Genomic DNA, 72,089 nt, shown 5'->3' with positions numbered 1-72,089 from the left:
AGTTCTTCTGCCACAACAAAATCAGGACTGATTCCTCTTGCTGAAAAAATTGAAGACAACAACTATAATACATGAAAACATCAAGTATGGCTCATGATTCGGACTCTTGAGATGGAACATCATTTGGATCCCATCAAAACACCAGCAAAATATGTGCAAACAACCCTTCTTGAAGCTTTTTCAAATCAAGATTCCTCTACCATATCAAACACCACTCCGAGTGCTACGCCTGCTACAACATCATCACCATCACCTGCTCCCACAACAGCCACAACACAGGTTCAAGAATCCACAGCATACAAAGAATGGCGTCAGAATGATCTTGCACTCACTACTTGACTTTTTTCTTCAGTATCTAACTCCTTCAAGAATAAAGTTCTATATTGTCACACCTTTGCTGAAGCATAGAACACCATTGCTAACTTCTTTTCTGTTACATCAAAGACAAGGATTCAAAGTCTCAAAGCACAACTAAAATGTGTCAAGAGAAAACGACTTCCGTTTTTGATTACCTTGGCCAGATTCACAAACTTGTTACATCTCTTCTTGCGATTGGGCATCAGATTAGTGATCATGATCATATTCAAGCCATCGTTGATGGGCTTTCAGAGGACTATAGTGGCTATATCATTTCTGTCATGTCTAGACTTGGTACATTCACAGTGGCTGAGGCAGAATCGTTTCTACAAGCATATGATGATATGCTTGATCGTTTCAAACACCGTAGTACTCACATTCTCATTGCGCATTTGTCACAATCCTTCTTTAGCTCCAATAACCGAGGCGGAGCACGGAGAGGTCGTGGTGGAAGATTCTAAAGAGGAGGAAGGAATCTATGGAATAATCCTCGCTCTTCTTGCCAAATTTGTGGACGCAATGATCACGTAGCCTGGAATTGCTACTATCATTTTGATCAAAGTTATCAACCAAATTCTACATCAAACACACCACAGATAACTTTTTCTAACATCGTTCCACTATCACCATCTCCATCAACCTCGAGCATATCTCACTCCACCCTCTTCAATTGGTGAATCAGCCTGGTACCCAGACTCAGGTGCGAGTCATCATGTTACCCCTGATGCAACCAACTTGTTAACATCTTCTCAAGGTCCTCCTGATCTAGATCAACTATTTGTAGGTAATGGTGCAGGTATCCCTATCTTAAATTATGGTTCTTCAATATTAATTGATAAATCTAATAACTTTGGCTATCGTTTACAAAATCTCTTGCATGTGCCTAATATTACTCAGAATTTCATTAGCGTTTCAAAGTTTGCAGAGGACAATAATGTTTTCTTTGAATTTTGGCCTAAAAAGTGCCTTGTTCGTGATTAGGTTTCTCGCAAACTTCTTCTTCAGGGCCACACTAGAGGGGAAATTTATATTTTTGATCCTAATTGTACCTAAGAATGTTTCTTATTTGAAGAATGGTGCTACATGTTTGTGTTTTTCTTTCAATACCTCATCATGTACTAAGAAATATGCTACTGATCATACTTTTAATTCATGCCTACAAGAAAATGATGTACCCATTAGAAAGATAGAATCTTGTAACAATTTACATTTTGATAATAAATCAAAAGATTTACATTCTGTTCCATTAAATTTTTTAAATATTGCACTTATTGTTACTACTACTCTTATAAATCCCTGCACAATGCCTCTTAATAGTATTTCTCTCACTGCTACAAAACTCAATACTATTAATTTATGGCATAAACGTTTAGGCCATACTAATGTTCCAAATGTGATACGCATTCTGAAAGATTGTGGCGTTACTATCCCTTAAAATTCAGAAGTGCATAATGTTTGTGAGTTTTGCTCTCTTGCCAAGATGCATGCATTGCCTTTTTCTAATTCAACATATTCTTATACTATGCCTCTTGAACTAGTATATGTGGATATTCGAGGGCCAGCTCCCATACTCTCTAGATTTGGTTTCAAATATTATATTACTTTTGTGGATGCCTTTAGTTGCTATACCAGTATTTTTTTATTGACTAATAAAGCTCAAGCCTTTGTAGCCTTCAAAACTTATAGAGCTTTAATGGAGAATCAAACAAATTGTACTCTAAAAGCTCTCCAATCTGATCATGAAATGGAGTTCTTATCAAATACTTTCACTGACTATTTGAAGCAGCATGGTATAAAGCACAGGCTGTCATGTCCCTACACACATCAACAACAAGGATGTGTTGAAAGGAGGCACAAGACCATAACTGAAGCGGGTTTGTCTTTGTTAGCTACTGCATCTCTCCCAATAAAATTTTGGGAGGATGCTTTTGGCACAGCTGTGTATTTACTTAATAGATTACCCACATCAACTCTTAATTTCATCTCTCTCTTTGAAACTCTTTTTAAAAGAAAACCTGATTATACTATGTTTAAAGTCTTTGGTTGCCTATGCTTTCCATACTTAAGACCATATCATAAGCATAAATTAGAATATAAAACTGAAAGATGCATTTTCTTAGGATATGACAATGCACATCATGGTTATAAGTGCATGACAAAATTTGGAAAATTATTTGTGTCTAGACATGTTATTTTTAATGAAGAAGTCTTTCCTTATCATGATTTATTTTCAACTGAATTACAATCATCTAATGCAAATAACTTGAACGTAATTTCTCATGAAACTATCATGACTTTGCCTGTGGTTACAGAACAACAAGATCCCCATTATCTAGAACAATTTCATACTACTACTAATATCATGTCTGACTTTGAGATGACAGCACCCTTAAATGCACAATAAGTCCAATGTAAAACTTCAACTCAGAATCACAAAGACTTACAACAACATCAAGTTACACCATCAATTTCAAACACTCGAACTGAAATTTTCTTGCCACCAACAAGTCTTACACCAATCAACATTCATCCCATGATAACAAGGTCAAAGGCCGGTATCCATAAGCCAAGAGCCTACACAACCTTAGCATTTTTGGACTTATATCAGAACACACCAAAAAGTGTGACTCAGGCTCTTAATACTCCTCATTGGAAGTCTGCTATGGATGTAGAATACCAGGCTCTAATAAATTTCCACACTTGGGACTTGGTGGATGCACCGCCTAATACTACCATAATTGGAAGCAAGTGGGTGTATGCTATAAAAGAAAATAGCAAAGGAGAAATTATGAGATATAAGGCAAGACTCGTTGACAAAGGTTATCATCAAAAGAAAGGTGTGGACTATGAACAGATTTTTAGTCTAGTGATTAGACCCTCAACCTTCGAATTGTGTTAATAATTGCTCTCGCCCAAGGTTAGGTGTTGAGACAATTTGATTTCAATAATGCTTTTCTTAATGGAAAGCTTGAAGAGCAAGTCTACATGTAACAACCTCAAGGGTATGAGAGTAAGAATTCAAACAAGGTTTGTAAGCTCAACAGAGCTTTATATGGGTTGAAATGGCCCGGTTTTTGACACTCAAATCTACTCTTTTAAAATTTGGGTTTATTAATACTAAATCGGATACTTCATTATTTGGAAAAAATACGAAAAATTCTATCACATATCTTCTTGTATATGTTGATGACATTGTTGTGACGGGAAGTAGCTTGAATGAAATTGAAGAACTCATTGCAAATTTAAACAAGATATTTCCTCTGAAAGATTTAGGGGAGCTAAATTTTTTTCTTGGTCTTGAAGTGAAATACTTAGATGATGGTTCCATTTTGTTATCTCAAGAAAAATATGTTGCAAAATTATTAGAGAAAGCTGGGATGTCTACCTCTAACGCCATGCCTACACCAATGATTTCATCAGTGAAGTTGCACAAGCATGACTCATAACCTTGTGAAAATCCTGGATTATACAGATCAATCATTGGGGGCCTACAATATCTTACAACTACTAGACCGGACTTGTCATATGCCGTAAATAAAGCTTCTCAATTCATGCATAATCCTACAGCTGAGCAATGGAAAGTTGTAAAGAGAATTTTGAGATACATCAAAGGTACAACGGAATAAGGTTTGATATTTTCAAAAAGTTCTGACTATAGGATTATTGCATTTGCATATGTGGATTGGGGAGCTGATCTTGATGATCGTAGGAGCGTTATGGGATATTGCATCTATCTTGGAGCAAACTTAATAGCATGAAAGTCACAGAAACAGAGCAAGGTTAGCAGAAGTAGTACCGCAGCTGAGTATAGAGCACTTGCGTCAGCCAGGCATAGGTAATGGCAGTGCAGCAGCTGCTCCAAGAGTTGAATGTTGCTAAAAAATTATCTCCAACTATCTATTATGACAACCAAAGTACTTGTCAACTTGCAGCTAATCCCATATTACACAGTAGATGCAAACACATGGAGTTGGATCCTTCATTTTGTGAGGGAATTTGTAAACCAGAAGAAGCTTTTTGTGGTACATATTCCTGCCCAAGATTAGGTGGTAGATGTGTTGACAAAACCAGTGTCAATAAGACTCTTTGATAAGTTTAGAAACAAACTTATAATGAGTGATTCACCTCACCTAAGTTTGAGGGGGATGTTAAGAGTACTAAGATTAAATAATTAGTTAGTGAAGTCAATATGGTTGTGATAGTTTCTGAGTTTGTTACTGCAGAGTAGTTTAGTTCCTAACTACCTCTTCTTGGCCTCTTCTTGATAGTCATGCATGACTATATATATATATGAATAGCTTCTGATGTAACTAAGGGACTAATAATACAATACACTTTACTCATAGTCTTTTACAATCTCTTTATGATTCACAACTGTGATTTCAATAAAGTCATTACTAATAGCATAGACATATTTGACTAAGTCATTACTAATAGCATAGTTAACAATAGTTATAGTTATGAAAGTCACAAAATACAAAGGCATGAGGTATTATTATTATAAGCCTTAATTAAGTCATAGATATGTTACCCGCAAAATATAAAGATACTAGTATCTTCTTCGATCCTAAAGTTATATTTATGCCAATCTCAAAATATTAGCCACATTACTAGGACTATTGTTCCTAGAGTGCACGAGCTTCTTTCATCAATTCATATAATGTGGCAAGATGTACGTCAACTGGAACACCAAAAAATTCTCTCTTAGCTCTATCTTCTCTGCATAAAAAGCGGTAACACTTCATACGCAATTCTGGCATCACGCCTAAAGTCTCTAACTCAGTTCACACATCATTTTCAGAGTAAATTCGAGGCCTACTTTGCTAAAAAATACAAGTTTCCTTTCAGCTATTCGCACTTGTTCTTCAGCTGTTAACACTTGTTTTTCAGCGATATTGATTGATCTCTCATAAAAACGATTCCCATCCTTCATCATCTCAGTCAATGCTTGAATGTCCTGACTCATTATTTCCATTTTTGATTCTAATTTATCACTCATAGTTGTTTTGCGTTTAGTACCTCTTGATGATGTTCCGTGAGAGCCAGTTGATTGGTTTGACAAACCAATTTCAGGACTATAATCCATTGTAAAACTAGTAGCATGAGGAGTAATTGGCTCATCATGCCACTCCTCTTCCATATTTAATAAACTATCATCATCATTCAAGTTAATTGTTTCTTTATTCTTCTCCTACCTTTTGACTTTTTCTTTAGCACTTTTAGCATGTTTTTCTATTGCTCTGTCAGTACCATATATCTCAAACAGTTTATCATAGTGTTTGATTGGAGTATGCATCCACTTTTTCATTTTTGGTTTTGCCTAAGTAAAATAGAATAATATTTACTATGAATGTGTCTATATGTAATATACATTATTGATATAATTCTTAAATATTTATTAGTTAAATTTCTAACCAAATAAGAGAATGAATGCATAAAATCTATCTTAATCAATTCTTTCCAAACTTCAGCTTCAGCCTCAAACATCTTTGTAATTGGAATCCAAGAAAATCCACTAAGACAATGAAAATGATCATAACAAACTCCAAAATGATCCTTTAAAGTCTTCAATCTATTCTTAAAATTTTCTTTGCAGAGGTAGTTACCATAGGTAGATCTCAAAAATGAAAGTATATTGTCATATGCCATTGTAGTAAATGTGTCATCCACTCTATTTTCTTTGCGACATTCTTCAATCAAAGCATCAATGAAGATTGTATCCATTTCGTCAGTCCATCTTAAGGTATCCTGACTAGTGACCTCACCTTGGCATGATGTTTTCTTTGCCATTAACACGTCTCAATTTACAAAACAAGTCGAGAGAAACAACATACCATAATCTTAAATCAAATTATTTGTTAACTGTCTTATTATTTATTGAACAGATAAAGATTCAATACACTCCATAAATACAACATGTCACAAGTTGATTCAACAATTGCATACTAAAAGTCATTAAATAGAATATAATAACACATTAAGAGGTAACATATGAATTCAAAAATAACACATCAAAGTTAAAATATCAATTCAACTCACACATAATAAAACTAATAAATTCATTTGTATTTTTTAAAAGGAGAGATTAGAGTCCTAGTTGACAGTCAGGCCACATTTAAGCAACTATTTCATCCCTTAACATAGCTCCCCACCTATAGTCTTCATCTTGTTCATGTTAAACTATTTCATCCTCTTCTGAATTATTATATTGTAGTTCTCGGTCAACTTGAGCTAAGAGATGTGGATCAAGATATACACCCATTAAAAAATTATGTAATATAAAACAAGTTAGAACAATTTCAGTCATAATTTCAAAGTCATAATGTAGTTCAGTGCCACTTGTGATTATTGCAAATCTTTTCTTCAAAACTCCAAATAACCTTTCGATTACATTTCTCATTGAAGTATGACGAAGATTAAATAATTTCTTTTCAATTTCTGGGCCACGTCTTGCATACTCTTTTAAGTGATATCTTTCACCTCGATATGGGGTAATTAATCCATGTTTCAACATGAATCCAACATCTCCAAAATAAAATTTTCTTACAAAATTCATTATTTAAAATGATTAATTTAATATAAAGACATAAACTACTAGTCTTTAACTACTTTTGATATAATGATGTTTTATGTATAGCTAACCTCGTGGAAGTTTAAGATTATCATCCCTTGAAAATGCATTCTTAAGAACTTTTGAGTCAGATGTTGTTCCTTCCCAACCGGTTAATGTGTTCCATAAGTGAACTTCATATCAAAATCACATGCAATTAATATATTTTGTGTCGGCCACTCTTTTCTCCCTCAGAATTTGGATTGATCTGCTATTGGCACTTTGACACGAAAATGTGATCCATCTATAGCTCTAATACAATCCTAAATAATAGTCCATTAATTAATAAAGTAACATGAAATTTGCTATATCAAACAAAATTATATATTCATATAATTATATATGTCCATACCTTAAAATAAGGATAAAATCTATGATTGTGAAGGATCACCAGAAAAGTAACAGTTGCAGATGGTTGTCGAAGAAATTCTTCTTCTAGTAAAATAATTGCCTGTAAAACAACATGTAAGTGACGGCTAATAATTTCTCCAGATCGGTGGTAGAAAAAAAATGGTTCTAATTTTCACATTATGAGCTATTATATGCAAGAACCTATCAACTTACTGCTCCTCTACTGTAACATGTTTTGTATCTCTTACTTGACATGTTGCTCTTAATTTCTCACACAATTGAAGAAATGCATCAGGGACCTATGCGTAGAATATCACGACACTTATTAGTTTCACTTAACTATTGCATTAAAGTAGCTCGAATTTGTTCTCGCCCAACCATTTTATGGGAGATGGATTTGTCAAATCGTGTAGGCATCAATCTCAATAAATATAACATGTGAACAACGTAACATATCAGTGTTATTCAGCATAATTTCTGTCGTCTTTTCCAATCATTCTTCAAAACTGTTAATATATATTGTTGATTTTCAAGGGTTAATATATTTTAGTGATTATCAACCCCAAACTTAAAGGAATGGTTTAGTGAAAAATCACAATTAAAGATGTCTTCCATATCGACGACAAAAAAACTTTCTTCATGATCATCCTTATCCATTTAACAAGCAATTTATAGGTTCAAATGTACATATCATAGATTTACAGCACCAAAAGAAAGAAAAAAAATATAGCATCATATGTTAAATATATGCAATGCAATTAAATAACTAGTATTGAGTATTCATACATAATATGAACTCCTATTCAAAGAATATATTTAATTATAAATGAGTCTCAACCAATTGAAAGATAGATAATTTTTATAACTTTCGAAAAAACTTTAATATAAACTACATATTAAAAAAACGCATAAAAAGAAAGTAACCAATCATGATAGAAATTGTGTGCCCATTGGCAATTGAAGTAAACAAAACCACACTTTCAAATAGCTAAAATCACAAATTTAATTATTTGTGGGCTTGCAAATGTAATTATGAAAAGTTCATTTTACAGTGTGTATAAACTATAATTTATGTCATTCTTATTACAGTGAAATTAAATTTAATTTATATATGTGTTAAAAACACAATACACTCTCATGTTTTTAAAGAACATAAGTAGAACTATTTATTTGTGTGTTATTTGGCAGCCATAATATATACTTTCTAAATAGATAATACGTGCATACATGAAGAAATTATATACCATTTAGCAAAAATGGTGTGTTTGATGAAATCAAAATTGTGCTTCCATAAAAAAATTGCATGCTTACATGAAATAAAATTGTGATCTTTTTTAAACATTTATTATATACAAAAAATAGTTGCATTACTCTAGAGTCTATACACATGTCGATTCTCCCAACTCTGATGAATTTACGAATCAGCATGTTTGCATGTTTTTATTAGAGCATTTTATCGAACAGTTTAAAGACATGAAAATAAACAAACTAATAAACTAAATAAAAATATAATCTCTATCCATACACTTCAAAATTGAATCACAAATACACATATTCATAGATATATGGAGTTAAATGTAAAATAAGAGCAATATAAAAACTTACCTAATTTCACTAGTAGATGCAAAACACTGTGACTAGACTAGTTACGCAGTAGTAGATGAATGGACAGTAGCTAACAGCTGCAGTGGTTGATAGTGCTGGCACTGGGTAGCATGAACGGCTGAATCGCAAGGGTGGAAGAAGAATCTTGGAAGAAAGGAGAAGGGTATGGTTTGGAATATCGAAGTGACATAGTTTTTTTCTTCTATTTTCTCACCTAAGTTAGAGAGAAAACTTTTTGTGGGTCCTTTTTACTTTTTGGCACTGTTGATTATTTTTCTTAGCGTTTTCTATCCAAACCAAACAGCTGAAATTTGACATTTCTCTCCTATTTCTTTCCTTCTGCGCTCATTCTCCTCTATTTTTCATCTAAACAAATAGAGTGTAAAGTTGGTGGTTAGAGACAGTTTTAAATCGCTGCTAAACAGTTCTGCAACGAATAACAAATCCTAATTAAATTGAGAGCTACTAAAGAATTTAGTTGCGATTTTAGTAATTACTAGAATAATTACTACGAAATAATAAAATTATTTGCAACAATTTACAATTGTCACTATTTTTGAAATTGGTTTTAAAAAATAAGGTTGCTGCAATTTTCTTAACCTAATTTTAAAAGATTGTGGCAGTTTGAGAGAAATACTCAAAATAAAAAGGAAGAAAACTAAGATAGAGGGAGAGATGGTTCCTGACAAAAACAAAATAAAAAGGAGAGTGGAGACCTATGAAGCACAGACACTTCGCTAGCTAAGTTGTCGTGTTCGCATATCGAACATATTTTGGACACAACATTCATTGATACTCGTCTGATACGCATGTCTGCTGTGTTCAACTGTGTCTTACTAAAAAATAATAAATTCTTTGTTAGACACACTTGGACACTTCTAGATACCATAATGTGTCAGTGTGTCCAGCCTTATTCTTTACATGTATTCTTAAAATAATTTTAGAAATAATATATATTATTATTTATTAAAACATAAAAATTATTTTAAATACTTTATATAATTAAAATAAGACATTAAAAATAATTAAGAAACTAATTTAAGTTTTAATATTAATAAAATATCAAAATATCATTATGATTTATCTAAAAATTAATTTATATTTAAAGGCCGATTGATCTCTGATAATATTTTAATTGCCCATGAATGTATGCATTACCTCAAGAACAAAAAACAGGGTCTGAGACATGGGATGACCCTCAAATTGGATATGAGTAAGAACTATGATAGAGTAGAGTGGAACTTTTTGTGGTTTATGTTGGAGAAAATAGGATTTGATCCCCTTTGGATTATTTGGATTCGTGAACTAGTGACGACTGTTTCTTTTTCTGTGATTGTGGAAGGACAACCCTATGATTTTTTCAAACCACAAAGAGGTTTTCTCCAAGGAGATCCTCTTTCTCCCTATCTTTTTTTATTTGTGCAAAAGGTCTCTCCTTCTTGCTACACAAAGCAGAATAAAACATACTCATTGAAGGCATTCAGATTAATAGGCGTTGTCCTAAGGTCAATCATTTTCTATTTGTAGACGACTCTATTCTTTTTTGTAAGGCTAATACAATTGTGAATTGTTTGTGGAAATATCCTTGATTTATTAACTACGTATGAGTGCTTCAGTGGTCAAAAAGTTAATCTTGGTAAGTCTGCAGTTTTTTTCAGTCATAATACTCCTCTTGACTCTCGCACTCGTCTAGCTGCCTCCTTAAACATTTCATACATATATAAGAGCTCAAGATAAATATCTTGGGCTGCCATATGTTGTTAATAGATCAAAGAGAGCCACTTTTAACATGGTTAAGGAGAAGGTACAGAAAAGAATCCAAGGTTGGAAGCGTAACCTATTGTCTGCTGGTGGAAGATTAGTTTTATTAAAGGCAATTGGGGAGGCCATCCCGATTTACACTCTCTCCTGCTTCAGATTACCAGACAGTCTAATCTTTGATATTCACTCCTTATTGACTCAGTTCTAGTGGGGTCAAAAAGGAAATGAAAGGCGACTAGCCTGGATCAGTTGGGACACTACGACCCACCCAAGAAAGGAAGGAGGCCTTAGTTTTAAAGACCTTAGGGCTCAAAACATTGCTCTATTAGGCAAACAATATTGGAGAGTAGTGACACACTCTACATCTCTATTGGCCAGAATTTACAGAGGTAAATATTTCAGAAACAAAAATATTATAAATGCAGAACCTGGAACACTCCCTTCTTAGGGATGGAGAAGTATTTTGCAAGGTAGAAATGTGGTGAAAATGGGCTTACCTGGAGAATAGGTAATGGTATAAACATTCGTACGTTTGATGACCCATGGCTGCCTCCCCCATATCCATTCACTATGCCAATAAATGTTCAACACTCGGCCATTGTTGCTCTCAGAGTAAAAGACCTGGTTACTGAAGAAAGAATTTGGAATCAACCGTTAATTACAGAGATCTTTTCAAGTGATATTTCAACTAAAATTTTATCTTTAAAAATTGAAGGTGGAGATGACACACTCCAATGGGCACTAAACAAACAAAAGAAGTATGATACAACATCTGGTTATAGAGTGGCATACCTATTCTTGCACCTTCCACTTGAACTCTGTCCAACCCATATGCAGCAAAAAGTCCCTTCGATCAGCATTTGGAAGATGAAGCTCCCTCACAAAATCAAACTGTTTATCTTGAAGTGCCTCCATGGTCGGCTCCCGATTCTAGCCCAAAGTCACTGAAGATTTTCTGCAATACCGGTGCTGTATTCCCGTTGCCAAGAAGAGGAAGAAACCATTCCTCACTGTCTTATGCAATGTCTAGCTATAAGAGATGCTTGGTCTAATAGTTCTTTGAGCTTCTGCCTTCCCACCCATCCAATTACTGAATTTTGGTCTTGGTGGAACACTATGTCGAAGCAGCTTTGTTCAATGGGTGACAATCGGAACCAATAACTGCTTGCTATTTTATGTTGAAATTGTTGGAAAGCTAGGAATCTCTTTATCTTTGAAGGAACAAACAATGCGCAACTTCTATTCTTGATGCTTCAAATTAGACTCCTTTGAGAGATTCAACGTCTCCATGTAGCTTCTCATTGAGTTGGTCTGCAGGCCCTATTCTATTGAAAGAAGTCTACTTTTCCTTCTTACAATTTTCTTTTCTATTTTTCACCGTTTGATTTCTTTCTAAGGAAAGTTTATTTGGGAAATTCTCATCATTTATTGTCTTTTGTCCTGACATGGACCCTGTATTTCATTTACCAATTTAATGAAATATATTTTTATCTTTGAAAAAAAATACTTTATATTTTATATATATGTGTCGTTGTATCTTATAAAATTTAAAATTTCGTGTGTCGGCATATCCCGTATCATATCGTATCCTGTGTCCGTGTCCATGCATCCTAGGTGGAGACGAACAACAACATTGTTGGTATCAGAGAGAATTAAAAAGCATGGCGTTTTTTGAGAAACCCTAGCGCAACTCCTCTCTCTCTCTCCCGTTGAGGTGAACCGCAAAGCTCTTTTGAGGGGTGCCGCTGCCGCCTCAGTCTAGACCGCGGTGGCCGTCCTATGCTTCTGTCTCCTTTAACTTTTAACTTTACCTCCCTTTTCGTCTCCTCTGTCTCCTCGTCTTTCTCCCCCTTTTCTCCTTTTCCTCTGTCTCCCGTTTTTTCCTCCGCCTCCGCCCACACCGCTCTGCCGCCACTTTATCTCTTTCTCTCTTATCTCCTTTCTCCTTTTTTTCTGTTTCTTGGTTTTTCTCTGCTTTTCTTTCATAGATTTAGATTTGTGATCCAGATCTAGATCTAAAATAACCTTTCTTCGGATTTGAGTTTAGCTCTGTGTTCTTTATCTTATAATTCATCTGTGATTTTCTCTCCCTTTTTTGTGGTGGTATTTTGGTTCCCTTTATAGTTGCTGGTGGTGTTCTAATGTTGCTGATCTTTTCAGATCTAAAAGAAAAGCTCTACAAAGAAATAGTTTTGGTTATAGGAAAACTTTCAGAATCAAAAAAATATTCATATCTATATAAAGAAGAAGAAGATGTATCTTATTACTTACAGCACATATGTGTAGATATGCAAACAAAAAAGATTTTGTTCGGTCTCTGTTTTTATTTTTTAAAATTTTCAGTAATCGAATATTAGTTTTACTATTAGACTATAGTTTAAAACATGGGATATTTATCCTTTTATTATTTATGGAGAATTGATATTTCTTTAATATTTGTAACTGCCGTCTGGCTTTTTTATAATTGAAAAAATATTTTTTTTTAAAAAAAAAAAAGATAGAATTAAAAAGCATTTTGCTACTAACTAATTAATCACATAAGATACCATAATTGTTTCTCTTTTTGACGTGTCGGGCCTAAATGAAATGAAACTATATCTATATCCCCCTTTTATGACAACTCTATGAATTGGTTGGGTTGGGCCTGGGAGTGACCTATGTTTTGTTTCTGAAATCATCCAAAATCATATCTTAATCTCTCTCCAATTATCCACCAGCCTCGGAGGCGAATCTCTCTGAGTTACTCAAGCTAGGCCACAAGGTCATCATAATCACCATTCTCTATATTTCAATCAATCATTTCCTGTTCGGATCATGGAAGCATTCACATGAACAAGCTCTTGCTGTTTTATCTTGGCTAATGTGAGTAGATATAAATAGAAAACTTGTTATTTTTTTCTTGCATGACATATAGTTTCTTGTAGAGGAGTGCTAGGGGTCAGCAACTTTTGTGACTTGTAGTTATCAAATAACCATCAATGATGATTTTAATAGTATGAGATTGGTGTGAAATTTCATCAAATGGTTCACTTTTCTTTGCTGGTTACATGATGGCTAGAATTTGATAAAGTTACTAGTCTCCTAGACTTTTCCTTTTCCTTGTATGTTCTGTTGCTCTGTATCTAAGTTATATTGCTTTTGAGAAAAAAAAAAAAGCATAATGCTGCTTTGCAAAGCTGTCGTGGAATGTTAAATATGTGAAATTCAAATACCTACTGAACCGGTACATTTCTGATGATTATTGGAACTGTGGCCTTTTTGAAGGAATAACTTTATATATCCTAAGCATGTGCCCTTGGAGCTTGGAGGAGATGAGAGAAAATTGAAATCTTGGGAGCTATGCCACATCTTCTCAAACAGGTTCAACTTCTTTATATTTTCCCCTTTTTAAGCTTTGCAGTGTTGATAATATAATTGTAACTGCCACTGATGCCACCATGTTGTCTAATTTTGGGATTCAAGCAATTTTCGAATCTTGAGTTATCTTCATTTTGAGAATGTTCAGATCATTTACAATCCATACCATTGTCAATCATTAATAACGTTTGCATCATTTTAGTTCCTTAACTGAAGCTTTATGTATAGCCATATTAGCGGCTGCTAGTTGAGGAAGGCGCAACAGATTTTCCTTTCCTTCTGTGTGAGAATAAATGTTCTTTAAATAGTTTAGTTTTTCTTACAAAAATATGTTTCTTTCCAATTCCACAATTTCGGTATGCTGTCTTATAGGGATTGATATGGATTCACTTCTTTGCTATATAGTTGTAACCAGATGACATGATCGTTTTGGCACAGAACCTGAACCTGATCCTGTTGAAAGGGAAATACCAATGCTGCCAAAAATTGATCCACAAGTCATACACAACTGGGTCATTGTTGTTTGAGGGATATATTTCCTTGTTCCATTGGTAAAACTAGTTTCATTTTATATGCTTGAGCATAAAATTATTCGATATGCTTGTAACATAATGATGTATCGTTAGGTTTTCATTCAATAGCTGTACTACTATGTTTATTCTTGCTATGATTATTATTTATGGATTTTCCTCTTTTATTCAAAGATTGATGCCAATTTAACATCAAATCATACTTAATGAATGAAGGAGCTAGTTGTAGTATAGAACTGATAGTCTGTGTTCTTTCAGATACCTTTGTTGTGGAGCATGGGCAGTTGAGCTTAATTTGGAACTATCACCATAGATATACTTGCCATTTTAAACTTACTTATTTTGTTAGCATTAAGTAGGTGACAGGTTTAACTCTTCCACATATCTCCAATGAAGAGATGTTGCAGGAAACCAAATGAAATGTGTATCGTGATACCGGAGCTTTTGTTGCTGTCTATTCTGCAATGGGAATATGAAGAGGATACTTCATCTTTCAGTTGGCTTCATTGCATATGCACCAGAAATCAGAGGCATTGTAGAGAGCCATGCAAGAAGCTTTGTTAGTGACTTAGTGTCAATGTGTTCAGCATTTACTTTGCTGGATTTAGTACTCAAACATGTTAATTGACATCACGGTTTATTTATTTATTTTCTGTGAGGTACTTAGAGTTTTGAGGTTCTCTCTTCCATGTAATGAAAAATTAAATTTGAGATAGCTCTATTGACTCATGAAACTGATATATAAGGTGCGTGATTTGCAACAGAAATAACAAAATGCAGAAGAAATCATTCTCGGCTTAGAAAATTACCCAGTTGGTAGAATTACATTACAGGTTGTTTTTAATTCTTGGTGTTGGTGCTTTCTTCAATAATGGACTGTGGCAGAGGCTGAGCCTTCCTCCTACATTTCAGGCACTTATGCATCTGAAGAGTATCAGAACATTCTAAACAATTATATTATATTATATTATTAATTTATTATTCAGTATTTGAAACTGTTATTCTCTCTCTGAAATAATTGCTGCTTATCACTACACTTGACCCTTATTATTTTAACAAGGGTACATTCAGGGATTAAAACAACCATCAATTAATGACTTTATTTCTAAGCAGAGTTGGTTAGAAAAAATTCAAAAGTTGATCAGGCAAACGACCGTATTAATTATAAGTTTAAAACTTTAAATAATATTTATGAAAACTGACATAAAAAAAAATGATATTTGTATTATTTTTTATAATTTTTTTATCGATTATTTTTAATAAAATTAAATAAATAAAGTATTATTTTCTCAAAATTTGGGATAAATATTGATATTGTTTTTGATGTTTTTTTTATGTTACTTATATCTCAAATATTTTAGGGGTGACTCAATGTTAAATTTCTATAATTTTCTTGAAACACAAATATGACAAAAAAAAAATAGGGACAATATTGACATTTAATTTACTCTTATCATTATTTAACCATAAATTAAAAAAGTGATGAAAATTAAACAAGTGTCTGAGAGTTAAATAATGATTCCTGTAGAAAGAAAAGGGGGAATCAGGATGGACTTATAAATAAGGACTCTAAAACACAAGTTAATCTGCATCCATCAGAACTTCTTTCAGAGAGACACAAGAGAGGAGAAAACAATGACTTCAATGAAGAATGAGAATGAGAGCAGTGTTCCATATTCTTCTTCTCCTTTGTCTGCCCAAAACCAAAGACCCATGGAAATTGCACCCATGACAGCAGCCAACAACAACGCAATCAGCACTGCCATGTCCAGCAGACGCAGAAAGGACCGCCACATCAAGGTGGAAGGCCGAGACCGCCGTGTCCGCATGTCCATCGCATGCGCCGCCTTTGTCTTCCAACTCACTCGCGAGCTCAACAACAAGAGCGACGGCGAGACTATTGAGTGGCTCCTCCGCCAAGCAGAGCCCTCCATTATCGCCGCCACCGGCCACGGTGTTCCACCCATCATCGGTAACCCCCCAGCCCCAGCGGCACCAGGAGATAACCCCATTCCCGCTTCTCATTCAGTTCCGGTATCTGCTTCTGCTTCTACTGCAGTTGCACCACCACCACCACCAGCACCACCAAGCGAGGAAAACGAGTTTGTCGACGAGGGTGCAATAGATGAGCCATGTTTTTCAACCTTGGATGATTTTGATTTGCTTGGCAACCCTATCGACTGGGATTTCAATTTGATGTAATAATGTGGGCGTAGTTGTATGAATCAATCTAAGTCAGTATATAGTAATGTTAGTGGCTGGTGACTGGATCTTGTTTTCGTTTTCTTTTAGTTTCAAAAAAGTTAACGTAAGGTTTAACATGTGTAGCAGAAAATAAGCAAAATATGCAAGAAACTGAAGAAAGTATTAATGAATTTAATTATTTTTTCTCTCATTTGTGTGCATGCATGTTCAGACCAGAGTCAACCACAGTGCTTGACATGATTATTAAAACAAGAAGAGTGTTAAGAAGTGAGTAAATTTTGTGATTTTTAACTATTAATTAGTTATTATTGGTGTTTTTAATGGTGTGAGATTTCATCTAATAATATAAGATTACTCATTTTTTTTATTGGTTAAATGTTAGTCAAATTTAAAAGAAGCGATGACTCTAAGACTTTACAATACCTATAACCATCAAGAATTTAATTAACAATCCGTCAATAAATATTTTTAAACTATATTTTATATTAATTAATGAATATTTAAATTTTATTTTTTAAAAAATATAAAATTATTAATTATTAATTATAATTATTTAAAATTAGCTAATTAGAAATTGTTTATCTATATTTTTTATTAAAATTTATTCTAGAGAAATTAATTAAATTGTTGAGTGTGGTATTTATTGTGAGAAATACGATAGTTATTAAAATTTATTATTTTTTGTTATTACTTAATTATTAATTTAATTTTTAAATTTATTTATTTTAGTCTAATAATTTAATAATATATTTTATCTCATATTTTTAAATATTGATAATTAACTGATAATTAAAAATAATAAATTTTAATTGTCTTCTAATATTTTTTATTTATTATTATATTTTTATATAAATTTTATTGATAGTAATACCAATTTAATAATGTTTTTTTTTTTATTTCTGCTTAAGTTCAGGGGAATAATGGTTATATACATATTGACTTTGACTGTACTAATAAGGAGAAAAAACCTTTTACACTCATGGTTAATTATTATCTACTTATAACATTTGTATGTAATAAATGAAATCATTTAGTAACAAAAATTTTCAACTAATATTCAAGTAATTTTGTCATTTTTTTCAATATTTTTACTAACGAAAAAAATAGTATTATTTTTTTATTAAAAAATATTAATCTCCTAGTTAGATCCCTAATTTAAACGGGCTATAAATAATATATAATTTTTTAATTTATTTATAATGAGACAAATTTTAAACAGTTCCATTATTAGGGCTGGAAATGAGCCGAACTAAGCCGAGTTAGACCAAGCTCAAGCTCGGCTCACAAAAATTGAACTCGACTCACAACTTGACTCATTAACAATTGAGCCTATTTTTTAAGCTCCAATTCGGCTCACCGAAAGTTCACGAGCTGGCTCGAACTTACGAGTTGGCTCAAATAATAGGAACATAATCTATAATTCTATATCTATAAATTATAGTTTATATATTTTAAAAAATATTTAAAAAAATCAATTCTATAAATTATTTATCTATCAATAAATTATATATAAAAAATAAATACAAAATTTTAAATAATTAAAATCATTAATATATATAATTATATATTATTATTTCATAGGTATATATATAATATTAAAAGTATAAATTAAATGCATATAGGAATATATATATATATATAACCCATCGCTGTCTCGGCTGTGCTACCGGAGGCTCTGGGGAAGTCGGAATAGGAGAGCACTCATCTTGGGGTGGGCTTACTACTTAGATGCTTTCAGCAGTTATTCGCTCCGCACTTGGCTACCCAGCGTTTACCGTGGGCACGATAACTGGCACACCAGAGGTGCGTCCTTCCCGGTCCTCTCGTACTAGAGAAAGGTCCTCTCAATGCTCTAACGCCCACACCGGATATGGACCGAACTGTCTCACGACGTTCTGAACCCAGCTCACGTACCACTTTAATGGGCGAACAGCCCAACCCTTGGAACATACTACAGCCCCAGGTGGCGAAGAGCCGACATCGAGGTGCCAAACCTTCCCGTTGATGTGAGCTCTTGGGGAAGATCAGCCTGTTATCCCTAGAGTAACTTTTATCCGTTGAGCGACGGCCCTTCCACTCGGCACCGTCAGATCACTAAGGCCGACTTTCGTCCCTGCTCGACGGGTGATATATATATATATATATATATATATATATATATATATATATATATATATATATATATATAAAATAATCGAGTCAACTCATCACGAGCTAATAAGCTGAGCTTATCCAAGTTCAAGCTCGACTCATTTAATTTATGAGTTCAATTCCAGGCTCAAGCTTGGCTCATTAGCTCACGAGTTTAGTTTATCGAGCTATTAACGAGTCGAGTTCGAGCTGGCTCATGAGCTGACTTGACTCACTTCCAGCCCTACCCGTTATACATACAAGCATTTTTAACATACAAGTTTATACAAGTTAACCCTAACCCAATAGAACCCACTTACATAAGGCGCGCATGAAATCATGTCGTTCCTCCTCTAACGTTTGTATCCCACATTCCTCCTCCTCCTCTTCCTTCTTCTTCTCCTTCTTTTTTGCGCTTCTTCTCCTTTTTTTCCGCGTGTTTCATCCTCATTGTCGTTCTTTTTATTATTCTTGTTGTTGCTGCATTTTTTTCTCCTCCTCTTTCTATTGATTTTACAACATTATGTATTTTTTCTTCTTTGTTTGATTTTTCCTCCCAATAAGAATTATAAGAATATCAAAATAAGAAGACGAAGACGAAGCAACTGCAGAAGATGAGGAGGAGGAAAAGGATGAGTTTTGACTTACGCATAACTTATCAGAATAAAAATACACCGAAATATTTTTAAAATACACCGCATGAGTATTCTAAAATACACCAAAATGAGAATGGAACAAATTCATCACAATAATAATTCAGATTCAGAAACTCCTACATGAAAATTTTGCTACAAATGCACAAAGATATTTTCTTTAATGCATCTTTTCTTCTTTTTTTTTTCTTTCTTTATTTATTTCTTTCTTTTAGTTGAATGAATGTGGGCTCGTCCTCTTCCAAGTAATTTTATAGCATTATGTGTTTTTTCTTCTTCTTTGTTTGATTTTTTTGTTTTTATTCTTGTTAAGAGAGTAAAATAAGAAGAAATTTGAGAAGGTAAAATAAGAAAAAAAAAAGATGAATAAGAAAATAGAAGAAGATGATGAAATCAAGCTTTGAAATTAGTTTTGAACGATTATCTCATTGTTGAAGATAATGAATGATTCAAGTTTAGATTGTCAATTGAACCAGAGCGAAGTGGATTATTGTTTTGAATCCAATCAAGTGGTTGATGTGTAGTTCGATTCTAATTAATGTTTTCGTTAGTAGTTTATGATTGTGTAGGTGAATAATGTTGTTTTTGCTTGTGAAAATTTTTGTTCATCGTTGATGGTTTGAATTGAATGTAATGTAGGAGTTTTGCATTAAAGAAAATATTTTTGTGTATTTGCAGCAAATTTCGATGTAAAACTAAGCTATTTATTTTATTATTTAAGAATTTTCGATGTATGTGTACTGATAAGTTCTGCATAATTCAAAACTCTTCTTCTCCCTCTTCCTCATATATCTGTTGCTTCTTCTTCTTCTTTTTCATCATCATCATATTTTTTTCTCTTATTCATCTTTTTCTTCTTATTTTACCTTCTAAAATTTCTTCTTGTTTTACTCTCTTAACAAGAATAAAAACAAAAAAATCAAATAAAGAAAAAAAAGAAACACATAATGCTGTAAAATTATTTGGATGATGATGAACTTATATTCATTCAACTAAAAGAAAGAAAGAAATAAAGAAAAAAAAAAGAAAAAAATGCAGCATTAAAAGAAATATTTTTATGTATTTGCAGCAAATTTCGGTGTAAAGTTAAGATATTTATGTGTATTGTTTAAGAATTTTCAGTATTTTTGTACTGATAAGTTTTGCATAATTCAAAACTCTTCCTCTTCCTCCTCCTCATCTTCTGCTGTTTCTTCTTCTTTAATGTATTTTTTTTCTTCTTTTCTTATTTTTTTTTCTTTTAATTGAATGAATGTAGGTTCATCCTCTTCCAAGTAATTTTGCAGCATTATATATTTTTTCTTCTTCTTTGTTTGATTTTTTTTGTTTTTATTCTTGTTAAGAGAGTAAAACAAGAAGAAACTTGAGAAGGTAAAACAAAAAAAATGAATAAAAAAAGATGACGATGATAATGAAGAAGAAGAAGCAGCAATAGAAGATGGAAAGAAAGAAGAGAATGAGTTTTGAATTATGCAGAACTTATTAGAATAAAAATATACTAAAATATTTTCAAAATACATCGCAATATTTTCAAAATCGGTTTTGCTATGTACACAATGACTTTTGTGAATAATGTGAACAATGGGCTCTACAATTGACTCAATAAAGTAAAAAAATACTCCACCTCAAAATTATCTCATAAACCTTAACATTAGGATAACCATCCGCATATCTAGTGATGAATTGAATATCCAGTCATTGTTAACTGTGCATGAGTAAACCGAATCAAAAGGAATAACCACCATCCAACTAAGAATCAACATAATCATCTGCATACTTATTAAATTGAATATCCGATATATCTATTGTTCACATTGTTTAGTATTCTCATTGTCTCCCTATGCTTTTTCCAAAATACACCACAAATTTTTTAAAAAACATCGAAACAAGAATGGAAGAGATTCACCACAATAACAATTAAGATTCAGAACTTCTACATTGAAATTTTACTACAAATGCACAAAAATATTTTCTTTAATTTTAAATCAGGCAACATCATCAATATGGCAAAAATTCTACGTTAACAATAACGACGATACGTATAAAAAAAGAAGACGACGACGATGACTATAACGATGATGATCATGATGATGAAGATGACGGAGAAGAAGGAGAAAAAGGAAGAAGGAGAATAAATTCCAATGAAAAAAAAAGAGATAGAAGAGGAGGAGGTGTTGGTGATGACGATAACGAAAGAGAAAAATAACAAAAAAGAAGAACGTACAGCAGTAGCATGAAAAAAATGTGTGTACGTAAATATAAATAATCTATATAGACTTATATAAAAAAATGATTTGTATGTGAAGAATAATTAAATTTTAAATGGGAATAAATTAAAGATTTAAAGTCTAACATTCTAATGCGCCATAAAAAATTAAAAAAGTTGTGGATAAATAAATTGTTTTAAATAGGCTTTTTTTTCATATATAAATTAAAAGAGAATTAATATTATATTATTCTCCTAAGCAAAAATTAAATATACGAAGATCCTCTTTCAATATTTATATGAATTGTTATAGGATATTCAGCTTTAGTTTAGTAAATAAATAATCTTATATAAAGATTATTTATGAGTTAAAATTCTAACAGAAAATAAAAATAAATGGTCCTAAATCAATGTGCTATGATACACGGACATTGTCATGGATATAGGACATGATACAATATGGGACACATCGACACGCGAATTTTAAAATTTTACATAACACGGAAACACACATATATATAAAATATAAAATATTTTTTAGATAAATCATAATAATATTTTGATATTTTATTGATATTAAAATATAAATTAAATTTTTTATTATTTTTAATGTCTTATTTTAATTATATCAAGAATTTAAATCTTTTTTATTTTAATAAATAATAATATATACTATATCTAAATTTATTTTAAAAATATATGTTAAGAATAAGACTAGACATACACACACTGACACGTAATGGTATTTTGGTATATCCAGGTATGTCCGGCAAAGAATTTTTTATTTTTTATTAAGACACGATTGAACACAACAAACACGTATATCGGACGAGTATCGTATTCAAAATGTGTCCGATACGTAAACACAACAACTCAGCAAAGTGTCTGTACTTTATAGCCAACATAAACACATAAATCATCTAAGGTTGTGATGTTTTATATTCAAAAGCTAAATTATAGTAGTTTATAACGAATAATGAGTAAAATTTGAGACATTTTTACCGATAAATATAGTGGGTTGGAATCATTTATGAAAATAATAAGATGAGACAATTTACCAAGTACGGAACAATTACAATCCATTATAAAATTCTAATTTAAAACATCTAATATTTTTTCTTTTCTAAGAATAACAATAACATCCTTACAAAATTGCTAAACACCTAACAAAATTATTTTTAGAATAATTTACATAGATAAATCAAATGAAAAATATATATATAGATATCTTAAATTAAATTTAGTTACCTGTATATTTTATTTAATTTTTTATGTAAATTGAATCAACATAAATTTGATTCAATTTACAACTAATAATACACAACATATATATAAAAATCAAATCATCTTGATTCAATTTATTACTGTATAACATATATATAGCTAATTATTTATTTATTTTTTATTAATTTTAAAATATAAATATTAATAAAAAAATACTTCTATTTATATTCAAATAAAATATCAAAAAACTCAAAACGTATAAGAATAAAAATCTAACTTTTCTATTTTAGTTCAAATTTTAAAAAATCTATATTTTTACAAACTTATGAATTTAAAAAATAGAATAATAAATAATTTCTTAAAAATTATTAAAAATCATCATTTATCTCATTAGCACATAGTGAATCGTTACTGAAATTTTTAACGTTAAAAAAATATTATAAAGTATAGTCTTCTAAGGTGGCATAGGAGTTAAAATTTGAATTTTTTTCATAATATAACACATAATTATACAATATAAAAAAAGTAACTATATTTATACAATATGTAATTAGTTAAAATAATTAAAATATTGTATAAATATTTATAAAATAATGATTTAATTAGTATAATATTTTAATTATTTCACAAATTTTTTTCTAAAGTTAGGAGTGAGGTTCAAACCCGCAACCTCTAGGTGAGTATAAGAAGACTATGTTATTTGAGTTATAACTCATTAGCAATTATTTCGCAAATTACATATTATATAAATATAGTTGATCATTTTATATTGTATAACTATCTGTTACGTTTGATTCTAAAAAAAATTAAGCTTTAACTCATATATCATTTTGGAGGACTATATTTTATAATAACATTTTTAACAACAAAAGTTCTGGTAATAATTTTTTATATGTTAATGAGTTAAAGAATGATTTTTTAATGAATTTTTAAAAAATCATTTATTGTTCTGTTTTAAATTTATAAGTTTGTAAAATAATATATTTTATAAAATTTGAACTAAAACATAAAATTTGAATTTCTATTCTTATTTGTTTTTATTTTTTAATATTTTATTTGAATTCAAATAAGAGTATTTTTTTATTGACTATATATATATTATACAGTAGTAATAAATCGAATCAATTTAATTTAATTCACATATTACATGCTTCTTCAACCGTCCAATCGAATCAATTTGATTCCATTTACTACTCAGCATGCTAAATTGAATTAAATTTACATAAAAGTATTTAAGACATGCATTTAATAAAATTTGGTTTAAAACATCTGCATAATTTTAAATTTCAAACTATTTATGCATGTGAATTATGTAAATTTTATAAAATTAATAAATAATTAGTCAATAAATTAATTATTATTTAAAGAAATTTAAAAAATTATTTTTTATAATTTAGAGAAGTAGAAATATTAAAAATACGAATTTTTGACACTAATTTTAAATTTTGGCCTAAAATCAAACCAATAGGCTGAACCAATTGGACTGAACCCAAACTGGACCTAAAGCCCAACCTATAAAACACCCAAAATGAACATTCTCTTTTTTTCATTCCTGCTGGTACAAGAAGAAGGGAGAGTTAAGTTAAAACGTAAACCTAACGTCTCCGAAAATTCAATCATCCGTAACTTTTAATTCGGAATTTTGATTGACGAGCCGTCAGCGATCACGTGTTCGTCTTGAAATTCTCTTCAATTCTATTTGAAAAAAGTGGTAAGAAATTAGTATTTCTGTTCTAATTCTCCCTCTCTTCAATTTCGCGATTTTATGGTTTGAGTATTGTTGGGTTTTGTCCAATTGATTCATGGATTAGATAAGAAACTGTTGAACCCTTGTCAAATATTGAATTAGTGAATCCTATGATGATTATAGTGATATTGTGCAAAATAGATTGTGTTCTGGTTGATTTGGAATTCAATTGGGTGGTTTAGAACGAAATCCGAGTAATTAGGCTTGAGGAATTGATGTTTGGAAGCTTGGAGCTTGTGAAAGGAGAGGTTTTTGAGGTGTTCTGAGCTTAGGGAAGAATCGGCCAAGGTATGGTTTTGGTTTCTCAATGTTAATGTTTAATGTCACGTGAGAACTTAGGTTAGAAGACCTTAAGATAGGAATGAACTGAATGAATTATTGATGGATTATGTATATGGTATAAGATGTGTGGTTTAGTTGTTGTTAATGATTTGCTATTGGAGTTCGTTGGTTTTGGAAAAAGATTTAATATTGGTATTTGTTTGATTTTGAAATAATTTGATACTGAAAATGATTTGAATGACCGAGAGGTGTTTGGTTTGGTAGTTGGGAACCTTGAAGGGTGGCAGAAATTCGAGTTTTAGAGGAGATACTATCGAAATTTCTATAAGAATTTGAGTTTTGGTTTTAAGTGTTATTTTAAAAAGAAAAAGATTATTATGTGACTTGTGTATTTGAGACTATTTGTTGACTCTCTGTCGCAAGATGTGACCGGGCACTTTAACTCCCCATGAGCATATATATATATATATATATATATATGGATTTTGAATATTATATTATTGAGGTTGGAGTTTGACTCCATAGAATATTATTGAGCTTGGAGTTTGACTTCATGGAATATTATATTTGAGTTTGGAGTTTGACTCCATGAAATATTATATTATTAAACTTGGAGTTTGACTCCATGGATATTATTTTGAGTCTGGGATGCGCGCACAGAGGGACTGTCCAATGGTTAACTACCAGGACATGTCGGGTTGGCTATGTAACAGACAGATGAGACTCATCAGACATAGGACAGACATACATCATGTGTATTTGTATGTTTTGCTTGGGTGTGCATTATTTTGGTTTGCTTAATTACTTAAATCTGCTTATCTGCTACTTGTTCTATTTGCTGTAATTGCATCTCTGTCTATATTTTCCTTACTTGAATTGTATGTGTATGTTTTCTGAGAAACCCTCTTGGAGGATGTGCGAGAGGGGGGTTGTTCCACCGCTGATTCGGAGGGTTGAAAAGTGAAGTGTTAATTTAAAGTTGGATTTAGATCTTGAATACCTTAGGTAACGTACCTAATTTCTTGTTTAGTTGGGTCTTTAAGTTGAAATCTGAGTGTCGAAATTCTATGAATTTCTCTGGCTTTATCGGGACTTTTTATATTAATTATGTGGGCACCTTTACCATATTGAAAACTCTCGGTTCTCATTTCATATATATTCTATTATTTTTCAGATGCAGATCGAGAAACATCTCACTGAGTGTCTGGAGTTTCCTGTGCAAGCAAAGTTTGGTTATTTTGGAATGCTGTATTTTGTATTTATACTATATATATATATAGATTCTCCTCTATATATATTTTATGTTTGTCCCGCCTAAAGGTTGACTTGAAAAAACAGGTATTTATTATGTAGTTTGAGTTTTATTTTGGGTTTTATATATATATATATATATATATATATATATATATATATAAGAAGTTACTATTTAGAATTTTAAATTGATTTTTAATTTAAACCATATCACATCTAAATTTTACTGTATAAAAAAGTTTGTAATTTAACAAAATTAAATTATTTCTATAAATTTTAAATTTAGATAAAATATAAACCGATCTAATTCAATCTAAATCGTAATAAATTATGTCAATTTTATATTTTTAAACTGATCCAAATACTCAAAAAATATCCTAGATTTTATTCATAAATCGTAATAAAGTTTCTTTGAGTTTGTTACAGATACCGACCAACTTAAGTTGATTCAATTCGTACGGTTTTAATCTAATAAAGCTAAACATTATAGGATAATTTATTTAAATATTAAAAGAGAACTAGTGTGTATTTAATTTAGGGTTGGAAGACTAATATAATATTGATTTATTTTAATTTATATATATATAAAAGTCCGCTCAAACTATCTGTGAATTTTTTGAAGATTAATTTCTCTCGTGCTGGTTCTTTATTATTATTTTCTTTTTGGGCATCTTGCCCATTGATCATAATATCAATTAATTTGTTATTATAAAATTAATTTTTTAACTTTTACTTTTCAAAGAATTTATCATTTATAATTTAAAAAAAATAGATTTTTTTTTTACATTATCTTCTAACTCCGTAAATTAAAGAATAAAGATTAATCTGATGGTAGTTCTAATACTTACTTATGCATACTAACAATTAGACTAATCTAAGTTAGTTAAAAAAATTAGATATCTAATTAAACTCTTTTTAACCATTTGATCGTCTCATCTGCCGTGTGACTTCATTTCAGTCGTTGATTTTTTCTTCCTGTTCTTGGGGTTAACTCCTTTTTCTTTTTGTCATACATCACACGCACGTACACACATCTTTTTATTTTTGACATGGCCTTCTATTTTCTGGCTTGGCTCAAGATTACATGCATTTTTTTAGAGGTCTATAACACATTTTTGGCCTTTCATTGTCGCATTTTCTTTTGTACAAAACTCTCAGGCACTTGCATCGCCACGCCAGGCCAGGCCCGCACAAGTAGTGAAGCGTGTGAGTTGTGTATTATATTTCACATCACATATAAAACCGCATGTTCATCCGCACCAATATATGATCACTGCAGCAAAATTGTTGGAAAGTGAGCAATGAGTATGTCGGCATTCAACAGTGGTTTGCTAATAACTTTTCCATTACAGATAAAAGTCAAACAAGGAAAGGCCAAAAATTTGCAGCATTAGCGTCACATGTTCCTATTTGTCAATTGGCACTTTAGCATTATAGATTTATAGCATAGCATCGCCAGTTAAAATCATATCATCATACCAATTATAACAACCCGTGTATGAACCAACCTTATTTGGATGATAGATGATAGACCCCGTTGAATATATCAAGTTGGGCAAGCATTATTGATTCGATATCGACTGCACTGATCAACTACCTAAACCTTTTTCAGATTTTGTTCACAATTTTAAAGTTGAATTACGTTTAGAAAGAGACCAATTCATTAGGATATTAAAAAAAAAAAAGTCAATTCATAGACTTTCAAATCGATGCCACCTCATTGTTCAGCTAATTACTCATGCAGTTCATACTTGCTTTTATATAAATTATAAACTAAATGAGCATGTGATCATGGAGTTCAAATCTTAAAGTAAGATTAAACATTGTCGGAAGAAAAGGAAATAATGTTTTGTTTTATAACATTCTCTATCAAATTATGACGTATCTTAATATTAATACTATACTAGTATACTGGTAGCCAATCCTATAAACTCCAAATAAAATATTATGTATCCTCTCTGTGAATTTACATATTCCCCCAACTCTTGTCACAATCAAATCGAATTAAAAACTCAATAATCCACAAAGACAAAGCATCATCCACAGAAGAAGTCATCTAAGACCTCAAGAATGATTGTTAATCTATTTCTACTTAATCTACGGTCGAAATTCTCCTAATCTTATGAAAGGGTTAAGAATTAATAATAAAACAAAAAAAGGGGCCGCCACGAAAGGAAGATCTCATCGAGGAGCCAAAGAAACAGAAATTTCAGTGGGCATTCTAACATTTTCAGACCAAATCTTTGATTCCAAATACAGCTTTGATATCTTGTCAGCTACGCGACCCATCTTGGGCCTCTTATCTGGATCCACGTGTACGCAATCCAACGCCACACGTGTCACCTTCTCGGCAACCTCAACCGGGAACGAGTCTTTCAGCCTCTTATCCACCCACCTCCTCAGCGCCCCCTCACCACCGTCCACGGCCGCCCTCGCAGCGTCGATCACAGATGTCCTCACGAACTCTCCACTCTTCTTGTCGTACCTGAACCTCAGCGGCTCCTCCCCGGAGAGAAGCTCCAGCATAACTACTCCGAACGCGTACACGTCGGACTTCTGCGTCGCCACGCCGGTGGCCTGAAATTCCGGCGACATGTATCCCCTCACCCCCTCGAATTGCATGGCAGAACCACCCGATCGTTTCAATTTTTCGGACCTCGCCGGGGAAGGAGATGCCAAGGGTTCCTCCTCGATTTCTCCCAATTTCGCGGCAGCGACATCGCTTTCCTCTTCCTGGATCTCACCGCAGAGCTGCGCGGCACCGAAATGGCAAACCCTAGCATTGAAATTAGGCTCGGTGATGACTATAGCGCTGCTCTTGATGTGGTTGTGGACGAAAGTGATGCTCAATCCTGTCTTGTTGTGAACGTAATCGAGGCCGTGAGCGACATCGGTGGCCACCTGCATTCTCGAGAGCCAAGTCGACAGCACCGTGAAGTGAGTGTTGATCTTGTTCCGAAGGCAATCGGAGAGGTTGGCGCCGTTGACGAACTCGTAGACGAGGTAGATGTGGTCGCCGGAGATGGACGCGCCGAGGAGCTTGATGATGCTGACGATATGGCTCCGGCAGATCAGGGAGAGCCGCTCCCGGAGCTGCGAGGTCTCGAGCTTCCGGCGGAACTTGCGCTGGAAGACGATGACGTCAGCACCGCGTAGAGTGCAGCGCCAGGAAGGAGTGGAAGATGAGGAGGAGTAGCGCTTGGCGAGGAAGTTGTTGGTGGCGACGCAGATTTCGGAGAAGTCATAGATGTTTGGGTTTTCGGGGAGAGTGTCGCGAAGGTGGGTGAGGGAGGTGCGGCTGGAGATGGAGTTATCGGAGGAGAGGCGGTAGCCGGTAGTGGAGAAGCTGCCGTAGGAAGATGATGTTGTTGGGTCCGAGTAGGAGGTGGTGGTTGCGGTTGCGGTTGGGGCAAAGCGGGATGGGGCGGTGGGCTTTGGTGTCGATGTCCTTGGCGTTTGGGCTTGAGTACTGGGCTGGGAGTTGGAGCGGGAGGCCGGATTTCGAGAGGGTCGTGGGCTTGAGGTAGGGTTGGCGGCGTTGGTGGCCATTTTGGTCTTACACATGTAGGATGTTAATTGATATAAGAGAGGAAAATGGAGAGAGGTTTTATATTAGAGTTGCTTTTGATTTTGAATTTGGGGGTACGGAGGATGGAGCGTTGATGAAGCAATACCTGAGAGGATGGTGGGTCAAACGGAATGGAGGGGGTTGATGATTGGGGATGGTTGAATTTGAAGACCTAATCCTAAAAGTGCCGAGTAGTCCAGCTAGCAAGTTGATGCAGTTTCAGCCTTCATGGCTTTATTTTGCACACAATTGGGGAATAGCGAATTAGTAATTCATTGTGGGCGCGAGTTCAATCGTCAATACAACTTGTAACGTTTTTCTTTTTCTTGAGGTTAATAATAATAATAATGCACATGTTACTAAATAGAGTTAGATAGGTCTATAGATGTAGACTACACGATCCATTGAATTTTTAAACTGGAAGTTGGCTCCTCCGGCACGTGAACACGAAATTAAAAAATTGACAGAGTTCTCTACTACTCTCTCTGGGTGCTATTTTCCTCATTCTAATTCCTTAGTTTTAGTTTCGAATGCCATACGGATGTAGCAAAGCCGTACATACTATAGTTGTCTACGAGTTCATCATATCCTTCAATTTCAATAATTAAATTTGATTTCAGATATTCCGTAGGGACAACTCAGCATCTTAATTCTTGAGTACAAAGGAAATATCCATTGATGATATATTTATGATGAAACTCAAGTACAGTAAATTTTATGTGATGTATGTGATGTTAAAAATTGAGAATGATTAGATAATTTGACTTATTTAACTAAATTTTTATCTAACGGTTCTCAATTATCAACTTCACGTAAAGTTGACTAGACCTGAATTTTCCCCTATATTTATTTGTGTCGCCTTTCAAACAATTATATATATACATTGCAGAAAGATTTCACCATTTCTCCTTCTCCTGCAAGGTTGCAAACAATTTGCAAATGATATGTTTTTTTTTTTTTTCAAGTGGATTGGACAATCCCAATCTTAAGTATCACAGCACACTCATACTACATACTCACCCATACAACATTAAAAGTTTTTTTTTAAGCAGCGTATTTAGAGGTACATGAATTACCATCTGAGTGAAGTCTCAGCTGCGCAAATGATATGCCTTTAGGTTCGTTTTTATTATTTTTGAGTGGTTTAATTACTTTGCAGGTTCCTATAGTTTCACCGAATTTTCAATTAAGTCCCTATACTTTTTTTCTTTTCAACTGACTCCTTATACGTTAATTTTTTTTTCAATTAAGTCCCTACCGTGAAAATATCGTTTAAGATAACAGAATATTCTGTTTAAAAAACGAATATTCTCCTGTTTGGATTAGATATACTAATTGGATATGTCTCTATTTTTTCAAAATACCCAAAACACCCTTGACATTTTGTCCCAAAAGGAAAAAAAAAAAACCTTAGCCAGCTTCTAATTTGCTCTCTGAGAATTGTGTGTAGTGCATTTCTCCTCCGTCGGTCCTGTCCGCCACTCGGCGTGCCTCACCTCACTTCACCGTCGAAGCCCTGTCCGCCACTCGGCGTGCGCTTCTTCTTCTCTTGTGTTAAAATTTGAAAAAAGAAAAAAAAAATGGTGATTGGAGATTATGGGTTCAGGTACCAATTTGGTTACCACGGTCATTGGGTTTGGGATGAGTGCCACTTTCATTGTGTTTATGTGCACAAGAATCAATTGTGGGAGGATAAGAGAGAGTGTTGAATCTCGCGTGATGTATGAGATTGAATCTAGGATTGACATAGAAAAGGTAAAAATTTCACCTCTTCAAACCCCCTCCTTTTTCTGAGCTAATTTATTAAGCTTTTTTCTGGGTTGTAATTTGTGAATATAAGTTTGAGTTTTTGATATTTTGCTCAACTTTTGTGAAAATTAGTTCTATACTATATATTATTTGGTAATGGTTTCTAGATTGTTGTTCTGATCCAATTCTCCTTGAGGCATATAAGGAATGAGGACAGCTATAATTTTGATTCTTTTGCAAGCTTCTATATGAAATGATGCAAATGCTACATCTTTTTCCTAGAATAAATATGTGATTTGGCTATAAATTTTAATAAGATGTAGAATTGGTATATAGGTATTGAACAATGTATATATTGCCCTTTCATTTGATTCTTTTGTAAGATGAGTATGTAGTTGAGACTTTTTCATAGGTCAGTATTCTATATATCATATACTTCGGGTTCATGAATCTGCATATATCATATAATTCAAGTTGATGATATTATTTTTTGCCTAATTAGTAGTTTAGTTTATATCTAAGTTGTGGTTTTGTTTATTTTACTTGTTTATCTGTTGGTAATTTAGATTTTAATTTTTCATTGTTTTTGATAGCCAAAACATCATGCTAATGACCTTGAATCCAAGCCTGTTATGCTTGATGCAATCCCCATTTTGAAGTTCAACCAAGAGACCTTCAGTGCTATAGAAGATACACAGTTAAGTTTGGTCTCTCAGTTTCAGCTCATGTACAACTTGTACCTCATACGTTCCTTAATCTCGTATTGTAACTTCTAGTGTTTTCTAGATACTGTGATTATCTTAACATCGTTTTTTAAGAAAAGCACTTCATGGATTCGAAATAAGCTCAACCAAGGAGTCAATGAATGGATAACTAATTTGCATTACTTCTACAGGTGTGTCATATGTTTGGCAGATTACAAAGAAAGAGAAATGTTACGCATCATGCCGAAATGCGATCACACATTTCATCTTTCTTGCATTGACATATGGCTGAGGAAACAATCCACTTGCCTGGTATGCCGTCTGCCGTTAAAAAACTCATCCGAGGCGAAACATGTTAGAACTGTTGCATTTACCATGAGCCAGCCTCTTGATGAGTCGCACAAGAATCGGCCGTTATCAATGTTATTGTTGATTTATAGGAATATCTTTAATGTCTTAGAATTATTGAATAGGATTATAGGAATATCTTTCATTGAACATTTATAATTTTATCGAATTTTCAATTAGGTTCCTATATTTTTTTTCTTTTCAATTGGATCCCTAAAGGTTTACAAGTAATTTCACAATTCACAAATATTTTTTTGACGTTTAACGTTAGCGGGGACTAAATTGAAAAAAAAATAATGTATAGAGACTCAATTGAAAAAAAAAGTATAGAGACTTAATTAAAAATTCGATGAAATTATAGGACCGCCGAATAATTAAACCTTTTTGAGTGGTATGTTATTTTCTACGTTTGTTTTTTTCATTTTGGAGTTTGGACATAATTTTTTACGCGCTTTTTTGTTTTTTGTTTTTTTGGGTCTTTTACACAACACACACGACACACCACTATTACTATGTGTTCTATAGTTTCCTGAGCTTACTCAGTGTTCAAAGTTCAAACCCTTATACAGCTCCTTGTGAAGTGTGGGTCACGCAACATGATATGAATCTTGGAAGCATTAGTGGGTCCACCATTCATGAGCCCAGGGCGAAATAGCCCATTATCCATCTGCAATGGTTAGGTATATTGTTAAAGGGCCTCCAAAGTGTAGGCACAACTTATAACTAAATACACCATTGAGATACATTACCAAACAATAATACACCATTGAGATAAGAAACCCAATAACAACTGGTCAGCATTTTTAAACATGACGTGCGCAGCCATACCAAAAAAAAAAAAAAAAAAGACGTGTTGCTTCAAGTGGTTCCTCTTTTTTACCAAGAGGTTTTAGGTTCAAATCTCATGTAGTGTAAATTTGATAAAAAAAAAAAAAAAAAATTTCATGTGTGTGTGGGTGTGAGGTAGGCGTTAGTATAGCAAAAGAGAGTATAGCGAATCCTCAGCATTCTATTCCATGTAAGATTTGATAAGCGAAATTCCGCAGGATGCTTGACTTATGAAGACGGCGCCATTAATGTCATTGTACCTCGGGGTGAATGCTAATGGCCAAGTCTACTTGTTTCACTTCAAATGACCTCCATATATTTTTTTTGTATCTTCTTTTTTGGTTTTTATTTTCTGAGTAATGATGATCATCGGTGGTTGCTGAGTTTATTTATGCCTAGCTTCCCTCGCTCTCACAATAATTGTTAATTCCTTTTTTGGCTTTTACAAGTTAATGTATCTTAATATCATATATTAATTTATAAATATATCAAATTAGCTGAATTATGATCAAATGACAGAAATAATTCCTAGCTACTGCGGTACTACCTTTCTAGACCAGCATATATCGTTGAATTTAGTAATATAACCTCGCTCATGTATATGGGAAGTACTAAAATGGGAAAATTGTCTTTATTTGTACAGCATTTTTTTTATCCACCATGTAGACATTGTATTCTAGAACAAGGTCTTACACATGCATGAGTTCGGTATTTTTCTTTTTTTTTTTTTAATTGTTTCTCTTCTTCTTCTTCACATTTTCTGACGTAATATTCTATTTTAAAATATATGTTCATTATTTTCTTTGAGCCATATGTAGGGGTGAAAATAGGTCAGGACTTTGTTCTTAACAGATCTGGCCTGTCATGTAGTTAATTGGCCTGAGCCTGGCCTGCAGCCTGTTATAGGCTTTTTTCAAAGTACTAAGCCTAATATGTTATTTAGTCTAACCTAGCCTGAAATCTGTTAAAAGGCCTGCTAATTTTTTTTTTTACAAAAATAAAAATATTATTTAAAAAATATTTTTTAATAAACATATTTATATATAAATTGTCATATTTAATATTTATAAGAATTTTTAAACTTTAAAGTATTTAAAATATATAAAATTATTTATAATTAAATATAGTAAATTTAAAATATCTCATTATTGTGTTAACAATAAAAAAATTATTTATATATATATAACTATATATTAAAAGGTCCAAACAGGCCTGACAGGCCAGGCCAGACTAATTAGTGAGCCTGGGCCTGGCCTATTAACATAATAAGGCTTTTATAACAGCCTGAGCTTGTGCCTATTTTATAACAGGCCAGGCCAGGCCAAACACAGGCCAGGCCGCCTGACCTTTTTCCACCCCTAGCCATATGTACTAACAATAATGTTAGGGAATCAAAATGATTCCAACAAAAAACTAGCCAAATGCTTTTGGGTGAATTTAAAATCTCTATGTGGATGGTGTTTATGCTAAGTATTAGAATATTTCTTTTCTTTGTAAATTGGATAGTTCTAAATGTTTTCTTTCTGATTTATTATGTTTTAGACATTTGGAGAGGGAAGGAGAGTGAAAAGACGGAAACTAATTGAATCAATTTTCATTATTCACGTTGCAATGATACTGAACGTATCTCCTCATAATTTAAATGTGGTAAAATATTTAATAACTAATATTTTAAATCATAAATAAATAAAACTAATTATTATATTTATAATTAATTAAGTTGTTTCATTGTTGACTGATTTAGGGTTTAGTTCCATATATTTTTTTATGTACTAATTTATTCAAAATATATTTGTCATGGACTAATGTAATAGATATTAGATGATTTTAGTTTTTTTGACGTGATAATGTCCGGCTTTACAAGTAATTCTTCAATAACAAATTTTAAAATGGTTCATAAATAAATCATATATTAAAAAAGGAAAAAATGTTTTTTTTTTTAATTCAAAATTTATATGTACAATGCCCTAGTCCTTATACATATGGAAAAGTGTTAAACAGTGTTAAACATATGGAAAAGTATAAGGAATATAGGAATCAAGAGGTTATCAGCCAAAAACTAAACAAAATCACATTAATTTATATTAATAATTAATTTTATTTTTTAAATTTTGAATTTAAAAAATTTAAAATTAATTAAGTAAACCTAATTAAAATTTATAAAAGCCTTCCTCTTTTCTCTGACATTAACCTATCCACCTCCAACAATCACACACACAGACCACTCTCTCTCACCAATGCTGCTGGAAGCGCCGACGACTTTTATTCTCTCCGCGACGTTCTCAACAAGCGCATTCAAGACAACTGCTTCAACACGAAGTCCACCTTCGATTTCGTCACCGTACTCCATGTCATCGAATATATGACACGTACCGACGTCGGAGGCTGTCGCCCCAGTGTGACCACCTTCTACCCCATCCTAAACATCCTAATGCGCCAGAAAGCCATAGACCACGCGCGGCGCGTGGTGGATTTCATGTCCACGCTTAGCGTTAATGGCCTCGAGAAGATCGTTCTCGGAGAAGTTCGTGGCTTCTCCGCGGAGGTCATCATTCATTCTCGTCAATCCAATCCATTCTCACATGTATTGTGTGTGTTTTTTTTAATATAATACAATATGAATCTTGATGATGATGCAGGTATATTTGTACGGAAATTATATCTTGGAAGAATGAACTTAGGGAAGAATTGTTATTTGTCAGTATTATTTATAAAAAAACATTCATTTAATATAAAAAAAATCCTAATACTTAACAAAAGAAACATTTAATTATATTTTAGCAAAAATAATTAAATATCTATAAAATTTAAAAAATATATATATAAAAAATTTTTTAAAAAATAGAGACATTCACATTTGCAATACAAAAAAATTCAAAAAATATATAAAAGAACATCCATTTAGTATGAAGAAGAAACATTCTGATACTTAACAAAAGAAACATCCATATATATTAACTCGTAGAGATTTTAAAGTCACTCAAAAATATTTAGCTAATACCCTTTTGATTTCCTAGCATTCCTCTATACATATAAGAGAAGGAATGAACTGCTAAAACATGCACATTCTGATACTTAACAAAAGAAACATCCATATATATTAACTTGTAGAAATTTTAAAGTCACCTAAAAATATTTAGCTAATATCCTTTTGATTTTCTAGTATTCCTCTATACGTATAAGAGAAGGAATGAACTGCTAAAACATGCACATGGAATTGAGGAATTCAATCAATAGCCTCCAACTTTGACAATTTCACGCCTGTATCCGGTATCTATCCCATTACAAAATTTAAAAAATTTTGAAGAGGGGTAGTCTGCGGCAGCATAAATTTAGTTATCATATATATCATTAGAGAATGTCAAATAATATTATTCTTTCTGCGATTATTTTTAAGGACAGGATATTGAGATACAAATACAGAAATATAAAATTTTATTTGACAAATGAGACGTGAACAGAAATATTATGTTCAAGAATATTAAATTAGTATATTTTATGTTCATCTTAACAAAAAAAATACAGAAATACTAACAAGAAACACAATTTATTTTTTATTTTTTTATTATTTGTGTTAATTTTTTATAATTATATTTTTTTATTATTATATATTTTTTTAATTTTTTAAATGTAAAAAAAGAGAATAAATTAAATTTTCATAATTTATTTTAATTTATTGCCAAATAAAATATAAAAACATAAAATTTTGTGTCTATCATTTTGTATCTTGTTTTCAGTATTTTTTTTTACCCTCTTCTAATACAAACGCAGCCGTCTCACTAGATGTCTTTTCTTTTATTCTTCTACCATGGCACCCATTCCCCGTCTCTAGCCCTCATTTAACTAATTAATTTGACATATAGAATAATTTTAATTTACTCATAAAACACGGTCTTTTCCTCTATATACAAAGTAGTTTTAATTTGTTACAAGAAAAATATTATATAAGTAATACTTTTTTCTTGTTTTACCTTAATGTTGAACTAAAATTGATAATTAATGAGAAAATTTTAAAAAATTAACATTTCATAACAAATATTGTAGTCAACATTTAATATTTAAGAAAAAAACATTCAAAATTTATTAAAATAAAATATGCAAAAATCAATTATAAACTTAGCTTGTTGACCATCTATTATAATGTTAGTTTGATAATGTTACTCAATTAATAAATATATGGAACGACACAAGGAAAAGGGTGTTTGATACAACTTAACTTATGATCTAATTAAGTTCTAAATATTGGTGAACAATTTTTCTGTTCTCTTTGTGGTTTATAATTATGATCATCTACATTACACCCCTTCTTACACGGCAACTGAATCCACGGGGTTTTCGTACTAGCTACATGAGTAGCATAAGCAGTAAGCACACATTTTTTTTCTTCAAATTGTAATTAATTATAACTTATAAATATCAAAGGTATTTACTATGATTGTCCTCTATTTAAGCATCACATCTAATGCTCATCAGAAAGCACAAAACTAAACCACCAATTAGTGATTATAATCTAATACCCAATAATGGCTCACAAAGCAACCTCCTTCATTATGGTTCTATCTTGTTCATTTTGCCTATTCACTCTCATAAACGGAATTTCCTACTGCTATGGCCCATGCAACGACTTCAACGACTGCGACGGCCAGCTCATCTGCACCAACGGCAAGTGCAACGACGACCCTGACCTCGGCACTCACATCTGCCGCTCCCCACCCCCACCACGTAACCACGGATCCCCTCCCCCACCAAGTGGTGGCAGCGGAACGACCTGCCGCTCCTCCGGCACCCTTCAATGCGGCACAAACTCCTACCCTCAATACACGTACGATGCTCACGCTTCCATGCATGTATATTAGTATATATATATATTAGGGCTTTAAGGTTATCTAAAAAACTAAATATTTGGTTTAGGTTAATTAATCAAACTAATTTTATACATGTTCTGGCAAGGATATTGCGCGTGATCTATACGTCGGTCTTGTGTCACCGTAAGGGTCCTTGAGCCGATGTTAATTATGAGCCGACGTCACCCTTGCGAACTCGAACCCGAGCGTGGTACCTGCAAAAAGGACTCCGACGCCCGAGTCAGCAATAAAATAAAGTTTTTCTAAAACTATAGGTGTAACTTGAAGATAACTGATGTAGGATGAAGTCAAGTAATTCTGGTAGGCGGTGAGTAATGTGTCGCCCTTTGTTTCCTGTTTTATAGGCTTAGTGTGGAGCATTTTCGGTCGGCCTTTTTCCGAGATTTCCGTGAGTGGATTGATCCGGATATGCTGGTAAAAGACGTTGGCCCCGTGATTCGAGTATATGGGCGGTTTTTTATATCTTACCGTTGCGTCGAGGTATATCTCGGATATGACCGAGATTGTTGGGTGCAGTACACAGCCCCCAAGCTTGACTTGGTGTATACGACAAGTTGAGCTTTCCTGAAGATATACCTCGGCGTAGAGGGGCTGAATAGCCAAGCCCCCAAGCTCGACGGTCGTACAAGCTTGGGCCTAAAATTTAAAAATTTCACCCGCTTTTTTTTTTTCGAAATTGTATTCTGAAATGCTTGCTTATCTATTTTGTTGGAACAAGTGATTGTTTGTCACTTGGTTAACTGGGCCGTGATTAATGCGCACGTTCACCAATGTGCAAGCTTATCTGTTTCCTTCTCATAACTGAATAACTTGATATGTTCCCACTAAAGTAGTGGGTTGTAATTGATTGTTTGTCGAACACGAGTCTTCAGGTGTTTTGCAAAAAAGGGGTTTTTGGTGAATTAGGGATTATGTCTTCAAGAGGTTAGTCTCCTTGTCTTCTTGTTGCATTTTGTTTCTTTCAACTTTCTTTTCTGAAAAGATGGTTAGGGAAAAAGAGAAATTGAAGGTTGTCGAGGAGGATAAGGAGAATCCTTATCACTGGGTTAATGACGACGTAAAGACTCAGGCATCCTCCTACTGTAGCCAAGAGTCGGTTCAGGGTTTGGTTCCTGCTAAATTTGTAAGACCTGGGTCTGATGTTGGTTTTGAATTCCTTCCGTGTTCTGGTCAGGATAGGGTTTGTGAGAGGAGGGGGGACTGGGGTTACTTTTACATGTATGTTCCGTGTTTGTCTGAGCTTCATGTGAAGTTTCCGTTTTCAAATTTTGAGTGTAGAGTTTTGATTCAGCTTAACTGTGCTCCTTCGCAGTTACACCCGAACTCGTGGGCCTTTCTGCGTGCGTTTGAAGTTGTTATGAATTTCTTGGATGTTGTCCCTTCACTGAACGTTTTCTTTTCTCTTTTCCAATCCAAGGGGGTGCGAAAGGGTCTTTGGGTTTTTCTGAGCAGTTTTCCTGGTCGCTCCCTGTTTTTACTTTATAAATCCTCTTTTAAAAATTTCAAATCTATGTTTGTAAAAATTCGTGCTCTGGAGACTGTATATCTGTTTTTCCTTGATGACGAGATGATAGAAAAGTTCCTTCTCTATTGGTGTTCGGAGCCTTTGCAAATTCTTGAGGCTGATGATATGAGCGTTGAAGAGGACTGTCTGTTGGAGTTTTTAATTGAGAATTTTGCTGCTGGGGGATGTTTGCCTATTCCTGATTTATTGAAATTCGATGTGGAAAATGATTTTGAAGGGCTGAAATTATATATAGGTACCGTTAGTTGTGTGAAATTTTCCGCTGTCTTGTGATATGTCTGCTAACTTTCATTTTATTTCAGGTAGTAAGATGCCTAATCTGAATCCCGCCAAGTTCCAAGCTTTTCTGAAGAAAAAGGTTGATAAGAGTGGCAATGTTTCTGGGGCTGTGAAAGATGCTGTTGAAGATGATGCATTTTCCTCTGCGCAGGTCCCTCCCTCGCCAAAGAGGAGGAAGACTGTGTCGAAGAATTCATTGGAAGTGATTTCTGAGGGTGATCAAAACGTTGCTGTCAAATCTGTTTTTGATCGTCAGCGTCGGCTGCATGGCTTCCTTCCTGGTGCGAATCCTCATTCGCTTTGGAGCGACCAATTTCCTTTGTCTGAGCTTGCTGATCGCGTTTCCCAGTTTCCTGGGGATATGGCACTCACTCGTCGTGTGGGTTTAGAGGGGATGGGCAAGTTCATACAAGTATGTAATTTTGTTTTCTTTGTCTGTTTTATTCTGGTTAGTTGGCTGAAATCACTCTTCTGTTTTCTAGGTTGTTGCTTCTCGGCTTCTTTGTGTTGGTCGTACTACGGAGTTGTTAAGTTCTGAGCAGCAGGTCCTGGTGGATAAAGCTGCCTCTTCCGAGCTTTTGTTAAGAGAGAAAGAAAAAACTGTAAGTGATGTCACTGCTAAGGTGAAAGAGATGGAAAATGAAGTAGGGGATCTGAAGGAACAGATCAAGTTATTGAAGAAAGAGAGGGAAGATGAAGTGGGACGTCTTCATGAACAAATCAGGGTGCTCCAGGCTGATTTTAAGGAGAATGACAAAGTTAAGGGTGAGATGACTGCTCGTCTTAATGAACTTGAAGAGGAGAAGATGGACATGTTTTTGGTTGGGTTTGACCGTGCTGTCAGCCAAGTCTTACTGTTTGCCCCCGAGTTTGACGTCGGGCGCTTGAATGTCACAAAGATTGTAGTTAATGGCCGTTTTGCCGATGATGAGGGCGTCGAAGATCAGGATGAGAGTGTTCCTCCCCCTTGAGAGGAACTCTTAAGTCTTATTTAGTGTAGTTTTGTGTTGGGATATTTTGGACTTTGTTTCCAACCTTGTTTGTCGGCTTTTGTATGTTTTTTGGAATGCATGTTTAGGGCCCATGTTGATTTTCATGTACATTGAATATTTCCTGAATTTGTCTGGCCTTATAAGGTCGGTTTTGCTAATTTGAAGTAGCAGAACTTTATATTTATTGTAAAATTGAATTGTCTATTATGTGAGATGGTCGGCCTCGTTAAAACCTGTCCGAGTAAACCCTCCTTAGGAAAAAACCTCGTGATCAGGAAAAAGAGTACCTGGCCAAATCACCGTTACAAATCGGCCTTAGCTGTAGTACATTTTCAGAGATGAAATGTTCCATGTGTTGGGGAGGGGTGTTCCTTCTATTGTTTCCAGGCAGTATGCTCCCTTTCCAATGGCTTTGGAAATTCGGAAGGGGCCCTCCCAATTTGCGGCTAATTTTCCGTGACCTGGCGGCTTTCGTACGGCTTCCATCCGTCGCATGACTAAGTCTCCTTCTTGTAGTGTTCTTGGTCTTACTCTTTTGTTGTATTGTTTCTTTATTATTGTTTGCATGGCCTGCTGTTGTAGTTTAGCCAGGTTGCGTTCTTCGTCTATCAGGTCGATCTCGGTTGCTCTTTCAGTTGAGTTATCTTCTTCATTGAAGTATTCGGTTCTGCTAGACCCTTGGCTGATCTCGACTGGTATCATGCACTCTGCTCCATATACTAGTCGGAACGGGCTTGTATTCGTCGTTGTATGCGGCGTTATGTTATAGCTCCATATTACTTCTGGTATGAGCTCAGCCCACCGACCTTTAACATCTATTAGTTTCTTTTTTAATGCCTGCAAAACAACTTTGTTAGCAGCTTCTGCGAGCCCGTTGGTTTGAGGGTGCTCGACAGAGAAAAAATTATGTTTAATGCGCAAATCTGTAAGGTATGATGCAATTTTTTTATCAGTGAATTGCCTGCCATTGTCTGATATGATTTCCCTAGGTAAACCGAACCTGCATATTATCGTTTTCCAAATGAAATTTTGTACCTTTTCGGCTGTGATCTTTGCTAGGGGCTGTGCTTCAATCCATTTTGTAAAATAGTCGATGGCCACGAGTAAAAATTTTACCTGTCCTGTAGATATAGGGAACGGGCCGAGTATATCCATTCCCCATTTGTGGAACGGCCAGCTGATATTTGATGCGTGTAGTAGTTCGGCTGGGTTGTGGATGAGTGGTCCACACCGTTGGCATGCATTGCAGCGTTGTACTTTGTTGTTACAATCCTTTCTCATTGTCGGCCAGTAATAGCCGGCTCGTAATGTTCTTGAGACTAGGCTTCTACTTCCAGTGTGATTTCCGCAAATTCCGTCGTGTAGTTCGTTTAATACGGTTTCTGCTTCTGCCGGTCCAAGACATTTTAAAAGTGGCCTAGAAATTCCTCGTTTGTATAACTCGGTTCCCATCAGAGTATATTGAGCCGCTTTGTGTCTAAATGACCTCGGCTCCTCTCCTTCTGGTATGTCTCCGCTTCTTATGTAGTTGACGAATACATTTCTCCAGTCTTCTTCCTGTGATATGCTAAAGACAGATTTTGTATCTAGACTAGTTTCCGTTAACGTAATATGATGAAGTTTTTCTGTTTGTTCCGTTAACCTATGCGTGGCTAGTTTTGACAGAATATCAGCTCTGCAATTTTCTTCTCGAGGTATGTGAAGTATTTCAAACTTTTTGAAAGACTGTACTAGGGTTTTTACCAAGCTTAGATATTTTTCTAAGATCTGTCTCGTACCTGGAATTGGTGGCTTACCTGTTGTACTACTAGTAGTGAATCACAGTGCACAGTCAGGGACGAGATTCTGACTTCCTTGGCCAGTCGTAATCCAGCCAGCAAAGCTTCATATTCGGCTTGATTGTTTGTTGTTTGGAAGAGGAACTTGATCGACTGTTCGGCCTGTACTCCTTCATCGTCTTTCAGAAGGATTCCTGCTCCGCATCCGTTTTCATTTGACGCGCCATCTACATATAGCTCCCAATTTTTGGTCTGTTCACTCTTGCATGTGAATTCGGCTACAAAATCAACTAGTCCCTAGGCCTTAGGTGAGCCTCTTGACTGATATGATATGTCAAATTCCGAGAGCTCAATCGCCCATTTCGTCATCCGTCCTGCCAGATCTGGTTTTGAGAGTATTTGTCGTAAAGGGTGCCCCGTGCATACTATGATCGGGTGCGTCTGAAAGTAATGTCTTAGGCGACGAGCTGTCATTATCAAACTAAGTGCTAGTTTCTCTATCGTTGGGTATCTGAGCTCGGCGCCCTGTAGGACTTTGCTCACGAAGTATACCGGGTGCTGCTCATTCCCTGTATCTGTTACGAGGACAAAGCTGAAGGTGTTAGCTGTAATTAAAAGGAAAAGTAGAAGAGGTTTACCTTGCTCGGGTTTCTGTAATATAGGTGGTGATGCGAGTATTTGTTTGAACTCGAAAAATGCTCTTTCGCAATCAGTTGTCCATGTGAACTTCTCCGACTTCTTTATTGTTTTGAAGAAATGGTAAGATCTTGTTGCTGCAGCTGGCAGGAATCTTGATAACGCGGCCAAGCGCCCCGTTAGTCGCTGGACCTCCTTAATTGTTGTTGGTGATTGCATGTTTAATATGGCTCGACATTTTTTCTGGGTTGGCTTCTATACCTCGGTTTGTTAACAGAAAACCGAGGAACTTTCCTTGTTTTACTCCAAACGCGCATTTGTCGGGATTTAGCCTCATGTTATGTGTTCGTAGTTGTTGAAAAACTTCTTTTAAGTCGGCTTCGTGCTATTCTTCCAAGCTGGATTTGACAACCATGTCATCGACATAGATTTCAATACTTCTTCCGATTTGGTCTTTGAATACCTTGTCCATTAGTCTCTGATAAGTGGCACCTGCATTTTTTAGTCCAAAAGGCATTACCTTATAGCAGAAATTACCTTGGTCGGTTATGAATGTTGTTTTATCTTCGTCGTCTGGGTGCATTTGGATCTGATTATATCCTGAGTAGGCATCCATAAAGCGTAGCACTTTGTATCCTGAGGTATCATCTACGAGTCTGTCAATGTTTGGCAGAGGATATGATTCATTTGGGCAAGCTTTGTTCAGGTCTGTAAAATCTACACACATTCGCCAGCTTCCAGTATTCTTTTTTACCATGACCACGTTGGCTAGCCATGAAGAGAATCGGACTTCTCTGATAAAACCTGCGTCCAGAAGCTTTTGGGTTTCTATTGCTGCTGCAGTCCTTCTTTCTGTTCCCAAGTTTCGTTTTTTCTGCCGTATAGGTCGGACGTTTGGATTAATTGCCAGCTTGTGGCAAATGAAGTTTGGATCGATCCCCGGCATGTCGGCAGGTGTCCAAGCAAATAGGTCAGCGTTGTCTTTCAGAATGTCCTTCAAAAGTTGCTTTCTTCCTGCAGAAAAAGCTGATCCAATGTTAGTATATTGATTATCTGTATGTAGTTCTACCTTTTCCAGGTCGTCCGTTGGGGAAGGCCGGTCGTAGTCATCTCTCGGATCCATGTCTGTCAGTCGCGGGGTATTCTCTGAATTGTACACCGAGTTTATTCTCGGGATTGTGTCTTTTGCACGGCCCAGCAAACTCGCATTGTAGCATTGCCTGGCTTCTTTATGATCGGCATGAACCGTGGATATTGTGTTGTCCTGCAAAGAAAATTTGACGCACAAGTGAACAGTGGAGACGATGGCTCCGAAGGAGTTCAAAGAGGGGCGTCCCAAAATGATGTTGTAGGGGCTGGCGCAGTCGACTACTAGGAATTGAATGTCTAGGGTCTTGGAGTTTGGTGGCTTGCCTAGTGTTGTTCTTATCCAGACATAGCCTGATATCGGGACTCTTTCGCCCGAAAAACCTGCCAGCTCTCCTCCTGATGGTTGTAGTGAGTTGTCGCTCAATTGCATCTTCTTGAATGTGGAATAGAACAGGACATTTGCACTGCTTCCTGGGTCGAGTAACACCTTCTTCACAGTTAACGGTCCCATGCTAACCGAGATTACGACTGGGTCATCTAAGTTAGGCGCTCTTGATTTGAAGTCACTGGCGCCGAAGTTAATATCGGCTGAGGGTGTTGGCTTTTGGGAGTTCTGTCGGGTATCCTTCATCGTTAACATGGCCCTGTAACTTCGTTTCCTGGCTGTGTTCGTCATTCCTCCCCCTGCGAACCCTCCTGAAATGTAGTTTATGACTCCTTTGGCGGTTGGGGTTTCGATTGGGTCTCGCCATGATCCCTTGTCCCTGCGGTCCGAGTTATGCTTCGGTTTACTGATATCTACTTCCTTCTGATTTCTTGAGCTGATGTATTTGTCTAATAGCCCCTGTCGTGCCAGTCTTTCCAGCAAATCTTTAGCAGCTACACACTCGTCTGTAGTGTGACCGAACTTCTGGTGGAAAGCACAATGTTTTCCTTTGTCCACATACCTCTGGTCCTGGTACGTTCCGGCCTTGACTGGCAGTTTGATCAATCTGTTGTGGAGTATGTCTTTTATGATGTCCTCCCTCCTCGTATTAAACCTGGTATATGAATCAAACTTTGGGGTCAGTTTAAAGGATTTTCTATGTTCATTGATGTTAGGCCTGTTCGGTTTGTCCTCATCCTTTCGCGAGGTCGGTCGTTCGTTCCTTCGCGTTTCACGAAGTTCTTCTATTTCAATTTGTCCCGTAGCTTTGTCTCAGAATTCCTCTAGCGTTTTTGGTTTTGCCACGGCTATGGCTTCTTGGAATTTCCCTGGTCAGAGCCCGCTTTTAATGGCGTGTAGTTGTACTTCTGGGTTTAGGTCGGGGATCTCCATGGCCGCCGTGGTGAAGCGCGTCATGTACTCCTTGAGGCTTTCGTGTGGTCCCTACTTGATGGTACTTAGATAGTCCGAATCTCTGACATATATTTTTGATGCTGCGAAATGATTGATAAACATTTTGGCAAACTCGTCGAAGCTAGTTATGGATCCTGCAGGCAGATTAGAGAACCACAATAGGGCGGCTTCGTCCAGAAAAGTGGGAAAAGAGCGGCACAGGATGGGGTCGCAATCACTGTTGAGGAACATCATGGACTCGAACTTGGTGACGTGGACCTTCGGGTCCCCGATGCCTTTGTATGGCGTCAGGGTCATTGGAAGTGTAAAGTTCAGGGGCATTTTGTAGTTCATTATCTCTTCAGAGAATGGATTGGCTCGTCTCCTCTCGTTCTTGGGGAGAGTTTCCGCTGTTTTGGCGTTGGATTCTGACTGATGTTCTTCGTTCTGCTCTAGATTCGTCTTTTTGCTATGCTCCTTCCGGTCTCCGTTGTTTTGTAGGGCTGCTAATAGTTCGGCCATTCGTTGGTTTTCCGCTGATAGAGCGGCGTTTGCGGCAAGGAGATCAGCATTCACCTGGGGAGAGTGATGAGTTTTGGAATGATCTGTCATCGTCTTGTTCCTGCAAAAAAGGAAGGAAAAGAAAAGTGCGCAGATATGGGTGAGAAGTTGTAAACGGGTATATTCTCGGCGGGGAGAAGTTTAACGTCGGCCCCACGGTGGGCGCCAAATGTTCTGGCAAGGATATTGCGCGTGATCTATACGTCGGTCTTGTGTCACCGTAAGGGTCCCTGAGCCGATGTTAATTGTGAGCCGACGTCACCCTTGCGAACTCGAACCCGAGCGTGGTACCTGCAAAAAGGACTCCGACGCCCAAGTCAGCAATAAAATAGAGTTTTTCTAAAACTATAGGTGTAACTTGAAGATAACTGATGTAGGATGAAGTCAAGTAATTCTGGTAGGCGGTGAGTAATGTGTCGCCCTTTGTTTCCTGTTTTATAGGCTTAGTGTGGAGCATTTTCGGTCGGTCTTTTTCCGAGATCTCCATGAGTGGATTGATCCGGATATGCTGGTAAAAGACGTTGGCCCCGTGATTCGAGTATATGGGCAGTTTTTGATATCTTACCGTTGCGTCGAGGTATATCTCGGATATGACCGAGATTGTTGGGTGCAGTACAATACATAAAATTGGTTATTAACCGATTAAAAAATTAAAAAATTATATATATCTCAGGAATATTATAAGTGTAATATTATTCATATTTTAAATAAGAGATAAAGGTCGATTTACATAAAGTTAGATAGTTAAAAATAGATGAACGATAATTTAATTAAAAATTTAGTTATCTTGTATGGTAAAGATATATGTTAAAATTATAAATTAAAAAAAAATATTTATTAACAATTTTTTATATAAAGATAATTTAATGACATTAAACTAAAAAATTTCTTTTTAATAATATATATAATTTTGCGAATGCAGGTGCTCCCCTCCGGTGTCGTCCTCCACAAAGGCAATACTCACCCTGAACGACTTCAGTGAAGGAGGCGACGGTGGTGCTCCATCTGAGTGTGACGACCAGTACCACCAAAACTCGGAGCCAGTGGTGGCGCTGTCCACTGGGTGGTTCAACAAAGGGGCGTTGTGCTTGAGATATTTAACGATCACCTCAACAAGAACCGGGAGGAGCGTGAGGGCGAAGGTGGTGGACGAGTGCGACTCCGTTCACGGCTGCGACGAGGAGCATGCAGGGCAGCCACCATGCCGGAACAACATCGTGGATGGATCGCAGGCGGTGTGGGATGCTCTAGGGCTGCACTCGAATGTTGGGGAAGAAAACGTTACTTGGGCAACGGCCTGAAAATAATAATGTTACGTGGATTAATTAATAATAATTAAATAAGGGCAAGCATATATTTAGCTTCTTGTTATGTTTTATTTTCGGGAATTTCATAGCCAAAAGAAAATATGTAATGTAATGTAATGAATCGGAGTTAAAACAGAGTTCCAGACTCAAATAATATTGGAAGAGTTTTAAGTATATCGGAAACACTAATGTTCCAGTTATTTTAACCGTTGATATAAATTATAAAAAATATATATAATATATATTAATTAAAATCAACAGTTAAAATAATTGGAATACTGATATTTTTCGATACACTTAAAATTTCAATAATATTATACATCCATATATAGCTATAGTTCAACTATATATATTATACTTTAATTTGTGTTAAAATCTTGAAGATGAGCTTAGTCTACTTTTGTAATTAAGTGCGAGTTTAACTTGCCAATCTACTCATAGCGATTGATGTATATCGTATTTTTTTTAGAGTACTCAAATAAAGACGTTTTAAAATATTTATTTTTAAAAATATTTTTTAGTAATTAAAATTTAATATATATAATTAATTAAATTATGTTATTTTATTAAAATTAGATCAGATAAATTAATTTTAATCAAAAAATAATAAATCAAATTTTAAATTTGTTTAAATTAATATTATTTTTTATAAAAAATAATTAGAATATTTTTATTATAAAAAATGATTAAAATATTCCTATTAAATTCTAACAATTTACTTTTCTGTTGTTATAAAGTTAGGATTTAGAATTTTCAAAATATATATATATATATATATATATATATATATATATATAATAGTTGTTTTCTACAAGAAGGGCATTGTAATTATTTTCTATAAAAAATAATATTAATTTAGACCGATTTAAGATTTGATTCATTATTTTTTAGTCAAATTAATTTGTCTGATCTAATTTTGACAAAAATAATACAATTTAATTAATTATATGTATTAAATTTTAATTATTAAAAAATATCTTTAAAAAAAATATTTTAGACATCTTTATTTGAGTAACTCTGTTTATCATATTGCTAATTGCAAAGCCTAAATGAGTGTGATATACCAACTGAACCTTTATTTACACTATCATGCATGTGCATTTTCCCACAATTTTTTTTAGAAAATAATTAATTAGGTAGTAAAAGGCCCAAGTTGTATATTAGTCAAAGTCAACTTTATGTTGTTACCATCACAATGAATACTGTATTATATTTCTTACGTCTCGAAAAAAAACGAGTTTTGGATAAAATAAAATTTAAATTAAATTAAATTAAATTAATTATTGTAACTCACTTTTTTTCTGAAATTTTTGATTTTAGTCGTCCATGACCAGCAAACCTCCTTTTTTCTCAAGAATCTTGGCCCTAGTCATTTACGATTAACGGGCCAACAAATAGTTCAAACAAAAAAGCCTATAAATCAACTAGAATCAACAATAGGCCACACAACATAATAAAACACAAGATAACTTCATCATCAATCTTATACTCGTTCTTGTTAAGAGATCATTTACTGACTAGAGCATCGGAATCTTTTTTTCAGGTACCACGCTCGGGTTTGAGTTCGTAAGAGTGCTCCCCTTCCAAGTTGAGACGTCGAGTTCTCCAGAAATTTCACCAACCAAATACCTCGGAGAAGAGTATCCTTGTTAGAACATTTGACACCCACCGTGGGGCCCAGCCTCACTTTTAGCTTTGATATAACACTACTACAATCGATTTGTGCTTTCTTTTCTTTTATGCAAGAGCCAAAACATGACGGATCATTCAGTGACTCCTCAGACCAATCCAACCAACGCCGAACTCTTGGCCGCTAACGCCGCCCTACAGGCGGAAAACCAACGAATAGCCAAACTGTTAGCAACCATACAGAACAACGGCGAAGAAAAGAACGAGAACAAGAAGGCCAATGTCGACCTCCATGAGAAACGTCAGTCGGAGTCAAACGCAAAGACAGGAAAAACACCTCTCAAAACAGAAAGACGATGGACTGGCCCTTTCTCAGAAGAAATAATGAATTTTAAAATGTCTAAAAATTTTACACTCCCAATGACTTTAATGACGTACAAGGGATTGGAGATCCTAAAATTCATGTCAAAAAATTCGAATCCATAATGTTTCTCAATAGTGACTCCGATCCCATCTTGTGCTTATCTTTTCTAGATGGAGCTGCTTTATTGTGGTTTTCTAACTTACCTGCAGGTTCAATATCAAGCTTCAACGAATTTGCCAGACTATTCGTAACCACTTCACGGCGTCCAAAATTTATGTGCGAGATTCAGACTATCTCAGTACAATCAAGCAAGGACAACATGAGAGTTTGAAGGACTACATGACGCGCTTCCGAACAGCGGCTATGGAAATTCCAGACCTCAATCCGAAAGTGCAACTACACGTGATAAAAAGTGGCCTCCGACCTGAAAAATTCCAGGAAGCAATAGCAGTCGCAAAACCGAAGACATTGGAAGAGTTTAGAGAGAAGGCAACCGGACAAATTGAAATCAAAGAATTACGTGAAGCTCGGAGAAACGAAAGGACGTTATCTCGAAAGGAAGAAGAAAAACCCCCAGGCCTCAGAATAAATATCCCAAAAAGCCTTTCAAATTAACACTAAAATTCAATTCGTACACCAAGTTCAATACCAAAAGGGAAGACATCATAAATAAAATACTGCACAACAAGTTGATCAAACCGCCGAGCAAAGCAGGGATGTACCAAGATAAAAAAAAAAAGTAGGTAGGCAGAAGTAAACATTGCACATTTTATCAGAAGTACGGCCATACCACTGACGAATGCATAGTAGCTGAAGACTTATTGAAAAGATTAGCAAGACAAGGCCTACTGGACAAATATGTCACTTCCAGAAGCCAGAAGGAATCAAGGGATACTGACAAACCGAGCTATCGCTCTGACCACAAAGAAAAAGGAACCTGGCATGGACCGATCGAAACTCCTACATCTAAAGGGGTAATAAACTACATCTCAGGTGGTTTTGCAGGGGGAGGAACAACCAATACAGCTAGGAAAAAAAGTTACAGAGCCATGATGACAATGGAAGGATCTCGGCAAAGGATCCAAACGTCGGCTCCAACGGCCCAAACCACCTTCAGTCCATCCGACGTTAAGTCATAATACCCAAACTTGGATGATCCAATGGTAATCTCAATACGTATGGGAGAACTAACAATAAAAAAGGTTCTACTCAACCCAAGGAGTAGCGCCGACGTCTTATTCTACTCCACCTTCAAGAAGATGCAACTTAGCGACAAAGTACTTCAACCGTCACCCGGGGAATTGGTAGGGTTCTCCGGGAAAAGAGTCCCTATATCAGGTTACGTATGGCTGAGAATAACGCTAGGGGAGTCTCCGGACTCAAAAACCCTAGATATTCAATTTTTAGTAGTCGATTGTGCAAGTCCCTATAATGTTATTTTGGGACGCCCGTCCCTTAACTCCTTCGGAGCTATAATCTCCATAGTTCACCTCTGTGTTAAGTTTTCTGTGTAGGATAACACAATAACAACAATCTATGCGGACCACAAGGAGGCCAGATAATGCTACAATGCAGACTTGAAAGTCACCCCAAAGGAGATGATCACAAGGGTCCACTCTGTTTACAACTCGAAAAGCATTCCAACCTTGGCCAAGCTGGATCCAAGGAACAGCAACAGTCGTTCTGCCCCAACGGGTGACTTAGAACAGGTACAACTTGGAAAAGCAGAACAGTTTACTAACATCGGCGCTGTTTTCTCTGTAGAAACAAAACAGAACCTAATTGACACATTAAAATCGAACCCCGACCTATTCGCATGGACACCCGCCGACATGTCACGAATCGATCCGAACTTTGTATGCCACAGGCTAGCAGTCAACCCCAACGCCCAACCTATAAGACAAAAGAAACGAAACTTAAGCACAGAAAGAAGGAATACATCAAATGCAGAAACACAGAAATTACTTGATACAGGTTTCATCCGAGAAACTTGCTTCTCATCATGGCTAGCGAACGTGGTAATGGTTAAGAAGAGCTCGGGAAAGCGGCGCATGTGCGTAGACTTCACAGATCTGAACAAAGCCTGTCTAAAGGACTCCTATCCGCTACCAAATATTGACAGACTGGTAGACGACACTTCAGGGTATCAAGTACTCAGTTTTATGGATGCCTATTCCGGTTATAATAAAATACAAATGCACCTTGATGACGAAGAAAAAACAGCATTTGTAACAGACCAAGATAATTTTTGCTATAAAGTCATGTCTTTCAGACTAAAAAATACAGAAGTAACATATCTGAGACTAATGGACAAGGTATATAAAGATCAAATTGGTCAGAACATTGAGATATACGTTGATGATATGGTGGTCAAGTTGAGCTCGAAACAGCAACATGAGACCGATCTTAACGAGATTTTTCAGCAACTCAGAAATTACAATATGACACTAAATCCAGAGAAATGCGTATTTGGAGTACATGGAGGTAAATTCCTCGGATTCCTACTGATGAACAGGGGGATAGAAGCCAACCCCGAAAAATGCTAGGCTGTAATAAACATGCAATCACCTCGGTCAATCAAAGAAGTGGAGCAACTCACAGGTCGTCTAGCAACCCTGTCCCGATTATTGCCTGCAGCAGCTGCCAAGTCATATCATTTCTTCAACACTTTAAGAAAGGCCAAAAAGTTTCTTTGGCCAGACGAATATGAAAAAGCCTTTATCGAATTCAAAAACCTGCTCGGTTCACCACCTATCCTCAAGAAGCCTCAACAAGGTAAACCCCTTTTCGTATTCCTTTGAATTTCAACTAACATGGTTAGATCCGTGCTTGTAACAGAAACAGGAAAAGAGCAACACCCAGTATAATTTGTGAGCAAAGTATTATAAAACACCGAAACAAGGTACCTGACAATAGAAAAACTAGCATTTGGCTTGGTCACCACAACTCAGCGTCTACGACATTACTTTCAGACACATCAAACAATAGTTCGGACTGGCCAACCCCTACGTCAAATACTATCAAAACCAGACCTAGCGGGATGACTTATAAAGGGGGCAATAGAGCTCTCCGAATTCGACATCTTCTATCAGTCACGAGGATCTCCTAAAATACAAGCACTTGCCGACTTCATATAAGAGTTTACCGACCTTAAAGAATCAGTCAAGACATGGGAACTATATGTAGATAGTGCATCAAATGAAAGCGGATATGGAACAAGAATCCTACTCAGGGATGACATTGGAGTCCGATCCGAGCAGTCAATCAAATTTCTATTTCAAGCAACCAATAACCAAGATGAATATGAGGCACTCCTAGCAGGCCTCCGGTTAGCAGAACAAATAGGAGTAAACAACCTAAAGGTATATTGTGATTCCTTGCTTGTAGTGCAACAAGTAACTGGTAACTTTCAGGTACGAGATCAACTCTTAGAAAAGTATTTAATTTCGAAAAAAATAAGTTATACCTCGGTTGGATAAAATGAAATTCAAATTAAATTAAACTTATTATCGTAACCCACTTCCCTTCGAGATTCTCGTCCCTAGTCGTCCATGACCAGCGGACTCCCTTTCTTCCCGAGAATCTCAACCCTAGCCATTTACGACTAATGGACCGACGAATAGTTCAAACAAAAGAGCCTATAAATCAACTAGAATCAACAATAGGCCACACAACATAACAAAACACAAGATAACTTCATCATCAATCTTATACTCGTTCTTGTTAAGAGATCATTTATTGACTTGAGCGTCGGAGTTTTTTTTGCAGGTACCACACTCGGGTTCAAGTTCGCAAGGGTGCTTCACTTCCAAGTTGAGTCGCCGAATTCTCCAAAAATTTAACTGACCAAATATTTCGGAGAAGAGTATCCTCGCCAGAACAAATACTATACAAAAATTGACGAGAATTTTACATTATACTCAAAGAAATGAAGAATAGGTGATTAAGGATCAGGGTGACCACCTTCATTTGTACTTTTGGTTGTTAATTAAAGTTTTAAGGTAAATGAATATTTGTATATAAGTTGATAGTTAAAAATTATTAAATAATTTGATATATTTAATTAAATAATTATCTAACAATTTTTAATTGTCAAACATCCTCCTCAATGTCTCATTAAAAAAAAGTCGAAAAGAGAATCCTGAATTCTCAGGTCCAAAAATATTTTATAAGGATCAAGCCACTGGATGGGCTTAATCATCATTAATTTCAAGATTTTCAACCCAAAATAAATAAGTTATGGAGCAAATCCTAGATTGAGGATCACTTGTGGGAATGGCGTAATTCTAAATTGCTAATCCATGTTCCCCACGGCCGTGGAAGAAAAATTCCTTTTCGGCGGTAAAGTATTCTAATAGTATATCTGAAAACGCTTAATTACCTTGCAGCCTTTAGTAATTCTCTCATTCTCACCCATTGGTATATTCAATGCATCTAAAAAATTAAAAGCTAGGTGTTAAAAACTCCAACCTAGTATTCAAGGGAATGTCTTAGGTGGGGAAAGTATTTTCTGGTGCTTGAAGCACCAAGGAAAAAGATTCTTGATGGAGGGTCCAGATTACTCTAAGCAAGAAGTTGTTAGCATTGTTAAGTTTGACCCATGATTTAATGTATTTACGAACCGGTATAGCAGATGGTTTGGTCAGACCGGTGGTTTTATGTACTTTTTTTTTTGGATAGGATATATTGATGAGTGGTTGTTTTTTTTTTGGATCTGGCCACATGGCCCGCACCCACACAACCCACCGAAAAAATACTGCAATACAAACCCAACCCCCCCCCCTAAAAGCAGCCCGAATGACCATGGACAACCCACTCAAAAATCAAAATGCATATTTTCAAGACCAAACATTACTCCATATGTGTATTATGTTACCCAAATCTTCCTGCACAACTGCATCTTCTACAATGACATGAAATATTTTTTAAAAAGTTTGAAGGAGAAGGAAAAAAATTTATAATAATTCCCAAGTGATTTCAAGAGTTGAATTAATTTGAAACTTGGTGTATGTAATAATAATAATAATAATTATTATTATTAATTATAATATTTTAAAAAAATCTTATTTTATAATATTATTATTATTATTTTAATGAAAAATAGGTAATTTTCTATGTCCAAGTTGCTTAAGTTAGCATATTCCAACAATGTTAGTACTTAGTAATACTAATAACAACGTTTATTAGTTTTGAAAATTATCAATTTTATTTTATAAAAAGTTTTCCCTATTTTTAATATTGGTTCGTCTCATTCAACACTCAACAGTCTCCACCGCCAAAGCAGCTACCAGAGCATTCGAAAATCCATCTTCAAAACCAAATGATCCTTTCTTTCTGGTCCATCTTTTTACACCTCCCTTGAAAGAATAGGTGATTATATAATGAGTCATTAAAGTCTGTGGTACATACAAAATTTAAATCTCTAATCTGATCAATTGTCGATCCCAACAAGTAAGATACATATCCTTTTGATTAAAGGCCATCTCCATCGAGGATAATTCTATTTACTGTAGCAGTAATGTGTACAAGGTGAACTCAAACACATTGATTCTCCCTAATCTATTATCCTAATTTCTAACTAATCTAACGGAACTAAACTAAGATTTTCACCACATTGCACTCTAATTTCTGGCCTACCATTTTTTTTTATTAGCTCTTCAGTATTAGAAATCCTTTTTACAAAATAATGCACACCACAAACCACTTCTAGCAGTTGTGCTGCCACCAAAAATCCATCCAATATGAAACAGCAAACCATGTTCACAGCAACACTACCTGAAATAACAATGCAATCACAAATTTAGCCATCATTCCATCTGCAAAAAATTAAAGCATTACAGCGAGGGAGATATAAAGAGAATCAAAAGCACACACCTAGTCCATGAATTGAAGCTGCACACTCAAAAGAAGCCGTGAAGCAAATCATTTTCTTCGGCAGAACACCACACATTGGCCATGCTTCAGAATCACTCCTTGAGCAACTCGCTGAATCTGAATCTGCAAAGATTAAAATAAGAGTAAATTTTAAGTTTCTCTGCTAACAAATTGTCTCAAGAACAAACCAAATAACAGCTAGAAGCAAATTTAGTACCACTAGAGAAGAATCACTACTTGAACTGCTGGAGTCAATTCCTGTCCATTTGATCACAGTAACAAATTAGTATATATGGTAAGAAAATAAGTACGATGCTATATAAAATAAGTCCAACTCATTCAACAGATAAATGCACAAAAAATGAGAGGGCTTTTACCCCATTGAATTTATTGGATGCTGCATTGTTGTTGTTCAAGTTGCCAAGTAGTGCCTGCCGCTTAATTTTGCTCATCATCTTCTTCCAATTGGTCAATAATCGATCAAGTTCTCAAAGGGTTTCAGTGTCAACAGCCTCAATATCAAGCTCAATCTCATCCTCGTCTTGCTTCAGATTCCCATTCCTATTCCTTATGATCTGTATCACCTGCTCCATTTTCTCAGGAGGCAAACTCTGCAACCCAATACCTAACTTGTGTTTCTCCTCAAGGCTCATCTCCCTCTTATTGGGGTCCTTTGCCTTATTGGGTCCTTCTCCCTACAAACAACTTTGAAGTATCTCAGCATCTCATCGTGAAGCCTCTCTATATTTTTCCTAGGCACCGAAAATAGAGTCTCACGTGATAGAAATTATGCAACAACAACATAAAAGAGGGATTGATGAAACTGAAGAAACTCACCAGTTTGAGATCACCTTTGCGGGCGCAAACATGAAGAGAAGTCCAACCTCTATCTTCGGTACCAACGCTAGGCCTCAGCATGCGCCTCCTCAACGGGATTCTCCTGAACAACACTGGCTGCGCCTCCAGCATCTCTTCTCACTCCAACACCCAAAAACGACACCCCCAAAATAAAAACGACGATCCAATAAAAAAAACCCCTAAAATACAAATCCCCAAAACGACTATTCTTTGTTTTCGCAGGAAACAGCAGGGAACAGACAAGAGTAATAGACGTATAAAGGGGGAAATTAACGAGAGTGATGAGCGACGCAACAGGGATTAAAAGGATTCAAGCCAGGACTGAATACGCGAAGGTTCTGAAGGGCAAGGATGGAGTCCATGAAGGGAGAAGAGTTGATGATCATAATTGATTATGCGAATATTAGGGTTTTTGATGAAGAAAGATGAGTATTGAGAGTGGGATCAGGGGATTGAGGTGATTAATGGGAATCAGATGAATCCTTTCTTGATTAGGATTAGGGTTGATGGGAACATGGAGATCAATCCTTTCTTCATGATCTTCTGTAGAACCTGTGAGCAGGACTTCATCAAGTTTCAATCTCTGAATTCGATCGTTTCAAATCTTTGGTGATGGAATTCACCGGAAACAGCTGTTTGTCGCCGGAGACTTTCTTGGTGGACGATTTTTGGGAGGGCCATTAAAGCTCTGCCTGGATTAAAATTCTCTATTCTCGACCCCAATCCAATTTACCCATACATTCAAATTTAACCCACATATTAATGAAAGTTTATTTGTGAACTTTTTATTATTTGTGAACCGGCCCCAATATTTTTTATTAATTTATTTCATTACCTGGTCCATCAAGGACCAGAAAATACTTTCCCCACCGTAGAAAGCTCCTTCTCTTGTAGCAAAGTTTATGATGAAAGTGTAGCTTTCTTTTTCCAATATTGAAACAAGAAAAGGTCAAAAATAAAAACCTTATTGACGTAGTATGGGTCATGCAACTTGATATGGATCTTAGAAAGCATAGTTTGTCCGCTGCTATTCATGAGCCCAGGATGAAATGGACCATCATCCATCTACAATGGTGAGGTATATTTCGTTGATATGGCCTCCAAGAAAATGAGAAAAAACACGGCCTCCAAAGTTGATAATATAAGTTGGACAAAACTTAAAAAAAACGCTGACAATAAAGACCATTGAGATAAGACACACATTCGTCCAAGAAAAACCCAACAACTGGTCAGCTGCGAAATTACGATAAAAATAGAAAGGCAAAAATTCACTTGCTGTCGACTTTATATGAAGTTATTTTTAGATGAATGATACGTACTACTATTTGTTTTAAAAAAAATAGTTTATTTTATATAAATAATTTAATTAAAAAATCAATTGATGTAGCTATAATGTTAGATTTTTTATCGTATTTTATTTTAAAAACAAATTGACTAATTTAAATTAAAAAATTGTAGTTAATTGTTTACTATATAATTTTTTTGGCGAAAGCTAGTGCACTCTAGGCAAAGTAGGGAGTGCAGCACTCTTTAAAAGTTAACCTGCTATCAAAAGTAATTAGGTAAATTAAATTTATTTATTATTGTTTTTTTTTTGTCATGGGCTGAACAAACAAACCGGCACTAACAAAAAAAACTAATTCGCTCGTTTAATCAGAAAAATTTGATCGATTTCCTCCGTTATTCTGTTATTGTTGATGTGATGTCTTCAAGCATTTTCACGGTTTTGTTTGCTAGCAGGTGCTTCCACTATTGTTCTGTCTAGCCACATATTTTGACGCTCTTGAATCCACCCCATTCCACATCTACCATAAATGGACCTTCAAAGCCCGAAAAATTGCTGCCATAGAAAAGGAAGACGCTGTCTGTCGCCGCTGCTGGTTGGCTAACTCTAAACGTAAAACTGATTCTGTAGAAGAACCGGTCTCCATGAAGGCGCCATAATTCTCAGATGACAACGCAATCAAAGCACAAAATACATGACAGTTACAACAAGTCCATTATCTTTTATTTCAAATTATCCTCAACGTGTACGTAATAGAATGAAAAATTAAAATACAATTATATTTAAACAATTATTTGTATTATTTTTATTAATTTATTCAAAAAATAATTAAATTTTGAAGCTAATTGGTATAAAATATTACATATATAAAACTAAGAAAAATTTTTATTTGTATAAGAATGAGCCTAATAAATAATTATTTTATTTAATATATAATTAAGAGTATTTCTTTCTTTGCCAACGAGTTATAGTTCAAATGACATAGTCTCTATATTCACCTAAGAGTTGGTAAAAAAAAATACTTTTTTTATTAACTTTTTTAAATATTAATTATTTATTTTACATACAATATAGAAATAAATGAATATAATATTTATTGAGTAGACGCAGTTACGTAAAAAAAATTTATTGTCATAGTATTTGAACCAAAGAAAAAAAATATTATTTTAAGAAAAACTAATAATATATTTTTAATAATATTCTTAATACAAAATAATAAATTTTAAATATTTTTTTAAATAATATATATTAACTAAAATAATATAATTATCACAAATAATATATTATAAATATAGTAAAATGACACATTTCAATAAAAAATTGTTAATAAAAACTTATATGAATTTTTGTTTCGCACAAAATAAAATTATTATATGTTTGTTTGCTTTTTACGTTGTATATATATATTTTTAATTAAATTAGTATAATACAAAATCTTTTATCATTCTGTTCATATTTAATGTTTTAATTTTGTTTCTTACAAAATAAAATTATATATATATAACACAAAATTTTTTATCATTGTTTTATATATATATATATATATATAACACAAATTTTTTAGCATTGTGTTTATATTTAATATTATAATTTTATTTCACACAAAACAAAATTTATTTAAATTTTAATATTATATACATAATATATATTTAATATTATTTTTTTATGTATTATTTATTTTAATTCTAAAATCCAATAATTTTTTTTACAGGCATGTTATTTTTAATATTTATATACTATTTTTTTATTTTGAACTTCAGCCCAATACCTGAGACTTACAAAAAAAAATCTAAAACTTATTAAAAATGATTAACCTGATTAACAGGTTACCTTTTTAAATCCAGACCATTCAAATAAAATATAATAAATGAAGAGTTCAGATTTACGAATTCACAAGGTGTGCAGCACTCCATACTTAGCAAGGAGCGTTTAAGGATGAGCCAATTTTTTTAACCAAAATTATAATTAAAAATTATTAAAAAATAAAATTATTTAGTATATTAGACCAGCTCAATGTTAATCAAATTTTTTATTTCTATTATGAAATATAAAAAAAAATTAATTCTAAAAAAAATCATGTTATTTTTTAGGATTTAATTTTTTTTATTGTGTTTTCATAAAGTTTGCATAAAATTCACCTATCACATTGACTAAACTTATTTATTTACATAGAGTTTATTTATGGACTCAGCAAACTTGTTTTCGTTTTAATACGATTTGAAGTGTATTAGTATATTTTTATTTTTTAATCAATTTAATTTTATTTAAATAATTAGAATTTTAAATTATAAAATTTGTATTAGTTTGTAATTTAAAATTTATATAGATATAATTTAAATTAATAATTTATAAAATTGTATATATTCGTATTATTGTACTCATATGATTAATTATATTTATTCGATTTAAAAAAATAACGGTTGGTAATTTTTTTTATTTAAATACATTCATATTATTTTTAAATTAAAATAATATATTTATTTAAAATAATATGAGTACGTTTATTTAAATGTAAAAAATTTTAAAATAATAAAAGTATGTTTATTTAAAATATTAAAATTTAAAATTTTAAATAAACCTACTTATATTAATTTTAAATTTTATTTAAAATAATATGAATATGTTTATTTAAATTAAAAAATTAAAATAATAAAAGTACATTTATTTAAAAAAATTTAATTTAAAAATAATATAAGTGTATTTATTTATTAGTTAAAAATTAATAACCGTTATTTTTTTTAAATCGAATAAATATAATTAATTATATGAGTACAATAATATAAATACATATAATTTTATAAATTATTAATTTAAATTATATCTATTTAAATTTTAAATTACAAACTAATACAAATTTTATAATTTAAAATTCTAATTATATTTAAATACATTTATATTATTTTCAAATTAAAAGAATATACTTATTTAAAATAATATGAGTACGTTTATTTAAATGTAAAAAATTTTAAAATAATAAGAGTATGTTTATTTAAAATATTAAAATTTTAAATTTTAAATAAACCTACTTATATTAATTTTAAATTTTATTTAAAATAATACAAATATGTTTATTTGATTTAAAAAATTAAAATAATAAGAGTATATTTATTTAAAAAATTTTAATTTAAAAATAATATAAGTGTATTTATTTGTTAGTTAAAAATTAATAACTGTTATTTTTTAAAAAAAATCGAATAAATATAATTAATCATATGAGTACAATAATACGAATACATATAATTTTATAAATCATTAATTTAAATGATAGCTATTTAAATTTTAAATTACAAACTAAAACAAATTTTATAATTTAAAATTCTAATTATTTAAATAAAATTAAATTAATTAAAAAATAAAAATATACTAATAAATTCAAATCGTATTAAAACATAAATAAGTTTGCTGAGTCCATAAACAAACTTTACGTAAATAAATAAGTTTATTCAACGTGATAGTGAATTTTATGCAAACTTTATGAAAACACAATAAAAAAAATTAAATCCTAAAAAATAATATAATTTTTTTTGAGAATTAATTTTTTCTTATATTTTATAATAAAAATAAAAAATCTAATTAACATTTAGCTAGTCTAATATACTAGATAATTTTATTTTTTTAATGATTTTTAATTATAATTTTGGTTAAAAATTATATAATAAACAATTAATAACTACAATTTCTCAATTTAAATTAGTCCATTTGTTTTTAAAATAAAATACGGTGAAAAATCTAACATCATAATTATATCAATTGATTTTTTAATTAAATCATTTGTATAAAATAAATCAGTTTTTTTTAAACCAAATAATAACACGCGTCATTCATCCAAAAACAACTTCATATAAAGCCAATTGCAAGTGAGTTTCCACCTTTACATGTAGCTATGCTTTGCATATTCTTGCATTTTATAAAATTTGGAGCCTAGAGATTTATAAGAGTTAAAAGCTAAAATACTAAGCCAACGAGTAATAGCTTAAATGGCATAGTCTCTCCATACTCAATTAAGAGGTTGCGAATTCGAGTCTCCTAACTTGGGTAAAAAATAAAAAAATAAAAAAAAGTACTGTGTCACCAAAAAAAAACTAGGGATGTCAATGGGGCAGGGCGGGGCGGGGGATGCCTCCCTACTCTCCATCCCCGCCCTCAGATTTGCTCCCCATCCCCATTCCCCACGGGTCCCATTTTCCGCGGGACCCCCATTTCCCATGTACATAATAGTTCTAATTAATTATTAATTTTCATATGAATAGAGTTACAAGTATCTATCTTATACAAAAATTGCAAGATTTTATACAAAAAAGTCTAAATGACACAATGGTGACTTCTTTCGAAATAACGCAATGGGGACGCAACGACGAGCCAAAGGACAAAGTAGTAGACGAGGTGGGAGACGCGACAACAGAGAGGAGAATACAGAGTTACAAAACGCGGTAAGGGTGATGGCACGGTGAGGTGTGACGATGCGGTGAGAAGGGTGACGAGGGGATGGCTGCAGAGAGGTTGGATGAAGTATGGACTGCCTTAGGAATCTCTGAATTGAAGAAGGGTTATGCAAATAAAGATTAGGAGTTTTGGGTTTTATATATATGTGTGTGTGAGAAATGTCTAAAAAACATATATGAGAAATAAACTATTAAGGATAATTCAAGGAATTCATACATTTCGGGGAATAGCGGGGACGGGGCGGGGATCCTCGCTCGGGTTCCCGCGCCTGGTTTGGGGGAATTTCGTCCTCCATCCCCATCCCCGCGGGAAAAATTCCCCACAATCGGATCCCCATTCGAGGCAGTCCCCGCAGGGATTCCCGCGTCTCGGGAAATTTTGCCATCCCTAAAAAAAACCCACAAGTTCTACCGTTAGTCAACAATGTTCCATTACCATGTAGTGCTCCATTATAAGGATTAATGCTCCATTATAAGGATTAATGCTCCATGGATAAATTTAGTATTCCAATATTAACTAATGGTAATTGGTAGATGGTAATTGGTAGGGCATCTACTCCCAATACGGATTTTAACTATTAACATAACATTAATTATTATTTTTAAATACTCTTTTTTAAATATAACCATGGCTGATGCGTTCTAAACAAAAATAACAAATAAAATACTCTTTAAATTCTAAAGCTTAAATGAGTTAAATATTAAATTTTAAATTTTAAATTTTAAATTTTTCTTTTCATTCATGTTAGACTTGACCGCGTAATTCCATTCATAGATACTTGACTTACGGGCTATGTCTACAGCCCAAAAATATTAATCACGACACATACAGTAGATTAACCTTTATCCAACAAATTAACAGTATTAATTTTAGTTGATTCTATGATTTGTTTGCTGACTAATTTATTGTGGTCCTTACCATTTAAGAAGACCGGGAAGACTGGTGCCATTAATGTTACCTCCCATGAATACTAATGACGAAGTCTACTTGCGTTTGTTTCACCCAAGTTGGCGTCCATATATGGTTTGTTTTTTTGTTTCTTTTATTTTGTTTGTTTTGGTCTTTTTGAGTAATGTTGATTGGTGGTTGCTGAGTTTTATTATACCTTCCTTCGTTTTTACAGTAAAATAAAAATTCACATGTAATTATTTTTATATGAAGTTAATATTTAAAAATTATTAGATAATTTAATAAATTTAATTAAATTATTATTTAATAATTTTTAATTATTAATTTTATATAAAATAAATATATGAGTCTTTATCCCACAATATTTGTCACTTCATTCATTTGTTGCATCTATCACATATTTACACATTATTGTATTTTAATATTATATATAATTCATATAATGAATACTCACGAATGTAAAATTAATAATTAAAATTTATTAAATAATAATTTAATTAAAATATTAAATTATTTAATCATTTTTAAATAATAATTTTATATAAAATAAAATAATTAGATGTAAATTTTCACAATAACAAATATACAAATTAGCTTAATACTTATTATGAGATGGAAGAATTCCGATTACCTTTGTAGACTGGTATGGAATACATCCTTGAATTTAATAATATGGGAAGTACCTAAAACATGCAAATGGAATTCCATCAAGCCTCCAAGGCTCCAACTTTGACAATTCCACGCCGGTGTCTCATTATAATCTTGTCTCCAGCAACATAAAAATAAGTTATCATATATCATTAAATGATGCCAAATAATATTATTCTTTTAATTCACTGAATTTTTTTCCTTTAATAATTTCTTCCACCCATTTTATGAATTTTTTATTTTAATAAATTAAATAAATAAATTTAAAATTTATTACAAAAATACGTCATTTATCCTTATTTCATTTACACCGTAAACAAGATATATATATTTGTAAATATAAAAATATATTTTTTAAAAATAATAAAAAATATTAATAATTTAAATTAGACTAAATTCTTAAAAATGAAACATTTCAAATAATAGAGAAAATGGACGGTTTTATATAATAGAAAAGATGGACAATTTTAAAAATAGAACACTATTAATATGTTTATTTTTTTAAACCGTTGAAATAAGTGAAAATATGTAAGGTAGCGTTTGTTTTGAGATATTGAGACAGAGACTGTGAGACTGAGACTCAATATCGTGTTTGTTAGTTCAGAGACTGGTACTAAAATTTCTGTCTTTGTCTCTAAAATTTCAGTATTTCAGTACTTCCAAAAAGTAGGAACACAGGGGACTGAAATTTTTAGAGATAGAGACTGAAACTTTAATAACATTTTATACCTAAAATACTTTCATTTCAATTAATTAATTCCAATTTTACCCTTTGTGCAAATTAAATTAGAGTTTTATTCTTGTTTTAATTCCTGTCTCCCATTTTGTACCAAACAGAATACTGAGATTTATTTCAATTCCTGTCTCTTAGTCTCTGTCTCTCAGTCTCAGTCTTTTCGTCTCTGTCTCTCCACCAAACGCTACCTAAGTAACACATTAAACTGTCAACTGTAAATACTGTTACCTTTTTCTAACCATCGGCTATTAACACTATTGCTTCTTCCACTACTTTTTTGAGTATTAATTTTTAAATTTAAAGGGTAAAGTATACTTTTTTTTCCTGAAATTTTGATAAAAGTTTCAAAAATACCCTAAGTTTTATTTTGTTTCAATTTTGTCCGAGAAGTTTTCGATATGCATCAAATAATATATCCCTGACGGCTAATTTTTCAAAAAATTTAAAACTAATTCAATAACAATTTTATAAAAACAACTCTCAACACAAGCAAATCAAGCATAATTTTTATGCATTATTATTAGATTGGTCTTAAATTTTTTGAAAATTTAGCTGTCGAAGGTATATTTGATACAAATTAAAAAATTTTGGGACAAAATTAAAACAAAATAAAACTTAAAAAGATATTTTTGAAACTTTTGTCAAGTTTCAGAGACAAAAAATATACTTTATCCAAATTTAAATTATATATTTTAAATTTTATTTATTGTATGAGAGTAAATAAAAAAATTATATATATTTTAAATTATATATATTAAAACTTAAGAAAGTACATAGAAAATTTAAAAATATATAACAATGAAGAGTGGATAGAAGTAATGGAAGAAGCAATAGTGTTAATAGTGGGTAGTTAAAAAAATAATCATATTAATAATGGGCAGTACTTATGTGCTTTTACTCATTTCAACGGTTAGAAGAAGTAAACGTATTAATAGTGTTCCATTTTTAAAACCGTCCATCTTTTCTATTATATAAAAGTTCCTTTTTTTTATTATTTGAAATATTCAATTTTTAAGGGTTTGGTCTAATTTAAATTATTAATATTTTTTATTATTTTAAAAAAATATATTTTATATTTACAAATACATATATCTCATTTATATTGTAAACGAGATACATTAAAAATTATCTCATTTACAAATTAGGATGTAAACGAGATAAGGATAGATGACGTATTTTCATAATAAATTTTAAAATTATTTATTTCAATAAATAAAATATTTATTTAGTTTATTAAAATAAAAATCTCTCATTCCATCTCTATCCTTCACTTAATTTTGACATATAGAATAAGTTTAATCTGTTATAATATAATATGTTGTTAAAATTTAAAAAACACAAGGAGAAGGCTATTTAATACAACTTATGATCCAGTTAAGTTCTCAATATTGGTGAATACTTTTTAAATATTTAAAATTTTGTTGTTTAATAAATTTTTATTTTTATGAATCTTTGAAAATAATTTTTATTGGACAATTTAATTTTTTCTTTATTTAAAAAAAAGACTAATTTATTTTATAGTGATATATTTTTTAATTAAATTTTCTTTAAATAAAAAATGTTTAAAGACTTATTTGTACAATATTTATATTAAAAATTAGATTAAAAGTGACAAAAAAAAACTAAGAGAATGACTAAATATTTTAACATTATTTTTAATGAAAATATTAAAAAAATGATATTTTTTATTTTCAATTAAAAGTTATGAAAATATTTTTCGTCTATAATACAGTATTTTTAATTAAGAATTCTTGATTTATAGTGCCAAATTTAAATTCTAAAATCAGTTCCTATCTGCCAACTCGCGTCTTTTACTAGTTGTCTACTTATCATTAATTCTCCTTTTTGGTGACTTAAAAGAAAACAAACAACAACAAAGAAAGAAATAAAAATAAACAAGAAACTGCTTAAAAAATACAGTCCCGCTAAATACTATTCTCAAATTCCTTCCAAGACAACGGAAGCTCCACTTGAGAAAAAAAGAGTCATCATTGCAGTCTTTGCCATGATGTCTGCTACTGCGTTTGCATCTCTCAAGATCAACTGGAGATTAGCACGTCATTTTCAAGACATGATATCTCGAATTTTTAATACCAAATGATCAATAAAATCAGAGCAATATTGTAAATTATCAACAATAGTAAAGGCCTCCACACAGTTTATCTCACATATAATGTCTCTTTGTCCAGAGTCCTATGCTAAAAGAAAGCCTCTCAAAATAGCAAACAATTCTCCTTGCAAAATGCTACGACTCTCAATTGTTCTCAAACAGCCACGTTGCCACCTCCCTTCCAATCTCTGCTAACACAAGCAAAACCAATCTGAGCACCATTGCTAGGATAGCTAGTATCACAATTAATCTTAAAGGTACCCACTGAGGGGGGAATCCAAGAGCCACTAATGGTGGAGGGGATAGACAGTCGTTGCAACTCGAAAATATTCTGGAGCTCCTTTTCCAAGGACAAAGCCATACCAGTCACCTTGTCTATGGTCCAATGCTCGTGAGGATGAAAGATCTCGTTATTCCTCGAACGCAAAATCCACTAGAGACCAGAAAAGAATCTAAAGGGGCACTGTTTGCTATTATGTACGAACTAACTCATTAAATTCACTGGTTGACCAGAGATCCCCAAAGCTTGCCAAACTAGCTGAGCTTTTTTTCTAACCTGAGAAACATCGTGGACAGCCATCCGTGTGCGAAATGCCCCTCCTAAAACGAAATGCAGCAATAGGAAAAGCCTCCCGAAGACATAGCCGGGCCAAAAATTTGTGCTTTTCCGGAACATGTTGATGCCAAAGCCAAAGCCAATTACCCCTATCCTCCCAACTAAACATCTTCTTATTGAGCCACAAATAACCACTACGAGTATCATAAACTTTTGAAGCCGCACCAGTCCAACACCAACCGACCTCTGAACCAGCTTGAACATCTGGGTTGTAAGAGTTAATGTTGCTCTGCAGAGACTGATTCAGAGGAGAATAGATATTCTTAAGGTTCCATTGTCCAGATGACCAAAGGTCCAAGATCCTGAGATCTGAATCAGAAATGTGAACATAATCCATCTCATGACACAGTCGCCCCTCTCTTCTCCATTTAGAAAATCAAAAGTTCTGTTCTAAATTCCCAATGCACCAAATAAAACCTTCCTTCAGGATATCCCAAACTCGACATATACTCTTCCAAACATAAGATCCCCTTCCTCGAGACCGACTGAAACAATCAGCCTTAGAAGAATGGTATTTTTCCGTCAACAGTTGAACCCATAGCTTGTCAGAATGGTGAAAAAGTTGCCAGACTAGCTTTCTAAGAAGAGCAATATTAGCACAAAAATGATCTCTAATTCCCAGACTCCCAAATTTCTTAGGGGTGACCAACACCTTATAATTAACTAGATTCAGGCCTCTACCATCAACTTGACCCTTCCATAGAAAATTCCGCATCATGGATTCTATCTTATTAGTTACCCCTTTAGGAAAGAGAGATACTTGCATGCGGTAAGTAGAAATCGCAGTCACTACCAAATTGAGCAAACAGAGTATGCCCGCTAAGCAATCTCCCTTTTCAGCTGGCTAGCCTTCCCCGAATCTTGTCCAGAACATCGTTAAAAGTTGTGCGTGTCACCCGAGAGTGATTAAGGTTCACCCCTAAATAATTGCCCAAGTTATGGACGAATATGATGGAGGACACTCCGGTGAAAATCTCTTTTCTTGTCGCCGAAACATTTCTGGAGCATAGCGTTTTAGATTTCTCCACATTAACCTTCATCCCAGAGGCTGTGCAGAAATTTTCCAAAGCTACCATCACAGTTTGAACTTGCTGTTTTTCGGCTTTACAGAAAAGAAGCAAATCATCGGCAAATATCAAATGAGAAATTCTTGGACCCCCTCTAGAAATTGTAACCGGCTTCCACAAGCCCCTATCAATTTGTTGATTAATAGAACAGGATAATCTCTCCATACACAACACAAACATATACGGTGATATAGGATCTCCTTGCCTAAGACCCCTGCTCGGAGTGAAGCTATTTAATCTATCCCCGTTCCAGAGGATAGACAGTGAGGAAGCAATAACACAACGCATAATCAGATTGATTGTTGGAGGAGGAAAGCCAAAACTCACAAGGGTTTGTTTCAGAAACTCCCAATCCACTCTATCATACGCTTTCTCCAGATCAATCTTAAAGGCTAGGGTGGTGCCTTTCTTTGATTTTGTCTTTTTCATGAAATGGAGAACTTCTTGTGCTACAATGATGTTGTCTGGGATTCCTCTCCCTGGGATAAACCCTCCTTGAAGGGGCCCAATAATCTCTTTGAGATAGAGACGAAGTCTATTAACCAGGACCTTCGTTATAACTTTGTAAACCACATTACAGAGACTGATAGGTCAGAAATCCTTCATGGAAATCGAGTTTTCTACCTTTGGAATAAGAACCATAAGAGTTTCCATCATCCTTGGATCCATATCCAAACCAGAGAACGCATGACGAACCATAGTCCAAACATCAAAATCAACAATCTCCTAGTATTCTTTAAAGAAGAAAGCCTGAAACCCATCAGGGCCTGGAGCCTTAAAAGAATGCATACTGAAAACAGCCGACTTAACTTCTTCCAGAGTAACTGACGCTGTGAGGCTACAACAAGCTTCATCATTCAGGAAAGGTAGCAGCACATTACCAAGACAACCTAAATCTACATCCTCCGACTAGCAGAATAGGTGTTTATAAAAGGATTCAGCTTCCTTTCTAAGGACCTCCGAGTTTCCCACACCCCATCTCGAAGAAAGAGACCATAAATCTTATTATGCTTTCTCCGCACAAGAGTCTGGACATGAAAGAACTTGGTATTTCTTCTCCAAATTTTACCCACTGTTCTCTGGATTTCTGAAACCATAGAAGTTCCTCTTGCACAAGTGTGTTATTAAATTCCTCAATGAGCTATTATTCTTTTTGCTGCATAGACAAATCTTCCATTACTTATAGTCGCTTCTGAAGGAAATTAATCTGTCTCTCCAATTCACATTTCCTAACGAAAATGTTGCCGAACACTTTAGAATTAAAATCAAAAGAGTTCTTTTGCACTTCTGAAAGCTTGCCATGCTTCTCTCTGTAGCCAGCTTGTCATGACTGGTTCACAATATCTCTGTACCCCAGATGAGTTGTCCAAGCTGCAATAAACTGAAAAGGTCTATTCTTTTTCGGTTAGGGACGACCTGTACAGTGCACTAGGATAGGACAATGATCAGACTGAAGCCTATTTAAAATTTCTGTGTAAGCCTCTAGGAAGAGAGAAAACCATCCACTGTTGATACAGACCCGGTCAAGTTTTTTTGCCACCTCAACACTATTTTTAACCCTTCTGTACCAAGAAAACCATCTTCCAATAGTCTTCAAGTCAAACAGATCACTATCCCCTAGAGAGGCAGCAAGCTGATCTGCATGGTGACTCGAGAAGAGGCAACCCTTAGATTCGTGAGAGAATAGTACTTCATTAAAATCACCAAGAACAATCTATGGCCCGCAGAAAGTCGAAGACTGAGTAACAAGATAATCCCATAGCAGAATTCTGGTATTACACTGAGGACTACCATAGATACTGATGCACCTCCAAATCACATTATTTACCTAAACCTCAACTGTAACACACTGATCGAAAGCATCAACCCATTTGCAATGAGCACCCTGCATTGCAGAAAGGAACCAGATATCTCCCTTATGTATGTCCTGACGCCTCCACTATACCAATAGAGTGATAACCAAGTCTTTTCCAGAATAGTTTCAAGTGTTGAAAAGAACAGTGAGTTTCAACCACAATAAAAATTACAGATTTAAATTTCCTAACCAACTCTTTACAATTTACCCGGACTAACTTATTAGAAGCACCCTTAATATTCCAAGCTATTATATTTAAACTATTCATAATATAAAATATAAAAATATAAAACAAGGAAATCAAAGTGCTTCACCAACCTCAAACCGAGGCTTGCCCAGCGAGAGTGACTCCCATAACCTTCATGTTTGCCAGATCTCCATGGAATATCTCTTTATTTTCGCTTACCGACACAGCAACAACCGACAAACATTAATTCCCTAATTCTCTTTCACTCATTTTTCTATTTTCTTACCTCTATTTAAAGGTAAAAGAATTCTTTCAATTTTTTTGTACGTAAAATTTTTTACTGTTTTATTTTTGTAAATTAAATTTAAATATTAAACATGTAAAATTTGAGTTCTATTTTTTTTTTTTTTGCTATATTCACCTTTCCTTAATTTTCAATTCTTTCGCGTTTTCCGCTTTTAATATCTTTCAAGTTTTTTTTGTGTTTTTTTTAATTTTTGTACCAGTATATTTTTCAATTTGATAAGAATATGATAATTTTTTAACTGTATTTTTTATTTTTTCTATTGATAGATTTTGTTGTGTTTATTCTTTGATTCAAATCCCAATAGATGATAAAAAAAAATATAAAATAAATGAATTCGACAATTAACAAGAAATATAAAGACTTATTTGTAATTTTTATTCAATATAAAAATTTATTTGTATTTTTATTTAATATAATATCTTTTTTTTAATTATATTTCTATTTTATATGTTTTATTTATTTTTTATTTGTAATTCATAATTTATTTTTGTATTTAAAAATATTAATTTTAAATGTTATGACAGTAGTCTCTTCTTTAACAAAATAAAGAAAAAAATAATTTTTTGTAGCAATAATTTATTTAATCAACAGTCAATTAATAAAGTACCAATGAATAAAAATAAAAAAATAAAAAAATTAATTATTAACTTAATAAAAAATTTTAAATTTAAAAATATAATTTTAAATTTTACAATATTAAAAATAAACTAATCAAATATATTTTTATTATTTTTGACATTTAAAAAATAAATTTTTTTATAAACCAATCACATTTTCTAAAATATGAAACGTTGAAAACAAGAACATAAAATATTTTTACAAACTAATCAACTTCTATTTTTGGTAGCCAATTTTGGTATATTTATATATATAGCATAATCACGCAATTTTTTGTAACATGTAATTATAAGAATCTAAGGTATTTACTTTTAGGTTTAATTACTATATTAATTTCTATGAAGGTTCTGAAAATTGGACCAATCATCAAACCGTTTTAGTAATTGATTTATTGGTTTATTGGTCTAACTGGTCTAACTGGTAGTTTAATCGAAAAAATCGTTTTAGAATAGAATAATAAATAAATTATAAATAAACATCCTAAAATATAATTATAGTCTAATATAAATTTTAAAATATTTTCGAAATTTAAAACACTACATAAAATATCATCAACCAAATATATATGATCTTATCAAAATCCAAACTCAAAAGTTAAATAGTAAAAAAATATATCTAAACACATAACATAATGTGAAGAGGCAACACAACTACACAAGAGATTAACACAATGGTCTGTTCAAGCTTGCATATATAACTTCCTGAAAAGTAGTACATTTTCATGGATCTAAATACATACACACACAAATAATTATTAATTCAATTTA

At 33.5% G+C, this 72,089-nt stretch overlaps 4 protein-coding genes and 1 long non-coding RNA gene across 5 annotated transcripts; 3 read left to right on the top strand and 2 right to left on the bottom strand.

Moving 5' to 3' along the window:
- Window positions 1–13,349: 13,349 nt before the first annotated feature.
- LOC107612211 (uncharacterized) lies at window positions 13,350–15,378 on the top strand. The gene is made up of 3 exons (XR_002351764.2): window positions 13,350–13,546; window positions 13,949–14,044; window positions 14,447–15,378. It is a non-coding gene; the product is annotated as an uncharacterized LOC107612211 (long non-coding RNA).
- Window positions 15,379–28,196: 12,818 nt separating this feature from the next.
- LOC107614039 (Protein kinase superfamily protein) lies at window positions 28,197–30,304 on the bottom strand. The gene has a single exon (XM_016316247.3). It carries the CDS (start codon window positions 29,831–29,833, stop codon window positions 28,451–28,453), a length of 1,383 nt encoding a protein of 460 aa, XP_016171733.1. The 5' UTR covers window positions 29,834–30,304; the 3' UTR covers window positions 28,197–28,450.
- A 1,129-nt stretch (window positions 30,305–31,433) lies between these two features.
- LOC107610428 (uncharacterized) lies at window positions 31,434–36,141 on the top strand. The gene is made up of 5 exons (XM_088495264.1): window positions 31,434–31,592; window positions 32,180–32,322; window positions 32,482–32,712; window positions 35,687–36,011; window positions 36,106–36,141. The coding sequence occupies exons 1-5, from the start codon at window positions 31,434–31,436 to the stop codon at window positions 36,139–36,141; spliced, it is 894 nt and encodes a 297-aa protein (XP_088351390.1).
- A 1,848-nt stretch (window positions 36,142–37,989) lies between these two features.
- LOC107610430 (kiwellin-like) lies at window positions 37,990–47,810 on the top strand. Its single transcript, XM_016312481.3, has 2 exons — window positions 37,990–38,288; window positions 47,432–47,810. Exons 1-2 carry the CDS (start codon window positions 37,990–37,992, stop codon window positions 47,808–47,810), a joined length of 678 nt encoding a protein of 225 aa, XP_016167967.1.
- An 8,278-nt stretch (window positions 47,811–56,088) lies between these two features.
- Window positions 56,089–56,662, bottom strand: LOC107614232 (transcription factor GTE7-like). Its single transcript, XM_088495955.1, has 2 exons — window positions 56,521–56,662; window positions 56,089–56,378 (listed from the first exon to the last, which is right to left on the bottom strand). The coding sequence occupies exons 1-2, from the start codon at window positions 56,650–56,652 to the stop codon at window positions 56,172–56,174; spliced, it is 339 nt and encodes a 112-aa protein (XP_088352081.1). The 5' UTR covers window positions 56,653–56,662; the 3' UTR covers window positions 56,089–56,171.
- Window positions 56,663–72,089: the final 15,427 nt, after the last annotated feature.

This window comes from Arachis ipaensis, chromosome B8, assembly GCF_059453495.1.
Source record: "Arachis ipaensis isolate K30076 ecotype BB chromosome B8, ASM5945349v1, whole genome shotgun sequence".
In the NCBI taxonomy this organism is placed as follows: domain Eukaryota; kingdom Viridiplantae; phylum Streptophyta; class Magnoliopsida; order Fabales; family Fabaceae; genus Arachis; species Arachis ipaensis.
This window is presented reverse-complemented; position numbering and strand designations above follow the sequence as displayed.

What these genes read in the sequence shown, in the direction of transcription:
- LOC107614232 (XM_088495955.1), bottom strand. Translation starts at nt 56,652, where the DNA reads ATGCTGGAGGCGCAGCCAGTGTTGTTCAGGAGAATCCCGTTGAGGAGG. An exon ending in GCAAAGGTGATCTCAAACTG is followed by an intron (nt 56,379 to 56,520) that starts GTGAGTTTCTTC and finishes AGTTGTTTGTAG; the next exon opens with GGAGAAGGACCCAATAAGGC.
- LOC107610428 (XM_088495264.1), top strand. Translation starts at nt 31,434, where the DNA reads ATGGGTTCAGGTACCAATTTGGTTACCACGGTCATTGGGTTTGGGATG. An exon ending in CTAGGATTGACATAGAAAAG is followed by an intron (nt 31,593 to 32,179) that starts GTAAAAATTTCA and finishes TGTTTTTGATAG; the next exon opens with CCAAAACATCATGCTAATGA. An exon ending in TTTCAGCTCATGTACAACTT is followed by an intron (nt 32,323 to 32,481) that starts GTACCTCATACG and finishes TTACTTCTACAG; the next exon opens with GTGTGTCATATGTTTGGCAG.
- LOC107610430 (XM_016312481.3), top strand. Translation starts at nt 37,990, where the DNA reads ATGGCTCACAAAGCAACCTCCTTCATTATGGTTCTATCTTGTTCATTT. An exon ending in AACTCCTACCCTCAATACAC is followed by an intron (nt 38,289 to 47,431) that starts GTACGATGCTCA and finishes TTGCGAATGCAG; the next exon opens with GTGCTCCCCTCCGGTGTCGT.
- LOC107614039 (XM_016316247.3), bottom strand. Translation starts at nt 29,833, where the DNA reads ATGTGTAAGACCAAAATGGCCACCAACGCCGCCAACCCTACCTCAAGC.